Raw genomic sequence first — 72,089 nt, 5'->3', positions numbered from 1 at the left:
AGTAAAGTTACCAATGCTTTGGGTTCTGAAAATCCTGGATAACTTTACTATGGAAAAGACGGCTCTTCAAATCAACAATTTATAGTCCTTTGGTTTCCTCTGCATAATTACCTTGAGAGATATACACGGGTTTTCAGAAGACATGAGACTAGTCTCATATAAATCAGTGATATTTGAATAAAATAGCCATCCATATCACTAGCCACTTTTGAAAGTCTTGGTCTTAGTCTTGAAATTAGCATTAGGATCTTTACAAGCAGAGTTCCACACATTCATTACAGAATTTGAAATCACAAGATGCTATGGCTAGGGTTGCCAACTTTCTAATTGCACAAAACCGAATACCCTTCCCCACTCCAAGGCCCTGCCACTTCCCTCAGGACCTGCCCCACTCATTCCATCCCCCTTCCCTCTGTCACTCACTCTGCCCCATCCTCACTCACTTGCTCATTTTCACCAGGCTGGGGTAGGGGATTAGGGTGCGGGAAGGGGTGAGGGCTCCATGATAGGGCCAGAAATGGGGGGTCCAAGGTGCAGGTGGGGTCTCCAGGCTGGGGCAGGGGGGTGAGGGTTCTGGCTGGGGGTCGGGGCTCTGGGGTGGGGCCAGGGATGAGGGGATGAGGTGCAGGAGGGGATGCGGGAGGAGGCTCTGGGTTGGGGCAGAGGGTTGGGGTGCAGGAGGGGATGCAGGTTGCAGGCTCTGGGAGGCAGCTGGGTGCAGGAGGGGGCTCAGGGCTGGTGCAGCGGCGTGGGTGGGGGTGAGGGCTCCAGGTGGTGGTTACCTCAGGAGGCTCCCAGATGTGACAACATGTTCCTCAGCTCCTAGGAGGAGGCATGACCAGGTGGCTCTGCACATTGTGCGCTGCCCCCGCCCAAAGCACTGGCTCCGCAGCTCCCATTGGCTGGAAACCACAGCCAATGGGAGCTGCGGAGGCGGTGCCTGCGGGCGGAGGCAGCGCACAAAGTCCCCCGGCTACACCCCAGCCTATGAGCAGCAGGGACATGTCATCGCTTCCAGGAGCCGCATGGAGCCAAGCAGGTAGCCTGCTTTAGCGCCACTGACCAGACTTTTAATGGCCTGGTCAGCGGTGTGACCAGAGCCACCATAGTCCCTTTTCAATTGGGTGTTCCAGTCTAAAACCGGATACCTGGCAACCCTAGCTGTGGCCTCTGTGGACTGATTTAAATATTAAATGGTAAGGTTTTAGCTAACAGTGGGGTAGTTATGTGAGTAGATGTATTCAGAAATCAAACAAGATCTGAAGATCTTGGTAAACTGGATTGTGACTGTACCCATACTTTGAAAAGATTGAACTGGAGAAATTTAGGTCTCTTTTTATGGAGCAGACAACGTTTTTCTTCTGTAAAATACCATATAATTCCAGAAGAGCTGAGGGAATATTCCAAACCTATGTTCAGAGCAGTGGTTCTGAAGCCACGGCCCACAGGCCGCCTGTGGCCCAATCAGCACACAGCTGCAGCCCATGTGACATCCATAGGGCCAGACATGTAGTGTGGCCAGACATATATTGGGATGCAGCCCACTTAACACACAGAGAGCTGCTTATGTGGCCCACAACAATAAATAGGTTGAGAACTCTGGTTCAGAGACATTTGCTTCACGTTCCACAGAGCTATTGATTTTGGCTGTGCTCACGCCCCCTTTCATTAGCTATTCATGGGTGTTCACACAAACAAGTTTTTGTATTCATGAATGTTTAGGTAACTGATTCACACAAATACCCCTATATTGCATGTGAACAAGGACATTCATTATTTGCTGTGCACTATTTGGTGTTCTCCTGGTTTATAAATTCCAGTTGTCTGATCAGGGAACAATAATAGTCTCATAAGATTTAGATGAGTAGTCATCCAGCCCAAACAATAAGTTGTGAATAATCATAACGAGTAAAACACTTACAAACAAACCTTGGGCTGTTTTTATTTTCTTCTCTACCGCATAGTTTTTGAATAGGCCTCATATTCTAGGTCCACGCTCCAATAACTCCATTCATTGTGCAATGTAATATGCTGGAAAGGGCAACCCCCCCTATTATCCAGTGTTTCTATTGAGGACTTTGGAAAATCTGAAAGAAAGGATGACCTAAAATAGTCCATCCCAGGTTTTAGAAGACTCAGAACAGCTAGTGCAGGACTTGGGAGAATTTGTTCATTCTAGGTCCAAATATAGTGGCTGACCAGTAAAGATAATAGGACTTGAACCCAGCTATCTTCTGGACATGGTATGGTTGAAGGAAAAAAATAAAATAGGTATGATTAAATTGTACAAAAGTATTGTCAAGCTTGCAATGAACAAAGGTTTTAGCAATGTTAGGCCTCAAACTTCCGGATGCTTCAAAAAGCAAGCCTTGCAAAATTAAAATTAAACTTAAACTTGTGGTCAGGATGCGCTGCAAGCAGATAATACTTTGTGCTGACTACTGTGTAGTAAAGATAAGTTATGCTCCCGGGCATAACCTATCAAACCCGCATTAACCACATTTAAGACAATTGGCTACAAGAAGATAAAAAAGCATAACCTACACAACTAATCTAACCATACTGACAATTTGGCCCACCCTGATTGGTTGATCTGTTTTAAAACATGGCCGACAGATAAGATAAAAAGTGCAAAGACACAAGACTGTGTGTGTGTGTTTTGGTCACCAGGAAAACCTGACCCACACCCCCTGAACCGAAGGGACGTGCACTTCTTGACTATCTGTACCTGGCCAGTGCAGAAAACGGCCAACTGAAGGGTAACGTATTTTCAGACAAATGCAGGGTAAGATTATGGAGTAAAGAAGTCTGGTTGTTCGAGCTGAATTGATCTTAGTTGCATCGATACTGTAGCGTAAAACCAGTGGTAAGTGGTTGGTGAATAGTAACTTTACATGTACTTGTGCTTGTCTTCAGTGTAAGTTGCCAGGGCATGTGCATGAGAGGCTGTTGTCCATTAGCTCCTTGATGAGTAGTAACTTTACATGTACTTGTGCTTGTCTTCAGTATAACCTGCCATTTATACTAATTCTTATACAATGCTGGTCTTTATTCTTTCTTTGCTTATTTTTGTCTGTGTTGCCTTTATAGCCGAAAATCATTAAAAACCTTTTTTGAGAAATAATTAGTCGTTTTGATTTGTCTTATACGTGCACTACTCAACCTCATTACATCTGTATTGGGTGGTGGGAAGTAGCGATCACCCAGGGCTGAATTAAGGCCCTGAAGCATGTCTCCTTCTTCCTTCATCTTCGCAATAGGAACCTTCTCCGTTCCCCAAATTCTCCCACCACATGTTTGCAGCAGGCATGATTTCTCTGCTACTGAGTATCCACCACACAGGCCCACCCGCAGAAGCCATGCCTGCCAGCATGTTTCCTGTAGCAGAAGATGCTTCTACAACACACCAGTAGCCAGGGCCTTAGTGTATTAAATCCCAGCTCTTGGAAATGTGAGATGCAACCTTTTACAGAAAAACAGCTGTACTTTTGGTTCCACAATGGTAAATCTGTAGCTTTGGATGTATGGATCTCAGACATATGGGTACTATTCTCTCAATAGCTTGTTTATAGTTAATTTGTACTATATAGTACTATATATATTTCTACTATAATAGTAAAGTTGTACTATAGAGAGGAGAAGCCACAGTTCAGTATTGAAACTTCCAATAGATAAAAACAAACTCATCTGCAGTAGGCATATTGCATTTCTCATTTCTTTGTTTAAGAATAAGAACAGAGTCCTCTCAAGAGCCAGATATTACCATCTTCACAGCCAGCATTGCTAGCTCTTGTGAGGCATCGCACTCTTTGGAAAATATCCCACTTTTATTAATGTTAAAGGACAGAAAGATGAAAATGTATAGTGGTCCTTATTTTAGAAGAACAGTATTAAAGAGATTACAATAGCACCTGCATACTCAAAAGGTTATTAAAATGACTCAGGATAGCCATATGGAATAAAGATAGTACTGGGCTTGATCTTTATTTCTTCAGAAAAGTACAAAATTAATAGGGCTTACTCTTGTTTTGTTTTAAACACTAAATCCAAATATAGCAGAGGGGCAGCAGTGGGGAGGGCAGCTGGTTCTTGAGCGGTTATGAGGAGGACAGGTGCCAGGTCCATTCCTCCCTGTTGCAGCTACAATCAGTGAAGCCCAGCATATCACCAGTTGATAGCCTTGCTTTGATGAACTCACCTCTAGCTTGTCAGAGCTGGGATTGCAGCCAGTGTGGGGAATGACAGAGGGGAAGAGAGAGCCTGGCCAAGGAAGAGTATTATGTAGTCTCCACCTCCCCCGCTATCCTAATCACAGCCAGTGAGCAATATGGGGAGGGCATTAGTGGAGATATTGGGCATTTAACGGGGAGAGGAATAATGTGGGGGAGGCAGCTGAGGCTTCAGTCAGCACAGATACCTGCCGAATTACAGCTGTTAGAGTTCACATGCCACCATTTGTGTCAATGGGATGCATCTAAATTGACATTTAAATCAGCTTAGCTTGAAATGATTAGTACTCATGTAAGCAGGGGAATAGTCCTGCTATTGTGGGGAACTTTCCTGGCTTCTGCACGACCCCGGTGAAGTGGGCTAGCGAAAGGATCTGGGTCCTCACTCTCACTTCCTTTAGCCAGTGGCCTCCCTGCCCTTGAGGACTCCCCTTCCACTCTCCTGTCTGGCAGAGTCCTCGTAACCCCAACAAGGCTGGGTCCTGGATTCCTGGGGGGCTTGACCCCCAACCCTGCTGTGGTCACCTAGGACAGAGGCTAGGGTGTCCCCACTCTGGGGTACTCTCTCTGCACTGGGCACTTCTCTGACCCTTGACCATTACATACAATTTAAAGCAAATGCAAGTTATTTAATCAACAATTAATTTTAAAAAGAATAAGGAAAAATGGGAAAGGTTAAAGGAAACACATCACCCCGCTCTGTGGCAGGGAACATCACAAACAGTGTCTCTGGAACGTCAGGGCAGTTCACAGTCTGTTCCTTGTAAGTCCCAGGCCTTCTTCTCAGGCCCTGGCTTTGCTGCAGGGATGCTGTGGGTTGGACACTTGCTCTGGTGGTGGCCACACGCTCTCAGGGTCTAAGTGGTAGGACCCTTCTTCCCAGTGTTGCCCCTGCCCTGTCAGGGTTATGATCCAAGCCTGGCCTGCAGAGCCTCTTGGCTGAGGTGTCTCCCTGTGCTGGGCCCGCTGCCCAGGGTCCCCCTCACTCTCCCCAGCTGCTCACCGCACCCAGCTCCAGACTGCTCCAGCCCCAGCTGCACCACTCTGTCTCTGCACTGCTGCTGCTGCTCTGCCTCCAGCTCCCTGGGCTGCTTCTTTGGCCCCTCTGCCTCTGGTTGCTGCAGCTCTGCTCCCAGGACAGGTCTGCTCTGCAGGCTGCTTCTGTGACTCTGCTCTCAGCACTGACCTGCTTCGTGGGCTGCTTTTCTCGCCCCTCTGGCTCTGGTTGCTGCAGCTCTGCTCCCAGGGCAAGTCTGCTCTCTCTGGGCTGTGCCTCTGGCTTTGGGGCTGCAGCTCTGCTCCCAGCACAGGGGCTGCTCTCTCTGGGCTGCTTTTCTGGTCCCTCTGGATCTGGCACAGCTCTACTCCCCAGCTCAGCTTGGGCCCCTGCTTTCTCCTTAGGTCGGCCCCACTCTGTCTGACCCAGGAAATTCCAGCTCACAGGGAGGACGAGACCTCCCTGGCCTCCTGACTCTCTGATTAGCCTGCCCGCCCTGTCATTCAGGCTGACCTGGAGCATTGGCCTTTCCCCATTGTTCCTGGGGACTATCAGTCTCAGGGTCCTGATTTCCCATAGACCCTTCCCCTTTTAGTGCTGGGAGCTAGCCAACCAAAACACCCCCACTGAATGTTAGTAAGGGGGCAACAGTCCCCTTACACTCAGTTGGTGGTTAGCCCTAGAAAGCTGAAGAGTAACTTGCACCAACCACAACCTCCCTGAAAATCCATGTCAGCATGGGTGTATTTTAACTGACAGAATGATTAAACACTCATTGTTACCATGATAAATTTCTCTAGCATAGACGAGGTCTCTCTCAACTCTGCATGTTTGGGAGATCATATCTGGTCAATTTGTTTTCATTTATTTACATATTTAAGATGGAAGAAATTCTGTTTGGCAATTTTTATTATGAGTTATCTGAGTTAACAAAATAAACATGTCTTCTCCCACAACATATACTACTTTTGTTTCAGTTACAGCCTGAAGTTACACTGTCCAGTGCAGTAAAGCAAAATTCTGTCCCCACAGCCCCACCTAAGTAACCATATTGATTTGAAAAACTGTGCCATTTGGTTCAAAGACTGAATTGTCTTGGGTCACTGCAGGAAAAGGAGGAAAAGTCAATGAAAACACTTTTTGCTGATTGATAATTGTATTTCTTTGGGTGTATTCTGAAATCTTGTGTAAGGCATGAAGGCTGGAATACAATTGGAGCCATTAATTTTTCCTCAGAATAAATATGTAGACTAGTCAAATTTGGCTAAATCTCTGAATATCTAATGCTTTGAGTAGCATTTTGGCAATCTTAATCCCCACTTTTCCCCTTTTCCATTTTCTTAGAGTTATGCATCTGCTAGCCTACAATGTTTGAACTTCAAGGCTGCTTCTAATGTCTTTGATCCTTTCCTAGATGCCAGGATTTACTCTGTTGTCCATCAGCACAGTTGCTGGCATTCTGTTCAAAGAACATGGATTTCATGTTCCTGTTTAATGCATAATGTCTGGATGGTTTGAATGTGAAGTTTAACAATAGAAGGTTTTGTTTCATAACAGAATTAATTCAGCTTTATTCCTCGCCCCATAACATATATATGAAAGCACCGTTTCCAATAGTATTGCCTCCTTTGGTTATAATGATATTTAAGACAAGTGCTGCACTTGCTCATGGTCTATTCAGTCTCAGTGTATGTAGCAAGTTGTTTCACCTACTTTCTACCCCGATGAAGGTTATCCAGTGTTTCACAATATGTGGATGTAGGTGTAACAACTATGTCCGCCTTTTGTTGTGCCCCTTTGACCAATACATAATTATTCCAGGGTGGGCTATCATTAGGATTTGCTGCATGAGCAAATGGATCTCTTCCCCATTTGCAACCCTTTCTTATATGATCCCTTTCTGGGTCCTGGAAAATTTCTACTGTCATTCTTTCCAGCTGCAATACCGATTGTGATGCAGTTATTGAGTATCATAGCCCTTAATTTTATGGGAAAGGATATCTCTTTATTGCAAAAGTTTTTTTTCTTGACAACAACACTGTGTAGAGTTACACATAACTCTACTTTGGCTATTCAAGGGATTTTCCAGGATTCCATATTAAATAATAATTATTATTATTATAATTAAAAGGGTTATGGTCTGTTTATGTGTCAACAATGGATACCAAATAGGCTCATAGACTTTAAGGCTAGAAGGCACCATCATGATCATCTAGTCTAACCTCCTACATTTAACAGGCCACAGAACGTCACCCATCCACTCCAGTAATAGACTCATAACCTCTGCTTGAGTTACTGAAGTCCTCAAATCATGATTTAAAGATTTCAAGTTACAGAGAAACCACCATTTACTCTAATAAATGCACTCCTAAAGAGTCACACATGTAAGATGGGCATAGCCATTCTTTCTTCCAACCTAGGCATGGTTTTCCTATCGGTATCATAAACTGTCAGTGCTAGAAACCCATGAATTTTCCTAAGGCAGTCCTGCTTTAGTGCCATTCCTGCATTCATCTGCAGGGAAACCCTAACTTATTTAAATGTATACCCAGACTAAATTGCTGTAAGTAACATTCAATCATGATTCACTTCCCATAAACTCCCTGATTTACAATACAGCAGACTGTTCTCAGTGCTGTAATGTTTGCTACCAGGATTGGCACAAGTTTGCCCCTATAGTAGAGTGACCAGATGTCCCACTATTATCGGGGCTTTGATATTAGGGGCTTTGTCTTATGATATGCAACTATCTCTCTCCACTCCCCCACACCCTGAGAAAAAGTGTCCCAAATTTTCACACTTGCTATCTGGTCACCCTACCCTATAGTTAAGTCATACCTAGTGCACATTGTACATCTCTTGTTGTTAATTCTTGGCAAATTTATCACAGCCTGCAATTTATCCATGTCAGGCTGTAACCCAGCAGCAGATAGTCTGTCTCTTTGAAATGTTATTTTGCTTCCAGAGAACTGGCAATTTTCCCTATTTAGTTAAAATCCAGACTCTGCTGAATTATATGGAGCCCTTATATGAACCTATTATCATGTCCTTTCTTGCACAGTTCTTCCCTGTTCCTCTCCCTCCCCCGCCACCCCCCCCCCTTCCCGAACACAGCAAGCAATATACACATCAACATATGCTTGTAGACTCTCAGATATGTACTCCAGAGTTCTCAGAAATACTTAAGGGTGCTGAGCAGATGATACAGAGTGATAATCCTTGCAAGCAAGCCTTGCCAAAAGCATCTTAAATGGCACTCATTATCAAGATTTAGCTGCCAGGAACGTGTGAAGCACCCATCTTTGAAAATTATCAAGCATTATTTTTTCTTCTTCAGAAACCTGATAATGCCCTGTCTCTTTTTTTTCCGGCCCCATTCTTGCCAGCAGATAGAATATTTTAGGATCAGTCCACACCTGCTAGCTGTCATTTTTGCCAGCTGATAAACACAAAAGGTAACCCAATCACTTGGTGGCAATGATAAGTCTTAGCTGCAAAGACCCAGATCTCATCTGATCTTACCCAAAAAAGAGAGGTCAGGGCCAGATGAGGCTCTGTCTGGAGCTTATCTGCCCAAAACTGGGAGGAGGTTCAGACCTGAGGGTTTCAGTTTGGTTTCTCAGTTGGTTCCTCAGGTTTTTTGCTTTTTAAATCCCACTCAGTTTAAACACTGAGTTGGGGTTTTTTTATATATAAAACTCTTACTTTTTAGTTCAGTCCCTTCCTGCCTTAAAAAAAACCCAAACAAAACAACATTATAGAAACTGGAAGCTGAAATTGTCAAATTAGTGTGGTTTAGCACTTCAGCTATTGCAGAGTACTACAGACAACTGAACTTTCACTTCACAAAATTCTCTTTATCCCCTCCAGCCCCCCAATAATGCTCCTCTCCTAGACCCTTCCACAAAAAATGTACTTTGGGGAAGATTTCATAATACATTAAAGGTCAGTCTATGAGTAGTGCTTGCACAGATGCATGGGGCCTTGGAAGGAGAGTACAAGGAGTTTCTACCACTCTTTACCAAGGGCAACTGCTAGCCAAAATTGCACTGCCTGTCATCGGGTGAAGGGAGAACAAAGAGCACACATCTGTCAGGGCAAATTCTTGCCAACCTTGAGAGAAAAAGGAGGGTGGGGAGAGCAGATGGGACCATTTTTGCTTCCAGCTCCAGCTACTCACTTTGAAAGAACAGCACTTGTGTAAGATGCTAGATTAACCACCCTGGGACACTGATATCCACTAGATCCTGAGTTAGAAAAGTACACACAGCAACTCTGCAAGATTTCCAATATTGCCCCACCAGTTTGACTCAACTCTGACTCCCACAAGATGAGAGGGCAATACATTTTCCATGCTCACTCAAGACTCATTTCTTTCTGCCAAAGCTGCCATATATAATAGCTGTTTCATCAACATGGATGGCTGTCAATTAAAAACAACACTAAAACCATCACCAACTCATTAAATATACCAGTAGGCAAGCAAACATCAGATGGTAATGTTTCTCCATTACCATTTCTGAATCTATATTTAAACTGGTGACCTAGAGATGGAAATGCTCTACTTCTACACTACCGGCACTCTGATCTCTCTTTATTTTCTTAGCATTCTTTATTTTCTATGACCCATTAAAGTCTCTTCCCCAATTGACTATCAGAAAGCTAGGGAAGAACCTATCCTTTTCTGAGACAAAAGGGAGCTACAAAACAGGTTTTCCTGATATTCTGCAGAGCACTGCCTCCATACGTAGACAATGAGTAAGATGCAATTACTAATTCAATCCTCCACTTAGGGAAAAGTCCTGTGGAATTTAATAGTGATGACACTCATTAGATTCTATAGAAATACAACGAGTTTCAGTAGAAGCTATCCATACCACCACAGTGTAAATAAGGATAACTCCACTGAAGTCGATACAGTTGCACTGATGTAAACCTGATGATGTGAAAAGCAAATCAGACTCCTAGAGTTTAATACTAAATGAGCTGCTTTTGCAAAGTTTTATGAATCACTCTACAAAATTCTATAGCAGGGATAAAATGCTCGATTTAATCAATAGGATGGTTAAATAAAAACTCTTTTAGAAAAATGTCCTGCTAAATTCATTAGGACTTTCCCCATACATGCTGGGTAATGTTTTTGGCAACAGAAAGTTGTGTTGGTTTGTATGGGCATATCTTATAAAAAGTTCAGACAGAGAGAAATGAAGAAGCTATTCATAATATGGATGATATGGATTAAAAAAAAAAGAATGGCACTAAAATAACCACAAGCACATCTCAAAGATCTAATTCACTGGTTCCCAAACTGTGGGTCACCCCACCATCAGCAGATGGAGTTGTGGCAATCCCTAGTGTGTGGAGAATTCCATTTTGCTCTGCAAAGCGTGACTTCTCATGTATGGTGTGCAAGATAAAGATGCATGGAGGATGCCATTTTACTCTTCAAAATGGCATCCTCCATGCTGTCTGGGGTCCTGGGAGGAAATAATTAATTAAAATGGCAAATATTTTGGGAACCCCTGATCTAACTGCTTAACCATGATATAGTACCAACTGGTGACTCCTCATAATATTACAGGGTGGGAAGGGAAAATAGTTGGGTGACCATGTTAGTGGTCACCTTTAGATCTGGAGTAGTCTCTGCAGAACCCAGGTCGGCTGCAGAAATCCTGCAAGTGCTATGGCTTATAAATATTGAGCTACTGTTTAAGGTCCCATGTGAAGAAATCTTTGCTATTGGTAAGGAGTTTTGTGAAGATAAGAATCACTTGACCAATGAACCTTTTGACCACTAGTATATTCAATTTGAAACTCTACACCAGAAAAAGAGCACTATTTATTCCCAGCAATACAGTAGCTCCAAGTGATATAACTAAATACATAGTAGACAAAAAAGTACCTAAAGAACCAGCTGTCTATCACACCAAAGTAAATGAAAATTCCATTCCATCTATTGTGCTCCCACAGGAATAATGCACACAACAAAATTTCAACCAAATGGAAAATACAATAGCAGCACTTAAGTTAATCTTCTTGTATCTGTTCTCAATTTTACAATGAGTACATTTAAACATCTAAAATAATTATACCCAAATTGTTTTTTAAATTAAATGTCACAGATCATTGAGAGAAAACAGTCTTCAGTGTAGGAATTATATACTGTTTTAAAACATGGTTAAACAATAGGCGGTATATTTAAAATGAGGATGGAAGGCAGGATGTATTTTGGTGATTTCTTCACCCCCACCCCCCAAAACAAACAAAAACACTTGAATACCATTGGCCTTAGATTTTCCCAACAAAAGATTATTTTATTTTCAATTTCTTCCTGAAGTATAGTCCTTTTAAAGAAGAAGTTATGTACGGTGGAAAATATTAGCATATCAAGAGACATGGATTCAGTTCTAATCCAAGCTCTGCCCCTTACTACAGGCAGTTCTCTCTGAAGTCCTCCTAATTTACTCATTCTGACTGGAGGGCTCTGAAGAAATGGAGTGAGATGGAGAAGTGGTGAAACCAGCATCTTGTGTTTCAGCCTATCCAAATTGAGGGGAAATTAACACTGCTTGAGGACTTAATCTGGTTATATCTCAACTAATCAATTTCCTCTCGTTGTAGGGACCCCAGGCATCAGTGGCATCTTGGTCTCTCCTGATCTCTGTCTGTGGCACACAACGATTTAGTCTCTTAAGGACTGAAATGCAGTGGTCTAACGAAAGTCGTGGAGCTAAGTATAGGGTATCTGGGCAAAGTCTGATGGTCCCTTCTGGTATTTCACTGTCACTAACTCCTTCAATTTTATCGTGAGTCTCATGATATCTGGTGTATTTCTTAAACCTCCAACTCCTTCAGTCATGTGATTATGTGAGACTCTCAGCCTCTATATAACACCTTTCTGACCCTCACAGTTGGGGACAAAAGCTAAAAAATATGAGTGCTAATGGCTCAAAAAAGGCAAATAAAGTACCCCAAAGATATTATTTTTGCAAGATCTCACTTTGTTTATAATAATAATCCCTGTCATTTGATTTCTTTAAAAAGGTCCAAATATAGGGCTTGGGGTTTTCTTCTTGGCTACTCTTATCTCTAATATGGCTTTGCCTACAAAGTCCAGCTTTGGATGTTTTGGTCTTGCTGAGCGTCTTGTAGGGTTTTGAGGTGACATTAATGGAGAAATTACGAGGATATAGAACACCCCTAACAAACTTTGTTAATGTACAGTTAAGACTGTTCAGTGAACATCCTACCAACACAATTAAAACCAAGAAACATGCAAATTAAGTACATAATTGAAACCTGCACACTATGCTCACCCCTTCAATTTGTTTATTTTGCCACCCCACATCACATAAGCTGCATAGATCTCCTGGTCACTTGTAGCCAAAAGCCTGCCTTAAGCTGATCAGTGAGAGAGAGAGAGAGAGACAGACAAAGTGTGTGTGTACTTTGGATGGGGAAGGGAGTTGTATGGTTTACTTTGATTGTTTGCATGGTGGTTTTACGGTTTCACAGAAGGATGATATATCATTACCATGGTGTTATGTGAATAGTGTCATGGTAGTTAGAAGCCAAGGGAAAGGAATGTGGTTTTGTAATGCCTATAAGAAAAACATTGTAGAGAACTGGTTGACAGCATTTAGTGTTTTAAGGAGTGAAGGTTTGTGAGAGAAGATGCTTGTATGTTTTGGCTGCCTTGATATAGATCAACCTGTATAATGTGAATGCTAGTAGGGTGAAGCACATGGGTGGGCAGCATGTTGAGGACTGGAATGGAGGAAGAGTTCAGGTCTGCATGAGGAGAATGTGGGGGCGGGGAGGCCTGTGGTAATAGGAATGTGCTTGGGAGCACGGAAGTGTAGAAGGAGCATGAAAGTGAGCAGGGTTGGGGAGAGGAATGGTGGCCATTTTGGGCTTAAACTAGGGGTTGACTCTAAGGTAGGAGAAATAAAGCACAGAGCAGTTCCATTTTGATGAACCTCCTGTGTATTTCATCACAGTAGGGTTTCTTTTTCCACCTGCCCTCTGTCTCCCCTGCACTTTTTTTGACATTTGATGCCACTGAACAGCTTCAAAAAACCACCATTTAAAACAAAAATGAGGGAGCATATAGACCCTACACTGCAACAGCCCCCAAGGGTTAAAGGATGGAACGGCTGCTTCCCCACTTGTGGCTAATTATTGGACCACCACCATCTGGGATAAAATGCTGCAGCATAGGCAGAGAGGGGCTTCTGCCAGGGAGCCTGAGGAGGACTCTGCACTGGCTGTAAACAAAAGGAAACCACTGGAAGGAGCTGCTCTTCGAGGGAGGCCTGCAGGCAGATGAAGGTAGGAAGTGGCTGAGAGAAGCAGCAACGGTATAATGTCATTGGAATATTTGTTTGATGGACTCTATTACCCTGGGAGGGGTGGGACTGTAAGCAACCTAGTTGAAGGATTGAGTTGTGAGAAGGGGCAAACCTCTGAAGGCTTGGAGTGGCCATCAATAAGTGCTGCCAGATTCAAAGAAGCTGCTACATTACAGCTGGACACGGGGGGAGGGGGATGCACCGGCAAGTAAGTGACCCTTCCTCACCCTGCCAGAGAAAACACCCTTCCCTGCCCAAACACAGAATTTTCACTTCAGAATTACCTCTGCTTGAAGCCTGGGGTGGGTGAGATTAGTCCTGCACCTGTAGCAATTCTTTCATACAGAACAAGTTGTGACTTTTAACATTTTAGCCCAGAGCTCTGCAGGTTGAGAAATAGATGCCTTAACCATTGGGAAGGGAAGAGTCTGAGCTTCCCTTTGAAGTCCATAGCAATTGCTTCTAGCCCCACAAGCTCCCAAAATGTCAGACTTTCAGTCTGTGGTATTTTTTGAGATTTCTGGCTTCTTCTGAATTATTTATGTCTTAACAGGGTCAGGGGGATACAAAGTAGAGCCCCAATCATAATTTAAAGTCTATCTAAAATATTTCTGAAATAGATTTTTCTTTAGCCTGTGACACATACAAAACATAAGTGTGGTAAAGTATAAAGATGGCAATTATTTGGTATGGGCTGCTGTGACATACCAGGGTACAATCCAGTGTAATGAGCAGCTGCGTCACACTGGCCTGCAACCTTGGGTGCTTTACAATACTTTGTTGAAGTAACTTCCACCTGGGCTGAGTGTTTGTGTGTAACTGCAGCTGGCCAGCCACACTTGGGCTCTCACAGCCTTGCTTATACTACAGGGTGACCCCAACGCACACCCCAGTCTTAAAATTTCCTCCAGAAATGTATGTCCTGTACTGCCCAGCCCTCCCCTGGCTGATACAGGTTACATTGTCTGTTATTTCTATAATAGAAATAATATACACACAACTTGCCACCACAAATGGAGTTCCCCAGACACCTCAATTTAAACCCACTGGGTTAGATAAAACAAGTTTGTAATTAATAAAGAGATATTAAGTGACTGCAAGTAATGAAGCATAAATAGGGGGACCATATTTCCCTAAACTGAAAATGGGACACCGGGTAAGCAGCGACACCAGGCGACTCGGGCCAGTCCCATGTGGGGCTGGCGTAAGCCACCTGGCATCACTGCGGCCCGAGCCCTGATGCTGTGAGGTTGACTGCCTGAGCCAGGGCTGACAGCCTGAGCCCCACCGCAGGGATTTGGCCTGCACCGTCTGGCGTCACCACTTGCCAGAGCCGACATCACGACTTTTTTTGGCAAAACCAGGCATTTGTCCCGTTTGCTCTTGCCCGAATGTTCCTTCACGCCCCTCTTTTACTCAGTATAAATATACCTATGGGGTTTAAATCATTCGGTGTAAAATGCTTTCAAAGTTACTAAATGAAAGGTGCAGTAGAATTGAAAAGTAATAATTATAATAATCAATAATCTTGGGAGAGCATTAATATAGCTAAAAACTTAATTCAATCTCTATCTTCTGGTAGCTCCAAATTGATTTTAGTAAAATAGTATAGAATGGTACAGATAAGTTTCAACCTGTGCAATGCATAAGGTGGCTACAGTATTCTGCATGAAGCTAATAATCATAAGTAATAAAATTAATATAAATAAAGCTACTTTTTTATATTTACCAATAAGCATGACCATTTCAGTTCCATTCTCAGATGCCACCACTGGCTCCCTATTTATTTCAGGACCCAGTCCAAACTTGACCTTTATTTTTTAAACATAGCATGGATTTGCAGTTCCTCAGGCTAGAACATTCTTACAACTTTTAATCTTATTCCAAAACTCATCTCTTCTTCTCCCTGCCTCACTCAATTCTTCTATTTAATCTGTCTCAGAAATCTGATGTTATGTGCCTCTGTATGGAGATTTACAGGTACACAAACAAAGGTATTTTTATTTTTGGAGTAGCAGGCACAGAAGAAGCTGTCCTCCACTAACCCAAGTGGACCCTCTCACTCAACCACAAGCCACATAACATTTTCTGTTGATTCTACAACACGTAATTTTTCAATTTAACTCAGCCTTCAGCGAGAATTGTGCTCAAGGGAGTACATTGGTCAGAGAGAGAATAGGTGTTAGTTATTGTAAGTAGTAGAGTAATGTAACATGCACCAATTTATCATCATTAACTGGGTGTTTAAAACCAGTACAGTTCACTTGCTGAGGCGGCACAGTAAGAGGTGCAGCAACTATTAGGAAAATGTAAAATAAATAGAGCTGGCTGAATAACGGACTTTTTAGTTCACTGCAATTTAAATAAATATAGTTTCAGGCTGAACAAAACATTTCAACAAAATATTTCATTTTCATTTTGACCACTTAACTGTCTTTTTAATATAAAATTAAACAAAATTTTGAAAGAAAAAGTTCTGTCAGTACCCTGGGATTAATTTAGAGAGCAAACTGCACCTGTCACAAATAACAGATTCTTTTATTCAGGCAGCTACTTAGAGTTAATTGAAAAGATGGAATTGATGAAACACACAGAAACTTTATGAACTTTAGTTTATACAGACAAATATAATTGCAATTGGAAAATCAATATACACAAGTAAAAGAATAAGATGAGTACAATAGAGTTTTCCTGCATTGTTCATACTTACAATCTTATGGAGACCACTAGAAACAAAGAAGGAAGAAACAGTCAGTGGAACCCCCCCAAGAGGAAGGTGCTGGTCCAGGCTTCCTACCTGGTTGTCCCATTTGTCATCCCAGTGTCCCAACTAGGAATAAGTTTGACAATCTTTTATACAACTTTTCCACTCAACCCACATATATCTAGGAATATATCTAATTAAGTCTCAGCCCCTATTCATAAACAGTATTCTGGAAGACCAATTTTAGGGTTCCAGTTGTCCATATGTGGTATTGCCCTTGACCATCATTACATTTCCAATAGATAACCAAACTATTTGTGTCAGTCTCTTTCCCAATAGTTTTGATATGTCAATGCAGTCAGTCCTCTCTTCCCCAATAGTTTTGATATGTCAATTGTGGTCAGTCCCCCGCAAAAAACCCTAAAATACTACCATATGTTTATTTGTGGTTTACCTGTTTATTCAGACAGTGCATTGCTAAACTATCAGAAGATCTATATTGATAAATTTTATAACCCTAGGTCAAGCACATATCATTCCATAAACTTCGGTCAAGCACATAATATTTATTCTAACCTATGCCAATTTCTACCGCCCTTAACAGTTAATGCTTAGGACCCATAGCCAAGCCTATTTTTAATCCATATATTTTGGTTATTATTTCTATACACGTTCTTAGCAGATAGACTATATTTTACCCAAAACTGTAGACCTTCCAAGATCAGGTCAGGGTCAACATGTCAAACTGAAAAATCAAAAAGTTTCATTTCAAAAATGTCAAAACAAAATATTCTGACTCTGTCACTCTTTTTTAATTTTATTTTTGATTGAGACAATTCAATGAAATTGACACTAATTCACCAAACATTTCAGAAAAACATTTTGTGCAAAAAATTTGCCCAGCTCTAAAAATAAAGCAGGACACATATACTGTCTTAAACCCTCCTGTTAGTTACTTTTTCTTCTACACATTCAATTTCACCACATTTGCATGCAAGTTGCATTCATTTTGCACAGATATTCAAAGTCAAATCTGTACAAGTTCCATTCCTTGATCCTGCCCTTACTCTCACTGAAGCTAGTAGCAGAAACCCTAATGGTGCATCATCACATATGCTATACCATTTACATTTCATGTGAAAATTACAGCACTGTTTATATCACCATTGCAGTTAAACCCAATTACATCAGGGCTGACTTTGGCCCATTGTTTCCATAATTTAATCTTTTAGCAATTTATGTACCATACTTATGATTAGTATAGAACATCATGAATCTGCTGTAGGTTGTATGTTTCACTAATGCCTTATTCAGTCCTCTTTCTGTGGAACAATTTCTTTGTTCACCTCATCTCCACCCACACATTAGGATGCGTAAACTTTTAGTGATAGTCCCTTGTCATGTAGCTGCAGACAAATTCCACATCCTAGCAGACTTGCAAATTTTTTGCCTAACTAAAATATTAGAACAAAAGTTTTCAGAGAAGCTATTTTAAAAAGTTACACATACCCAGGTGACAACACCAAAGACATTTATTCCAAAGAGACGTCTCTTAATGACAATTCTTTTCTTGGTCTCCCATGACTCACGCTCATCTTAGGTAGTTTCCAAAGGTGATGTCTCTTGGACAGTAAATCACTGTTTCATCAGCACATTGTAGCATGTACAATAATATTTCATTCTTCATTGGATTCCATGAACAACCTCCGAATCAAAACCTCTTTCTCAACTGTGTTTTAATACATTTATTTTTTTTCCTCCTTTTACTGCTTAATATTGGAGTTCTTTTCCTGGCAAGCACACAGCTCTAATTCCAATTTCTGTTGCATTTTTTAAAACAATTCTGAGGGCCAGATTGTCATTAAACACTAAAAGTCCTGTTTAAAACTGGTGTTAACTGAGGTCAGAATCTGGCCTTATAAGTTAGCTCTTTATTTCTTCACTTTGTTATACTTGACACCAGACATTGTTGGGTAAGGAATAAAGTTTATGGGACAGATGATACCTGTTTAGTCTCAGAGAGCATGGGCAAAAAAGTTGTCCGCCCCCAGTGAGGTGTGTTGCAAAAGGCTACAGTGGGTAATACTAGGAGAAATGCCAAAAGGACCACAGAAGAAAAGTGAATTGAAGAGTGGTTGGGTCACAGTTCAGAGGCTTTGTGTTGGTATGGCCAGATTAAGGTATGGGCACCATAAACCCAGGCTGCGGCCCTTATGTGATCACATCAAAATTTCACCTAGAAAGAGTAGGAATGTGTAGGCCTCATGGCTCTGAAGCAAAGCTTGAAAACGTGTCCCAAGGTAAGGAAGACAATGAGATGTTCCCAAACTTGAAGAGAACAATAGCTATGAGGTGTGACCTTACCCTACCCATCTCTTTGGAGTGTTAACTCCAAGACACACCTCTGGGAACTCTGCCAAACTACATCAGCAGAGCACTCTGTGTCTGGCAGCAAGAGAAGAGCACAATGGACCCAGTCCACCCACCCACACATACTCCCCAGCTGCTGGAGTATCAGGGGGCACACTTGCTACTTCAAACAGGACAGGAGGTCCCTTGCCAATGGCACTCCATATGGAAGGAACGGGGGCAATGCCATGTGTATGAGACCATGGTAGGCACCTTGTGTCATTGTGTGCTGAGGGCCCTGGAGTGCTGGCCCTCTGCCTGTGGGTGAATTTCACCCAAAAAGAGCCTACGTGAGGGATTTGGCTGGTAGTGGCAAATTTACCTTGGAAACACAGCTCTAAATCTTGGATTAGAAGATTTGAGATATAACATCACATCTGACTGGAAGAGAGCAGACTAAGACTAAACAGAATTTCTGCTATGCTAACAGAAGCAACAGTATGTGTGGTTTTGCCTCCTGGTTAATGCCACTGGTATGAAGACAATGGATGAACAAGAAGATTCTACAGGGATATCTGGATAAAAATCTGAAAAGGCACCAAGAAGGACCAAAAATAACCACATTTGACTAAAATAATCCTTCTCCCCACCCCCACTCGATTGTAGTAGTAGTGATTATTTTATTGCCTAAGCAATGCTTCCCTGTTAAAAAAACAAACAAAAAAAACTATCCTTTCTGTGCTCAATCAACTGTGTCGTCAGGGGATAACACACTAAGTTCTCTCTCCTTGACATGCCACCCTCATGCACACACTGCAATCTTTCTCCCACTAGGCGATTGATTTAAATGCAAGCAGGCTATAGAAAAACGTTCTCTACATTGCTATCAGTAATGTAATTACACAGGATTGAGTGTTAAAACTGTAATTCATATGTGGGCCCTTGTGCTATACCATGCATAGAGAACTCACGCTGCCTCTTGGTTTGTGAGCTCAGGCCTACCAAATTAAATTATAACCCTGCAGTTAAAATTCAGATAAAAAAACACTGTTCCTCAAACAGTGGAAGTGCAAATGGAACAGCCTTTATGAGGATACTATGAGACACTTTAAAGAGGACACAGATCTACAAGTTGCACATCAAAACACACACAGACAAACAAAACCCAGACAGAAGTTAATCTTATTCTACTTCCCTCTTCATATAACACATGAGAAGTCTGGAATTAGTGCTGGTCTTGACAGACACGTAAAGCACAGACGTAGCAGCTGAGAATTATCCCACTTGTAAGTATCTAGGGAACTAAAGTGCTCTCACGTTTTAGACTGGGTTGGCAGCTGCTCTGCTAAAGAAAGGGAGACAAAGGACTTCATACATTTTCATTTGGGAATTTCCCATATGTAACTGCAGCATTATTTAGTAAGTAAAAGAGAATGTTATTCCACTCATCAACAATTTATTCAAATGCCTCGTATTTACGGAGTAAAATCAGACAAGTGAATTTACAATTTTAAAAAAGAAACTTATTATGGGAGAAAAACACTACATTGACATTATTACTCAAGACATTATTACTGTTATACAACCCCTTCTTACCCCAGATAACATCTAAGTGATGTAGCTGTAAATGTAGACATATGTGGTGCTAATTTCAATAAACAGACCTCAAAAAGTCACCTAGATAATTATAGCCCTGTTAATGAAGTCTGTTCTTTATCCCCTCCTACAGGAAGTTTAATTATCCCAGTATTATTCTGCACGCAGAAGTAATTTCCTGAAGGTGACCTTTTTCTAGGCAGTATCCATAGTAACAGATTTCCAACTGCTAACGGTGTGACACTGCTTGTACATCGCAAATGTTACAGGGAAGCTGAGGATTGATGTTTTAGCTTACCCACTAGAGACAGTGGCTGCATAAATACACATAAATTGAAGAGCAGCATTGTTAAAAGAAATTTAAGGCCACATTCACTGTTCCCTTATTAGCAGTCCTTATTCCACAGGTCTCTGACATCCCACACACAGAAAACTACAATAGCTAAACACAGAACTTGAGCAGACAAATATGTGAAGGGAAAGGAGAAACTGTCCTTTGCATCTTTCTCCAACATCTAATAGTACACAGAGATGAGAGAATCATCATTATGGGTCAGGCTCTGATCTCACATGCACTAGTGTAAATCCAAAGTAACTCCATGGATGCCAATAATTCTTTTCGATTTACCCTGTCTGTAACAGATTAGAATATGGCACTAATGGGTCTTTACTCCCCACATTAGCCTTAATGGGAGATATGTGTACATGTCAAAGGAAGACTATATAGCCCTAAAATTATGTTTGTCAAAGTATGCACTAGAGCAGGGGTGGGCAAACTACGGCCATGTCCAGCCTGTCAGATGTTTTAATCCGGCCCTCAAGCTCCCACCAGAGAGCGGGGTCTGGGGCTTGCCCCGCTCCACGCGTGCCATGGCTCCCGGAAGCAGTGGCATGTCCCCCCTCAGCTCCTACATGTAGGAGCAGCCAGGAGGCTCCGTATGCTGTTGCTGCCCCTGCCCCGCCCCAAGTGCTACCTCCACAGCTCCCATTGGCCAGGAACTGCGGCCAATGGGAACTGCAGGGGCGGCGCCTACAGACAGGGCAATGCGCAGAGCCACCTGGCCACGCCTTCATGTAGGAGCTGGAGGGGGGACATGCCACTGCGGGGGTGGTGCAGCTGCGGGGGGTGGTGCCTGCGGATGGGGCAACATGCTTAGCTGTCTGGCCATGCCTCCGCATAGGAGCCAGAGGGGGGACATGCCGCTAATTCCGGGAACTGCTTGAGGTAAGCGCCATCCAGAGCCTGCACCCCTGACACTCTCTGGTGGGAGCCCTGATCCCTCCTCCCACCCTCTGAACCCCTCGGTCCCAGCCTGCACCCCAAACTCCTCATCCCCAGCGCCTGTACCCTCAGCTGGAGCCCCCTCTACGCACCCCAACCCCCTGCCCCAGCCCGGAGCCTCCTCCCACACCCTGAACTCCTCATATCTGGCCCCACTCCAGAGCCTGCACCCCCAGCCAGAACCCTCACCCCCTCCCGCACCCCAACCCCAATTTCGTGAGCATTCATGGCCCACCATACAATTTCCATGCCCATATGTGGCCCTTGGGCCAAAAAGTTTGCCCACCCCTGCACTAGAACTTACAACCATTCAGGAATTCTGTAAACCTACCATGCATTCCAGCCCATCAGCCTTTCCTGAGAAAACTTCCATAAAACTCAATGCACAGGGAAACTAAGAAATCAAGTCACTAAATCGGCAAGAAATTAAACTATCAACAGGCACTAAAGAGTTGCTGAAAAACCCAAATCTCAGAATCACATGCAAGAGTGGATCAGTCACATGATCTTAAAGAGCAGACATCAAAGCTTAGGTGGGCAAGCGTCATTCTGCGTCGCATCTCCAGAGTTCCTCAGCATTGATCCTTACCTACCAACACAGGTGACTATCAGCATATCAAAGACAATGCAAAAAGCATAGAATCCCATCCTTGACACATTAATAAAACAGAGCTCTCAACCTTCTCTTTCTTATAGCTCATTTTTTCAAAAAGGGAGGCTGAGGCCACGGTTTAATCAACCAGATATACACAAACCAAAACCCTCCACAGGTAATTTATCTGCTTTCACTCTTCTTCTCCAGTCATCTTGGCTTAAACTGGAGTCTCCAGACACAATGTGAAGAATTTGCCATGGAATAAGGTGGGGGAAGCAAGTTCCCTCAGCTTGTTCACAAGCAGATTTTAATTTGTGGGTAATTTAGCACAATGTCACATACAAAGCAAAGGGTGACATTAGGGCTGTTTGAAATTTTACATATCAAGACAGACTTAAAGAGGGTGTTTTCTTCATTTCTGTGTAATTACAAATAACAATTACCTTTTGACTGTAAAATTGCACAGAGTTGTTTTATTTTTTCCATAAACAGAAAGCAGCCCAAACAAAAATCGGAACAGCTCAAGCTTTGTGGAAGTTCAGATCCAGATCCTAAATCTATGCGTGGTCCATATTTAACCAATAAGCTAAACCAAAGCTATTAATCTAGTAATTTGGGAAAGTGTGGTTTTGGGTGGGAACTGTCTGGCCTGAGCCCATCTCTATCCATAAACAAAAATCATATGTCCCTGACAAAACTGCTTTACCATTAGAGGGGAAAAAATGAACTTGTGCATCACAGAGGGGCTTCCAGTTGCTGTGATATTTTCCTGACCCTTGGATATGTCTTACCTTTATGAACAGGACCTTCTTATTAATATCATCAGATTACTGTTTCCTCAGATGCAGAATCCTGCTTCTGGCAGAGGACAATATCTGATGCTTCAAACAAAGATGAAATTTCATAATACACGTAGAGTTTGACTCAGCAAAATACTTAAGCACATGAGCAGTCTCAATGAAGTCAATGGGACTACTCATGCAATTGCGTGCTTAAATATCATCTTGAATCAGTGTCCTCATTAGTTCTTCAATGAGTTCTTTCCTAACCCCTCTGGTGATCAATTTTCACCATGAAACTGGAAATTTGATTACCTTTGGTCCCTAAATGTTTGTTATCCCAGAATACGTAACTATAAATAGCACTGCTCACAAAATTAGCCAGCTCTTCTAAAAATCCAACCACATTACTTGACTTGATGTATTCTGGTAGCAATGAATTCACAAAGTTGACAGTGTGCTGCACTAAATATTATTCCCAAGGAGAGCCGAAGAAGGGAAGGAACTGAAGGAGTCTTGGAACTCAGGGAAGAAGTTAAGAAAGATACAGGGGAGGGGAAGGGCAGGGAAGTAACATCACATTTCAGGGGTTGAATTAGCACCAGCAGTAGTAGTGTTGTACGTTGCTTTTCATTTTATTTTGTTCAGAAATGGCTTAAGCTGGAAAAGAGAAATAATGAGGAAACTTTTCTCAGTTGCATTATTGTGTCTGGAGGGAGAATCTAAGCAGAATGTGAAATGGGCTGGGGACCGTGAGAGGCTAGCGAAAACAAAAACAACCAGAGAAGAACACATTAAAAGATAAGATATGGGGACAAGGCTACTGCCTTAATTTCCTTTCTATTAGCTCCAAAATGCCACCCACCTCCCCCCCCCCAAAAATGTTATTTGGTTTCCAATGAGAACACATGATGCCGGTGCATAAACAGCAGGAGCAGGTAAGGAAAAGGCAACAGCACTAGAGGCAAACAGAGTATATCCCCTGGCAGTAAAGACATCAACCAAACCCAGGTGAGACCTCCCAAGGCAGCAATTGAAGCTTTAGTATCCACTCATTTTCTTTCTTCACCAGCCCCAAAGCAACAAGAAAAGCAGTTTAATCTTCTTGGCATCTGAAACCAAAAAGATTGTTTTCCTCCTTTAACAACATCTGCCAATTTGCCACCCAGTTCTTCTAGTGCATTGCAATGTAGATGGCTGTATTGCAAGAGCCACACAAACTACCTGCTGAAGTCAATGCCATTGAGAGCTTCTGCCTAGTTCAGAAGAGTGTAAATCCATGTTAAATTTCCATAACGCTCCCCAGTTAGCCTTAGCCCCTATAGGCCACTTCTAGCCCAAATAAAATACAAAATGATGGTGGCATAGCTGGAATTCTAGGCACAGAACAGGGATTTTTTTACTCTTGTAAACTGTCACTCCGCTCTCCCCAATACTTATTATACCTTCAAGCAGTCGGAAGAACAAATCTGACAGATCAGTTTCATGATCACAGTTGCTCAAATATGGACTAGAAAGCAATAGCAGCGAAGTAGGTGAGGACAGAAGGGGAGCGGAAAAGCATAGGGAAAGACAGCCATATTTTTCTCATCTTTCCCCTCACTACAAGGCAATGTCCCACTTCAGTGCGTAGCTTTGAATGCCCTCCATGCTCATTCTGCTCCTGCAGGTTTGGGAGCAGTCACAGGATGGGAACATGTGTTTTAAAAGTGCTCTCTTCTATCCTTCCCCATAAGCTGTACACATAGGCTACCAATGTAATTGTGTGATCTTATTGTTACCATCCTCCTGCTCCTCCTCCTCAGAGCCCTACTTGCCTGTTAAATTTAATTTTATATTAGACTGTAAACTCTTTGGTCCAGGGATTGTGCTTGCCTTTGTATATGTACAGAACCTTGCACACTGGGACCATATGCCTGATTGGGGCACCTTTGAGTGCTGTCACAATAATGAACCACCACTATCATCTTCAGCCCTGGAGCCAGAACATATTTGCATTCAATTGCTCCTTGTGGTGTAGAAATGCATAGAGGACCCATTGTATTAGATACTGCACAAATACACAACAAAGATTACGCTTGGCCAGAAGAGCTTAGAATCAAAACAAATGTAGATGCCCTGGCCCAGTGCTCTTCTGTACAGACACCAGTCTGCGCAAGTGGACCCAGACCCTGGGTCCCACTTGCTTCTAAGCCAACTGCGTTTGGATAGAGCCTAGCCACTCTTTCTACCTCTGCAATTCTAGGGCGTGTTCTACTCAGAGCTCCTGTCTGAACCCTTCCTAAGGACACAGGACAACACAGTCCATCCACCTGAAACCAGTGCCTCAGATTCCCTGAGCTCTCTAATGGTTTACACATACTCCCTCAGCAGTCCATCTAGTCATGTGCACCCTCAGTCCTAATTTATCCCTTTCAGGGACAATGTGGCAACAAAGCAAGAAACACAGGCTTAGCAAAGGAATTTCTTAATCACAGTCACTTTAGTCTTTGAAAGCACTAGAGAGTTACAGAAGTTCACAAACTGACAAAATCTCCTACGTCTTACCTCCCCTAGTCTGCGAGTCTGAGGATTGTCTGTCTTTCAGGCTAAGCAGACACCCTCCTGCCATCTCTCTCACTCTCCAGCCATTCCTGCTTACTTGTAGTAATGGTTTGCCCTTGCTTGCTCAGAGAAGTAGGCCCCTTAAATGCAGTCTCTCTCCCTTTTCCATGCATACCAGCTGAAAGGCAGCAAACTACCACCTATGTAGTCAGCCCGATGTAGAAAGTCCATTTTCCATGGGAGTGGGACAGCAGTTGAGAAGATCAAAGTTGATTCCTCTGTGATGGCTTCACAGTGATAGTCCTTGAATAAGGCATCAAGTACCTTCCCAGGACAGGGTAGCTGACTGAAATATGTCATAATAGGCTTGTTTTAGGCAACATTAGTCATGCATTCATCACAATTGTGCTGGAAAGAACGCAAAAAGGGGGAGGGAGGCCAACCAAAATGGACCAAATTTGAGTGGCATTGTGTGATCCCTTGCACTAGGTTGCTACACCACTTACTCAAATTTGGTGCAACTGGCTCCCCGCCATGATGGAAAGGTGGCTGGGCCAAATTTGAATGGCACTTGCAACCTGGGTCATAGTGCCACTCACACATGGAGTTGCAACATCATTCACTCAGATATGCCCTGTCCACCCTGCCATCATGCCAGCAGGGAAAGGGCTCCACCGCTACACCCTCCAGCATTGGTCAGGGACCAGGGAAAAGGTGAGTGTTTTGAAAAGTGCCTTCTCATCTCCAATACATACCACAAAATGGAGGTCTTGATACCAAAAGAGAGGTTACAGTACAAAATGGAGTTCACTATTTGGTACAGACATATTCTTTCACCCTATCATCTATACAAAAGCCAAGCAGTAAAGCACAAGAAAGAATATAGCTAAAAATATCATAAATCTTTTCCAGCTAGTAAACATTCATTCTTACCAAGTAGAAAGAAATCACCACAATACAGCCACTCTAACTATGAACCACTGATTGTGAGATATTTTTGTGTTTTTATCGTATGATTTCTAAATATTCTTTTTAAGGATATGGTGAAATGGAAAAGATCAGTAAAAATATATTAATTGACAGTGGTTTTGGTAAATTAACATTTTATATTAATACATGTTTAATTAATATATAGGAAATATGAAATTAAGGAGAAGTGTATAACTTGATTTATGGTAAAAAAAAAAATCTGTGCTTGTAGGTTTTCTTTTAAGCAATACACATAATTAATCAGTATGAATATAACATATGCATCTTTTTCAGAAGGGTTCCAAGTACAGCTGCTCTGTAATTTAAAAAAAAAAATCTATTCCAAAATGGGCTAAAAATGAGAAGTTTTAAAAATTTTCCACAAAACAAAATTCCAGAGAAAAAATTCATTCTGATAAAAATGAAATGTTTTTTGTTCTGATTTTGGTTTTTTTAAAATTAAAAAAATTAAGGTCAGACTTACATTCATCTCAATGACGCTGGAAGGACTGCAAAAATGTGGGGGGCCAAGCAACCAAAATGGGCCAAACCTGAGTGGTATTGTGTCAAGAATTTGAAACTAAGTCATTTCAAAATGGGAAATAAAAACATTCCATTCAGAAAAAAGTCAAAGTGGACCTTTCAGCCTTATCAGAACACTCCATTCAGTTTTTTCCCCCAAAATGCTATTTAGTCAAATCAACATGTTCCCGCAAAACATATCAATTTTGATGAAACAACATTTTCCTATGGAAAACCACTGTCAGAAAATTTCCTATCAGCGCTAGTTTTGAGTTGTGTTTATAGTTGGAGATTTCTTAAGAAAAGTATTTGTTTTGAGACAAAATTAAAGTTGTGAGGAAATATAACTTTTTTACATTTGAGAAGGATCATGTATTTTTTATGTAGGCAGTGTATAAGATTTATCACATCATTAACTGCTCATTACCTTGCTTTTAAGGACTTGAGTTTTGTAAATGATATGCTAGAGGTAAGTACACGCATCATTTAGCAATGTTAACGAGTTTAAGACAAAGGGTTTTTTTGTTTTAGATTTCCTCATGGTTGCTCAACACAAATCCAACATCTCTGTTTGCAATCATGTTCTTTCCTTTCATCATACGTTGCAATCACTGTTACTAATCCAAGCTAGTACATACACAACCTCCTCTCTGTTTCATCCTGTGCACTGAATAAGGCAGGAGTCCTATAGAAAACATGGCATGTGGTCATGTACTTAACAACTATCAGAATTCATATGCACAAGGGCGCAGAATGAAGGCTGCACTGGCATTTTTCTAATTTTCACAACCTACAGGTTTCAGAGTAACAGCCGTGTTAGTCTGTATTCGCAAAAAGAAAAGGAGTACTTGTGGCACCTTAGCGAACTCCTTTTCTTTTCACAACCTAAAACACTTTTTAAGGGCTTATCTACGAACACTTTGTTCTCAGCAAGTTGGGGAGTAAATCTACTCTGCACTAGCCTGCCAGGCATTAAATGTCCTTGTGGACCTTGCTGCTGCACACTAAAAGTTCCCTAGTGTTTTTAATCTACTTCCAATCATACATCAGTAGGATCTGAACCTGGAGCCCTCAGCTTTTCAACACTGCTTAAGCTACAAGATTGCTGCATTTGTTAGCAGCAAGAGACCACTGTTATCTGGGTCTGGGGTCAGGGTGAACAGGTTGCTAGGGCTATGTGCTGGGTACTCTACAGGGAGAAGAGTTCAGATGGGCTCTCCCCCGCTTCTCCCAGGGAGCGGTCTGGTGTCAGGACTCCCAGTGATGTGTGTACTGCTGCAATGCTGTGGACCCAGCCTTAGATAAAATTTTCACGTTCAGTTATTTTGGCATACTACCGAACTTTGACAATGCAAACAACAGAAGGAAAGTAGCAATTTTGAAAAGAAAGTTTATATCCCAGGCTAGGGTTGCCAACATTCTAGTCGCACAAAACCGAACACCCTAGCCCCGCCCCTTCCCTGAGGCCCTGGCCCTTCCCCGCCCCTTCCCCAGGGCCCCAGCCCCCACTCACTACATTCCCACTCCCTTGGTAGCTCACTCTCCCCCACCTTCTCTCACTTTTACTGGGCTGGGGCAAGGGGTTGGGGTGTGGGAGGCGGTGAGGGCTCTAACTGGGGGTGCAGGCTCCGGGGTGGGAATGAGGGGTTCAGGATGTGGGAGGGGGCTCTGGGTGGGGGCAGGGAGTTGGGGTGAGTGCTCTGGGCTGGGTATGAGGAGTTTGGGGTACAGGAGGGGGCTCCAGGCTGGGGCCAAAGGATTCAGAGTGCCGGAGGGGGCTGTGGGTTGAGGCAGGTGGTTGGGGTGCAGGAAGGGGTGAGGACTCTGCGTATGGGGTGCTGGCTCTGGGGTGGGGCCGGGGATGAGGGGTTCAGGTGAAGGGAGGGTGCTCCGGGGTTGGGGCATGGGCTTACCTCAGGCGGCTCCCAGTCAGCAGCACAATAGGGGAGCTAAGGCAGGCTGCCTGCCTGTCCTGGCACTGCGCTACACGTAGTCTGGGTCCTAGGCAGGAGGCCGGCAGGCTCCACGCACCGCTCCCACCCGCAGGAACTGCCCCCCCCGCCCCCCAGCTCCCATTGGCCGAGAGTGCAGAGCCAGTGCTTGGGGCAGGGACAGTGTGCGGAGCCCTGTGGCCCACCCCCACCTAGGAGTCGGACCTGCTGGCTGCTTCTAGGGCACAGTGCAGTGCCAGCCAGGACAGGTAGGGACTAGCCTGCCCTAGCGCCACAGCACTGCCAACCAGACTTTTAACGAGCAAGTCAGCGGTGCTGACTGTAGCTGCCAGGGTCCCTTTTCGACCACGTGTTCCTGGTCACTCTATCCCAGACACACCTGAACAGAATGTCATGGGACAAAGAAAAGGCACTTCTCCAGCCTGAAAGCATTCTCCCTGCCAAATTCAAAAGGCCTTCTGCAAACGATGGAGGTGTTAGAGCTGCTCAAAAAAAAGGTTGCAAGTGTAATTATTTCCATTATAAATTATATGATGGGGTTGCCTACAGTTCCATAACAGCACATCTTGGATTGAACTATGACCAAGGAAGCCGCTCCCAGTTCTTTGTTGGAAAGTGTTAGACACCTAAATATAGTGGTTACTAGCAGCTCCTAATATACAGTCTTCATTTCTCTCCTCCCCTCAAATGAAACTATATTTGAATATGATGGATGATACACCACTTTCTTTTCTGCTCTAAGTTTCACGGAAGTGTGAAGTGTCATGCAAATGTGGCTCTATGTGCGTTCATATAAATTAAAATATATATATTCACGGTACTCTAATGTCATGGCTAAGCTCTATGTCAGAGGCATAAGCCACCCAAAAGAGAATGGACATTCTCTTTTCCTCCCAAGTTTTCATGGGGGAAAAAATGTCCTTAGTTTTGGACAGCTCTCTGTATTTGTGTTACAGGAGATATAAGTGGTTTTTTTAAGGAAATCAAGTGAATAACAACATGATACCTGGACAGACAGCAGGAACCAAACAATGGGTTTACTTTGTTTTATCAATGTAATAGCAGAAAATGGCAAGAGCCCAATATATTTGTTTCATTTTCATTTGAGTTTGAGAGTGTTCCAAAAACTTGTTTCACCCATAATGAAAATTTACACACACACAGTTTAATTCTATTTATTTGTCAACGGTATTTTTTAAAAAACAAGAAAGTGTGTGTTATAACTTCTTTGATTATTTTGACATCACATTCTATGCCTTATCCTCACAGATGAAGGAAACAGCATTCTTGAGCAAAAGCAGCCTTGAGAGCTGTGACCTGCATTGATCAACTTCAGCTGAAAAAGCTATGGAGAATGGTGATATCATACTTCATATGTTAGGACAGGGAGTAAAAGGAATCCTTAGCCAGCTTTCCATCATGCAGAAAAGAATTCTGAGAATTACACATATAGCATTCAATGAAAGTCACTTAATAGATAATCTGTTAAAGGAACAGACCCTTTAAAAATATGTATTTCCATGTACCCATGTAAAGAGAAATGTCTTAAAGTTGCTTCAAATATCCAATAAAGGAGTATAGTACTAATGAAATAAGATTTTCTGCACCAGGTTATGTATTCTACAGGTTTCCATAACACTTCAGACATTAGAAAGATGCATTAAGTTGTTTCCAAGCTTTTGGAATAATCAAGGGCACAGAATCCTCTACAAAAGCCATCAGCAAGCTGCACTATTATGAAACCAGTCTTAAAAAATATTGATTCCCTTAGTAGGACTGTAAGCCAAGAAGAGTCCGTGTTCGAACGCCTGAGGCCACCTCTTGGCATAGTAAATTTAAAAAAGAAAAATAAGCAGTAAAGCTTGTATTAAGTGGCTAATTAGAAGAAATATTCTGTATATTTCCCTTTTCCCCCAACCCACACTCCTGCCTCAAGGTGAAAAAGTCCTCTCGGAAAGCATCAACAAGATGTGCTGTTATGGAACTGTTCTTAACTCAGCTGTTCTGTTTTGAATTCAGTCATGGCTCTCTCTCTAACTTCCTTTCAAAGAATTATACAGTGAAGACAACAAAATTAAAACACACTCTAAAGTATTTATTATTTATGCAGAGTATAAATGACCCTGACACACTATAGACATAAAAGACAAACTCTCTGCCCCAAACTGCTTAATCTGAATTCTAGACTTCATAGAATTTTAACAGGAGGTCCACCAATTTTCCTTCTCTCTCAGACAAAATCTGTTCCAATGGTATCTGGAGATTCTCGGTCACTTGTGTGTGTGCCGATGATTGAACCATATTTGGAATCTTCAGGCAGGGGCCTTCACTCATAGAACTGGAATAAGACCTCGGGTCTATTCCCACCTGTGCCACAGACTTCCTGTGAGACACTGTCTTAAAAGATGTAACCCCTCTCTGCCTCAGTTTCCTCATCTGTAAAATGGTAATAATCAGCTATGTCTCCTGGTCTTGGGAGATTTAGTTCATGAGAGTTTGTGAAGTTGTTTGCAATCTTCGGATTGAATGTGCTACAGAACTGCAGAAGAACTGACTATCGTACAATAATCATTTTAAGGTTAGCAGAATCATGAACGGGATTGCTAGTATTGGGGAAGAGAACCAATTTTCCAGGATGCTGTGGATCTACTGCCAATAATAATGACTTTGCAATGATTTAACTGCGAAGAAGGAGTGATGATTTATGAATGGAGCCTCTAGAGAAGTGTGACTTTCTCCCTGCTTGATAATTAATCAAATGCAAAAACACCTTGCCAAAGGCTCCTGTCCTGACAGCAGGAGATTCATTAGAACAAGAGGAATCTCCATTGTGAAACCACATTCAAAACAATTGTGTGGTGAAAGTACTATATTGGATGGGTAGCTGTGTTCTCTGCTAGTGAGACAAAAATACAGAACTGTAGTATTTTAACTATAAATAAAATATGATTAAAGAAGAGTCCACCCATTATGTGAAGTGACACTTTCATAAAATCTGGTGGGACAACTTCAGTACAGCTTTATAACACAGTAGCACTCCCTCCCCCAGGGAATACTTCTAGTGCACAGCTGAACGTTTTCTGATGTGATCAAATCATACATGAGCTGATGAGGTACTAAAATAGTTCAGTTACTTGTTAAATTTAAATCCTTATTATAACTGGCCAACTCGTGAGCACTATATCCCGCATGAAGGCTAGGTCTCTCTTTGTAGCAAACTAAAGGGCTCTGTTACCAATGGATATTAGACAGGAAGATGCTCCTCCACAGCTTGTCAGGCTGGTTTCAACTATCCTTACCCCCACCCCAAATTCCAGTGAGCTTGTGAGTCCCCTTTTTCCACTCACACTTCCAAAATGCAACCCTAGCCCTCCCGTTTCCACCCGAGTATTCCTTCACTTTTATTGGGGAGAGTCCAGCGACGGCAATGAAAATTATTAGAGGGCTGGGGCACATGACTTATGAGGAGAGGCTGAGGGAACTGGGATTATTTAGTCTGGAGAAGAGTGAGGGGGGATTTGATAGCAGCCTTCAACTACCTGAAGGGAGGCTCCAAAGAGGATGGAGCTAGGCTGTTCTCAGTGGTGGCAGATCACAGAACAAGGAGCAATGATCTCAAGTTGCATTGGGGGAGGTCTAGGTTGGATATTAGGAAAAACTTTTTCACTAGGAGGGTGATGAAGTACTGGAATGGGTTACCTCGGGAGGTGGTGGAATCGCCATCCTTAGAGGTTTTAAGGCCTGGCTTGACAAAGCCCTGGCTGCGATGATTTAGTTGGTGTTGGTCCTGCTTTGAGCAGGGGGTTGAACTAGATGACCTCCTGTGGTGTCTTCCAACCCTAATCTTCTATGACTCTATCCATTCATTCTGTTCTTCAAGTACCCGTATGACAGATATGACAAAGGGGCTCTGAAAAAGTATACCAGTGAATTGCGTGTCACAATTGCTACAGGACACCAACCACATTTCTAACTGTTCTATTATAATTAACAACTCTCCACTGGCATAATATGAATTGGTATTCTTCTTTTGCCAATAAACTGTGAAAGAGTTATGGTATTAATTACTAGTAATGAGACAGTTCTAGCCATCCACTGTCAATAATTTGCTAAAATAAGCACAATAAGATGAACCAATCATGACAGGAAATGAGTACCTGCCCAAATTCTGTAACTTTTAAAAATGAAGCTCAGGTAAGTCAAAATATCAATAATTAGAAAACTACTTTCCTTTACACTGAAAAGTTTAGCATTTCCATGTTATATATGGGTATGGGAGTTTCTTCTGAGTGTTTACATTTTAAGTACAAACATGTCCCCACATTACAAGAAAGCAGCCAGTCTATAAACCCAGAAAGGCAGTCAGATTTTGAGTTAAAGCTATTACAGCAGCCATCTCTCAGTCCTAATGGGCCTGTGTATGGAAGCATCCCTGGTCCTCTATAAGGACACACAAAGGCATGAGCCTTTCTTAATTCAGTAAGAGGAATAATTTAAATAGCATTTTTCACAGCGAAAGGGTAATTAGCAAGATTCCCTGAAAGAACAGATCAGGATGTTTATAAGAGGAGGATGCATTTTTCTTACAAAGGGGTGTTAATCTTGCTTTTCCAGTTGAATTCTGCAGGATGGAGCAAATCCTTCTAAGCATCAACTTTTTAGAGTCCCTACTTCAGACTTAACTTGAACCAGAGACCTAGGACAATGAAAGTATGTGTGCTGCTGTAATTAATGTGCTTAGAGATATGTCAGTCTCAGACATTAAAACAGCATGTGCTCCACTTAGGGGACATGCTGAAAGTGGCTCTGAACATGTATACCAATCATTTGTCGGTCACAATTGCTATTGGGCAGCCATATACTTGTGACTAAGATTGTCTCAAGGTATTAGCACTTGGATGTCATGAATATCTCTTTATGCAATGAATTCAAAGGGAAAACAGAATAATATCTTCAGGATCTTCCCAACTTTATTTATAGTAAGATATTGCAACTGATTACCCTGTATACGTCAAATACTGATTCCTGTACAAGAGGGTGATGGTTTTTTAATTGCAGCAAATTTCTGATTTTCTGCCCTGCACAGCTCCAACCCTAGTTCCAGAGCAAGCTTGCTCACCAGCTGATAATTGCTGGAGTCCTGCTGTGGTCCAGCCATGCCTTGATGAGCCCAGCATGCCAGAGTTGGGGTAGAGTGGCACAGAAGTCAGCTACACTGTTTGTTTCCCAGGTGAGGGCTCCCTTTGTCTGGTACCAGAGGAATTCCCAGCTAGCCTGCAACACAGCCAGACTCAGTCTTTCATGTGAGAATGGAGAAGCAGAAAAGGAAGAGGGGTCGGGGGTGGGGATTCTTTTTCAATGTTGTCACAGTGCAGAAATAGTTCAAGCAATAAAACTGGGGTCAGGATCTCAAATTTCCCAAAGTTTGGGGTGGGGGAGGACTGTTCAGATGTAAAGGTTTGTTTTGGTTCATCTGTGATACTTTATAATAAAGATAGGTGTCATTCCAAATCCAAATTGGAACAAGGTTTAGATTTCAGACCTCCTCTACCTCCCACCCATACCCCACCGCAAAAAGCACATAGACACGAGCCCCAGGATTGGTCTGAAACCATTCTAATAAGGTGGGGGTGGGGGCAGTTAAGGCTGACATAATAGGTGTGCAAGTCAAATATACACTTTGCTTTGTTTCCAAAAGTGTATTATCAAGTCATCCCATACATGCTTTAACCCATATTTCACCGTGCACATAAGTATACTGCTAAACTTGATTTACTGTACATAGGTTGGTGATCCTTTAGGATATTAACAAAAACAATCTGAAATTGCCACTATAATCCTTTCATTAAATATCTTGGGGAGTTAAATGAATTCAAGAGACCTGTCACTTTATTACAAATCGTCACTGTGAACACTGACCAGAGAGTCTGCAACCATAGTGAGGAAAAGGGAAATACATCTGACAGACTCAGCTCCTTCCCACATTGCCACACAGTCAGCATAGCCTAATAAAAGCAGGCAGATGACTCACCACTGTGCCGAATGAAACGATCACAGGGACAAAATGCATCTTCCATACTCCTCTGTGGTCAATCAAAAGGAGGCTTTAGTTTTATCTGTAGAACCATATGAGAGAACTGACGCAGTGTGTTTGTGCATGGAGGACTTTTGTGCAGTTAGCCCAGGTAACTAATCAAAAGGCAGCTTTCCATATATCCTCAGTCAGAGAATCATAGGGTTAGAAGGGACCACAAGGGTCAACTAGTCTAACACCCTGCACAAGATGCAGGATTTCTTGTGTCTAAAGCAGGGATGGGCAAACTTTTTGGCCCGAGGGCCACATCAGGGTGCGAAACAGTATGGAAGGCCAGGTAGGGAAGGCTGTGCCTCTGCAAACAGCCTGGCCCCCGCCCCTTATCCTCCCCCTCCCACTTCCCGCCCCCTGACTGCCCCCTCAGAGCCCCCGACCCATCCAACTCCACCTGCTCCCTGTCTTCTGACTGCCCCGACCCCTATCCATACCCCCGCCCCCTGACAGGCCCCCCCAACCCATCCAAGCCCCCACCCCACTCCTTGTCCCCTGACTGCCCCCTCCTGGGACCCCCATCCTTAACTGCCCCCCCAGGACCCCACCCCTTATCCAACCCCCCCTGCTCCCTGTCTCCTGACCACCCCCCGCCCCAACCTCCACCCCATCCAACCGCCCCCGACTACCCCCCCGGGACCTCCTGCCCCTTATCCAACCCCTCCCCCACCCCTTTCCCCCTTACCGTGCCGCTCAGAGCAGCAGGACAGGTTTATTGGAAAGCCGGGGAGGTGGGCGAGTGCAAGCCACGCTGCCAGCAAGGCTGCGAAAACAGAAAGACAGCGGGGGAGGGGCCGGGGGCTAGCCTCCCCAGCCAGGAGCTCAGGGGCCGGGCAGGACGGTTCCATGGGCCAGATGTGGCCTGCGGGTCATAGTTTGCCCACCTCTGGTCTAAAGCATCCAAGACATATGGCTAGCCAGCCTCCTTTTGAAAACTTGCAGTGAAGCAGCTTCCACAACCCCCCTCAGCAGTCTGTTCGATTGTCGTACTGTTCTTACAGTTAGGAAGAGTTTCCCGAGTTGAGATCTGCTGTGCTGTAGTTTGAACCCATTGCCTCTTGTCCTGCCCTCTGTGGCAAGAGAGAACAATTTTTCTCCATCTTTTTTATATCAGCAAAGACAAAAGTAAGGTGCTACACTTAGGGAAGAAAAACCAAACGTGCAAATACAGAATGGGGGAGAACTGGGTTGGCAGCAGCACTGCTGAGAAGGATCTGGGAGTTGTGGTGGATCACAGCCTCAATATTAATCAGCAATGCAATGCTGATGCAAAAAAAGCAAATGCAAGTTTGGGTTGCATTAGCAGAGGCATAGCATGCAAGTCACAGAAGGTGATAGTACCACACTGATTAGGCCTCAGCTGGAGTACTGTGTCCAATTTTGGTCACCTATGTATAGAAAGGACGTAGAGAAACTGGAAAGGAACCAGATGTGAGTGACAAAGATGATCAAATCCGTCTCCTTTCACAAGCAATTCACCATTTTTAATGTAAACACAAAATTTGTGCTGCCAACAGCGTTCTGCGTCTAATTTTTTATGGTGGGAGAAGGAAATAAAGTTGATTCACAGTAATACAACTGAGAAGGTGTTCATCAGGCCAAAAAGGAGAGAACTACTTGTTCCCTATGTGCAACATGATTGGTAAGAGAATGACCACAACCAGCATGTAACAATCTATCACACTCTCTATTTCAATTAATCTGTGTGCATTTAACACAAGTAGATTTATATATAATCTTCTACAATCATATTGTGTTATAAAAATACAAAAAAAGCAAGCACATACTCCTGGCTTGCATCTAGATTTGTGATTAAGTTCTGTTCTCAGATCTGCAATGCACACTTCATCTTTAAACATGCTGCTCTTCCACCACAGCATCTTTTGCAGCAGGGTGAAATTCACCCCAAAGCAAGAGGCCCACCCAAGACTCTCTATACCACTTAAGTCTTTAAGGCATCTAAGAAAAGTAAAATACCCAACAGATCTTGACTCTGATCAGTCTGACAGCAGATTCCCCCACCCGTCACCCCCTTGCTCGACCAATTAAGAAAGGCCTGATTTTGCAGCACTCGCTCATGTTCAGAAGTACCTTATTTTATGAATAGTCCCATTTAACTTCAGTGGAACTATTCCCATAGTAGAGTACTACTAAGTATCAGTAAGAGTGGCATAATCCAGCCCAGATCAAAATATATGAGTGTGTTATTTGAGATGTTCACTTGATTTTCTATATGATATCTGCATTTCTTAAACTCATATAGGGGAGCATATATTTGTAAACCATGCAATTAGACTATGCATTTTAAAAATGTGCTACAATCCTAACCACTTAAGACTATTTTCTTCACAACTGAACCTAGTATTTATATTTTTGATTTGAGTTTTTTCACATTTCACAAAGCAAAGTTGAAGTAGATGGCACCTCCAGGAGCACGTATCTTGGCTCATCATCCAGAATATCATGAAAGCAGTCAGAAACACATTTGTGATCTCTGTGAGATTTGAACCACAATCTCTTTCTTTCATCCCACAGCAGACAGAGGGAGCAATACAGTGTCTCCATTCATTCCTGTCTATAGCTGGTTCTTCCATTAAGCCCAGCCTGGTCATATCCCCATGTATGATGTCCCACCATCTAATCTGGGGTCAGGCTGACCTTGGTTGTGTTTGTATTATTTTCTTTGGTATCCTATCATCTGTTTGTCTTCTACCCCACCATCATAATATTTTGACTATAGCCAATTCCATGCCTTGATTTCACATACTACTATAATTTATTAATTTATCTGAAAATCATTCCACTTCATACCTGCCATCTTTTGACAAACTCTCATCTCTATTGCCTCCAGGCTTCTGATGTCTGTTTCATTCAGTGCACCTGCTTTCAGACCATAAAATAATACACTGGATTTATATATGTTCACTTTGGAACCAAACAATGTTTTTCAGTCCATAATTTCATCAGTTTCTGTGCAGCACTTGTTGCTAAGGCAGATCTCCTTTAAACTTCAAACTTTAAGGCCAGAAAGGACCATCATGATCATCTAATCTGACCACCTGCACATTGCAGGCCACAGAACCTCACCCATCCACTCGTGTAATAGGTCCATAACCTCATCCTTGGTGGAACCACTGATCAAGCTGTCTAGGTACATATAAGATTCTACTTGTTCTAAGATTTTACTGCTGCTGCATTTCTAGAGTGACCAGATGTCCCAATTTTATAGGGACAGTCCCAATTTTGGGGTCTTTTTCTTATATAGGCTCCTATTACCCCCCACCCCGTCCCGATTTTTCACACTTGCTCTCTGGTCACCCTATGCATTTCAACACTTTATCTATTGCCCCTTTTCCAAGATATAATAAATGCCAAGATGATAAAGTGGTACAAGTCAACTACACCAGTTTTCCAAAGTAGTGAGGAGTATTGTGGTTAATTTAAATGCATCTGTAGTTGTACGATGTCATCTGCATAAGCGAAGGAGCTTAACTCTAGATCATCCAATGTCATGCCTCCAACTCGTATAAATATTCTTAATTTAAAAACATGATAAAGCGCAACAGTGATGCCATGCCTCCTTGTCTTATATCAAAGTTTGACTTGAACCAGTTGCTTAAATTTCCACCAATTTTTATAGTATCGCAGGAGTTATCATACACAGCTTTTATAATTGCTATTATCCTATCCGGAACTCCATACGATCTTACTACTTTGCATCCTTCCAAACCAAATGCCTTCATAAAATCTATGAAAACAACAAACATCTTTAATCCCCATTCTCACTTTTTATCTGATCAGTGCAACTTTGGCCTGGTCTCAAGCAGCAGTGTTCCTTGCCTACTATTTCAAAAATTGGCCTTAATCTATTGACAGTTACTTTCAAAATAATTTTTCCCAGCACTGAAAATAAGCTAATACCTCTTTAATATTCAGGTAAGCAGTATCTCCTTTCTTCAGTACTGGTACAATTATTGCGTTTAGCCCAGGGGTGGCCAATCTGTGGCTCCGGAGCCACATGCAGCTCTTCAGAAGTTAATATGTGGCTCCTTGTATAGGCACCGACTCTGGGGCTGGAGCTACAGGTGCCAACTTTCCAGTGTGCCGGGGGAGTGCTCACTGCTCACCCCGTGGCTCTGCCACAGGCCCTGCCCCCACTCAACCTCTTCCCATGCCCTCCCCTGAGCCTGTCGTGTCCTCACTCCTCCTCCCTCCCCCGAGCCTCCTGCACACCATGAAACTGCTGATTGGGAGGCGCAGGGAGGGAAGGGGAGGCACTGATCGGCAGGGCTGTCGGTGGGTGGTAGGTGCGGGGAGCGGGAGGTAGGGAGCTGATGAGGGGCTGCTGACGTATTTCTGTGGGTCTTTGGCAATGTACATTGGTAAATTCTGGCTCCTTCTCAGGCTCAGGTTGGCCACCCCTGGTTTAGTCAGTTTTCTAATGCTCTGGCAGCACTTGTCCAACCAGCGTTTAGCAGTCCAGCTGTTACATTGTCTATTACTGCAGCTCTCCCATTTTTAACTACTTCACTGTTCTTTCTATTTCTTCTTCTGATGGTGGCTCATGTGGCTGATGTCCATTCTGCCTTGCAAGCTGTCTTGTTTATCTAGCATGACTAGAATGCTTGCATCTAGATGAACTGCAGATGAACCACAACACCACAAAGATAATGTATTTATTGTGCAAGCACTTTCAGAAACCCTATAACACTGAATTAGCAGCTGCAACAATGCTTTGGATACAAAGCTTATTTATTCAGCCACAAAAGATGCTGTCGCACCTGCAACTTGAAGGCACAAGTTCGTCTTCACAATTATTTGAACTTCAAATTGAAGGCCACTTAAATAATATCTGGCTACACCTGCAAGTAAAGCTGGATGAAATATTTTGGCAGAAACTTTTTTGGTGAAAAGTGCAGATTCAGTGACACTGAAACATTTCATGAATTTGCGCCAGTTTTGCCAAATTGCTTGCGTTGAAAAAACAAAAAACACTGCAAAAGAGTCTAAATGTTTCATTCTGACACTTTCAAAATGAAGTGTTTTGATTTTTGGTTCTCAACAATTTTTAGTTTTTCAATTTTCTTCAAATTTAATTTAAAAAATGTAACAATGTTCAAAAACATTTGAAATCAAAATGTTTCATTTGACCTGAAGCAAATTGTTTACCAACTTTTCAATTCACTGAAAATTTAGAACAATTTCATTTTTGATTCAACAAAAAACAAATTTTTTCCCAAGCTTTCAGAATTGTCAGCACAGTGAAAATTGTTATTCACATAACATTACCTTAAACATCTCTGGGTGCGAAATGGCACCTCCCAGGTTTTTTTGCTTTCCATATTGTGAACCCCACAACAGAGGCTTACGTTACATCCCAGAACACCCCCTATCAGGGAGGCCCAGCACTATGGCACTTCTGCCTCAGTTTTCCCACAACCATCTTTGGCCTACTCCCTTCATAGAGGTGACTTGGCCCTCCTGCCAAGTCACTTTTAACCATTCAACCAGTTTTGGTGTAACAGACTTCTTTAGTCTAAGTCCAAAAACAACATCAACAAAAAAAAGAGAGTCTTCGGTAGCACCAGGTTCAGCCATCAGCCCCCTTCCTTACAGTCAGGCTCCCAGTGGCCACAGTCTGTCTGACTGTCTAATCACCAGCTCTCAGGCCCCAGTCAACCCAACCCTCCAAGACAGGTCAATCCTCTTACCAAAGGTCTCTGGCAGGCCGTAGGCCTCAGCAAGTTCCTAGCTTAAGCCCAGTTTCTTTCCTTACAACTGCTTCAATGTGAGGAGACTGCTGTGGCTCTTTTCCTTAGCTGGTCTAGCCTGCTTCCTCCCTCCAGGAGATCCTGGCAGCCTTCCCTGGGCAGATCCCCTTCTAAAAACCTAACACTCAGTGCAGGGGTAGCAGGGAGGGGTTAATGGAACAGGGCTGACTGACTCCAGGCCTACTGGCCCTTAAAGGGGTGGGTGCCCTGTTGCAACCTGGTTGAGACTGGGCTGGAGATTTGGTGCCTTTACTTACAAAATCTGTGTGTGCTTTAAACCACATTTCCATCTCACAAGTGGGGTATCATGGGGATTTTCACATCCAGCTGTATATTCTCAGTGCTAAATGATCATCAAATTACTTGCTTGAAACCACTGGGCTGCTCTGTTAGTGGTTGTTTGCATTATAGAAGCACCTAGTGACTGTAACTGATGTCAGGATGCCATTGTACTAAACACAGGACAAGCAAAATAAGAGACAGTCTCTACCCTGAAGAACTGAAAATTAAGACCAACAAGACTAGAAAGACACAGGGTTAAGAGGACGGGATACCGTGCTCAAGAAGAGGAAACAATGTGATGGTCAGCAAACATCATTGGTACCACTTTGGTGGTGGAGGGCATCCTGTTGGGAGAGGACACTGAAGGGAAGGTGGGGTGTGGCTGAAGTGGAGACTGAGGTAGAGGCAAGAGGGAGCTGGAGCAAGCAGTCAATCAAAAGAAGGGAAAGAATGCCCAGAATTTTAAAAAATCATAAGAAGCAGTGGGGCACAGGTGAGGATACCACTCTCTGAAGCTATGCTACGTTGGCTCCTTGATGGCTGAGTTTCTGGCTGGCTCCACCCAGTAGTTTTGTCCCCAAGTTCATAGGGGTTGTGGGAGGAGTAAGGGCCACTTAGACACTGATTCTCCCAGAGCGGGGGTCTCCCCTGACGCGTTCTGGGGGACATGTCTGTTGGACAATCAGGGGTGGGGTGAGCAACTGAAGAGTCAGTGCTAGGGGTTGCAGTGATAAGCAGAGTTCTACAATTAAAAAACAACAGATGGCTACTGAACTGACCATGTATTTTTTCTATTAAATTTACCTCCTGATGATTTTATCTACTTGGAGAGTGAAGCCTTGAAAACTGTTAATACCATACTTACCTGAGTAGCATCATTCCTAATACTGGTGACTGCATGTTTAATGTAAAGTCTAGAATAGGTAAAGCAAGTTCTGTGTTTCAAAAACTTAACACAGTATGGAAGTCCAATAAGATTAGCAAAAATACCAAACTTAAGATCTTTAGAAGCAACATCTTAAGTGTCCTCCTATATGGAACAGAGTCCTGGAAAAATAATAAAAAGTCCATCCAAAGCAAACTGAACAGCTTTCAATGCAGGGGGCTGAATAGAATATTCTAAGTAAAATGGACTGATAGAATAAGTAATGAAGAGGTCCTAGAATGGGCACAACTACCAACGACAATACAAGTAGTACAGAGGAAGAGATGGACATATTTGGGACATTTTAAGAATGCCTGATAATGGGCTACCTAAACAAGCATTTATATGGCAATCTGAGGGCAAGAGACAGAGGACGATCTAGAGACCCCCTCCATAGCACAATGATAGCTGAAGTGGCATTATTTCATCTTAATATAGTACTCCTGAGGGAATTCTGCACCAAAAAATTAAAAATTCTGCAATAATTTTTTTACAATATTTTAAAATTCTGCAAATTTTATTTGTCAATAAATAAATGTGGAGGCTCCTGCATGGCAGTGGGAAGCACAGGCCTCTGGCTGGACAGAGGTGGGAGATCACCCTGCAGACCCTGCCCACTGCCTGGGATATGGACTCGGCGATAAAGATGCACCTGACCCTGACACAGGGCAAAGACCAGGCCTGCCCCAGAAACACCCAGGGGCCCTGCCCCTCCATGCCAAGCACACTAGATGTAGGCAGGCAGGCTCAGCCCAGAAGGATCCAAGTGTGGAGGGGCTTAGTTTGGGGAGATCCTGGTGTGGGTGATAGAGTTCTGTGTGGGGCAATCTGGGTGTGTGCGCCTTGGTGGGGGGGTCTTGTTGTGGGGGGTATCTGGATGAACAGGGGTGCAGACACAATGGGACTCTGCAGGTGGGGTATGGGTGAAGGTGGTTGGGGCTCAGCAGGGAGGGTCTGGGTGTGGACTGCTCAGCAGGATGGGTCCAGGTGCTGGCTTGGTGGGGTTAGGTGGGGTGGGGATCTGGGTGTAGGGGGCTAGTCAGGGTGGTCCAGGTGCAGGTGGGATGAAGTTTGTTGGGGTGGGAGTTTGAGTGTAGAGGATGGTCTCAGTGCAGGGGTGGGGTCCAGAAGCAGGGAAGTGGGGCTTGGCATGGGGATCTGGGTGCAGGAAGGCTCCAGATGCAGAGAGAGAGTCTTGTTAGGGTGTGGGTTTGGCTTCAGGAGTGTCAGTGGTGGGGTTCTGGGTCCAGGAGTGAGGCTTGGCGGGGTGATCTGGGTATGAGGTGAGTCCAGATGCATGGTGGTTGGGTGGAAGGGGGAGCAGCTCCCTGTACACTGACCTCTGACCCTCCCCCACAGCTGAGGAGGAAGTGGGGGGATGATGCAGAGCTTCCTGCAGACGGAGAGGTTTCTGGGGGTGGGTCTGACCCAGCCCTGGCTGCTCCTTGCAGGGGAAGAGAAAGTCCTGTTCTCCCCAGCCCATCTGGAACTAGAAGCTTTGCCTGGCACAGGGTAGGAGCCACTGGGCTGGGGCATCCCCAGCCCCATCCACTCCACCTTCCACCCGTGATTTACCTCTCCGCTAGCTACTCTGGGTGCCCAAAACAATGCACCCACGCTGCTGGGGAGCGGCGCATGAACACTCTTGTGGCTTCCCTTTGCTTCCCAATCAGAAAGTCATTTTTCTGTGGGGAAGCTAAGAAATCCACAGTGGATATTATGAATTCAGCGCATGCACAGTGGCACAGAATTCCCCAAGGAGTAATATAGGAAACCTGGGAAAACAAGCCCAGGAGAGGAGCAACTGGCACTCTTTGACTTCTGCCTTATGCATATGATGGTGCAGGTAGAATGAGGATGACTAAATAGGCATGTCCCTTTTCTTCAGAGTCTTAGTGCTATTCTTTTCCAAAGCCTATTTGTGGTTGCTTCTTCTTCTTAGCATATGCGCAACGTGCCTCATATGGCACGTGACCAGGATTCATTACTGAATCTGCTGGCTGGATCATTAGCTTCCCCAGCCTGGGCCGAGACAGCGTTAACGTAAAACAAATCACTTTTTTTTTTTGCAGGAAGTTGTAAACTCAGAACACTGAAGTTAGTGGCACATTTTTCGATATCTGCTGGAAGACTCTGGGTAGCTACCTATTTGAGGGCAAGCCGTAAAAGTCTCTCTCACTTGAAAGGTTTCAATCAAGTGTGCATGTCTTCTGGAAAGATAAGTTCTCAGAGGTTCCACCCAATACAGGAATTACTAAATGAAATTCTATGACCTGGGTAAGGAGATCAGACTAGATGACCATAAGGGTCTCCTCTGGACTTAGTTTTTGAGGCCATGAAAAAGCGACCTGCTAAAAAGTGCCAGAAATTCAGTGCTTAATGGCCATTTTTTCCATTGGTTCATCACTTTCCTGGTGGTCTCATCACTTCCCTGGTGGTCTAGTGGTTAGGATTTGGTGCTCTCAGTACTGCAGCCTGTGTTCAGTTCCCAGTCAGGGAAAGAAGTTTTCAGGGGGAGGGATAGCTCAGTGGTTTGAGCATTGGCCTGCTAAACCCAGGGTTGTGAGCTCAATCCTTGAAGGGGACATTTAGGAATCAGGGCAAAATTTGGGGATTGGCCCTGCTTTGAGCAGGGTGTTGGACTACATGACTTCCTGAGGTCCCTTCCGACCCTGATATTCTATGATATATGTTTAACCTCAGGGTGGGGGGAGTGAGAGGCCTTTTGATGTTCAATTCATCTTGTTTCCTAATGTAGCTGTCACATAAATGTGGGCTCTTGCCCTGCAGATTTGCTGGCCTTGGTCAATCTCATCTCTCTCACAGCAGCGTCACAATCACACAAGAGACAGGTCTTTCACAATTATATTTTAGTCCCATTTCTCTGGAAAAATTGGACAGCAGTCCTAAATTCTTATTCTCTAAATCATATCCAATCTCTCTCTCCCCGGGAAACTGCCAGCATCTGAATTTTACTCACAGTAGTCTATTTATTGTAATTTATTAGTTCTAGCAAAATAGGTGCTTCTGTAGAGAATTTGAAAAGAGGGCCAAGTGAGTTCTGATACATGGACCTTCTTGTGAGGAAATCTGCTATCCCTGGTCTTTAAATTTTGTCTATTATTAGTGGTTGGGGACTAATTAATTTGTAGTTGATGGCAGAATTGGCTATTTTGGGGGAATTTCATTTTACCTGACACACAGCCACATTTCCCAGAATAAGTAAAGTCCTACCATTACATGGTGAACAAATATACCCCATGACATCAGAGAGCCAAGTTTCAGTACACTGGTCCTACAGGACATTTTTAAGTGCAGTGATCTTCAAAGCACAAGGCTGGATGAAAATGGGATTATTTCAGTAAAAAGATAAAGTCAGAGAGTACATATATGTTGGTGTCAGTGAATAGCTGTTTCTGATTTCTCTGCATAAGCACCCATTTCAGCCACAAGGTTGTATCTCAGAACAAGGTGACCATGGCAAAAGAAAGTTTAAGTACCTTATTGAAAGATATATCCTAACAGAGATCTGAATGTTTTCTTTAATATCAGACTCCAAATATCATTTCAGACACATACCTTAATTCCTTTTTTATTACTCAAGGCAATTTTAAGTACATGCAGGTTAGTGAAACCAAGCCAGGTTCAGTGAATCTAATATATTGTGACTGCAAACAAGAATGAACTTCCCAACCAACATATTTCAGTAAAACAGATATTCATTCCAGACAGTCAACAGTATATTTAGCTGGCTGCGGGACTTCCACTGAAAGTGACATCTTTTCTAAAGCAACAAATTTTAAACTTAGTTCTTTGTCAAAAGTGACTGAAGATCAGTGTATCATCATTCACAAATCGTTTCTCAATTAGTGCATGAGAAAAGGAAACTGACTGTTCAAAAATCTGAAGTCATCTCATCTTAAACAAACAACTGGGTACAATATGGAAGATGTAATAGATGTGCCCACAAAAACCAGGCATTTGTGTGAGCAACACTATTAATTCTGCATGCAAGAGGGCATTGATATGCTTCGTTTCCCCAAGTAGCCACAAATAGCACACTCTCTCTGAAGACTTCCTTGAAAAAAATCTTGCCCTAAGCCACTTTGGTTTTCTACCTAATGTGGCTTTAAAAGACTGGTACAAAACATTTCACATACAGAACACGAAATTATTTTGTTCTTTCTCAAGCAAAACCATCCATTGACATCTATGGAAGTTTTGCTTGATTAAAGGATTGCAGATTTTGTCTGACTGTTCATTGAACTTAAATATTTACTATGGTCAGCAAATCACCACACTGACTATGTTAGGGTGACCATATTTCTCAAAGTGAAAACAGGACACCACGTGGGGCTGGCCCTAGCTGCTTCCCTGAGCTCCACCCCTCCCGAATGTTCCTCTGCACCCCGCTAAGGAGGTGCATCCCACTTCTTTCGCAAAACTGAGCATTTGTCCCATTTCCCCTTGCTAACTGATGATCAGTTGGCAAGAGCAAATGGGACAAATGCCCAGTTCTGCCAAAAAAGTGGGGACATCCAGGACAGGGCTTAAAAAAGGGACTGTCCCAGCCAAAATGGGACGTACGGTCACCCTATATGTGCTGGGATGCAAGGTGGCATCTTCTGAAACAAACAAACGCAACTTTCTCTTCGGTTGCACTGCAAGATGGTTAGTGAAGGTTCTGGGTTTTTTTAGTCTGTGAATGAATTTGTTATTTCTCACAGAAGCAAGAGGTAACAGATACTGGATTAAAGTAGGTATTATCCAGGGTGGCACTATGTAAACTTTACACACACATAGTTCTCCCCTGGAATAACACTACAATTCAATTATTGAATTGGCTCGTTAGCACTGATCCCCCACTTGGTAAGGCAACTCCCATCTTTTCATATGCTGTGTATTTATACCTCCCTACTGTATTTTCCACTCCATGCATCTGATGAAGTGGGTTTTAGCCCACGAAAGCTTATGCCCAGATAAATTTGTTAGTCTCTAAGGTGCCACAAGGACTCCTCATTGTTTTTGCTGATACAGACTAACACAGCTACAACTCTGAATCCTATTACTGTGGCACAGAAATCAGAAGGAAGAAGTTACCATATTAAAGTATACTTCTGTTCAGTTGTAGGCTAGGTAATTCTATATCTAAAATGGCTAGCAAGGAAAAAGAAACCCTGTTGCTACGTCCATTTTGAGAGGAAGTAACACAGCACATCAAGCAAAACAGCAAGGAAATATAAACTGAAAAGCTAAATTACTATATAAAAGGTATTGGTTTTCTTCCTTCCATTATTTGGGTGCTAATAGTACCTAAAGGACTCAGCTGAGATTGAATTCACTGTGATAGGTACTAAAAATACATAGACAGTCTCTTCCCTGAAGATCTTACAATCTAAATAGGCAACAAATGCAAAGGAAGTGTTTTACATACTGGGAGTGACACAGAGACTACATGATTTGTCCAACGTCACATAGGAAGTCTGGGACAGAGTCAGGAATTGATCCCACATTTCAAATACATCATTTTAGTTTCTTAACCATTAGACCAGTCTTCCTGTCATCTTTAAGTTCAGGAGCTGTTAGGCTTGAATTTTAATTAAATCCACTGAATTTATTCAATTTTTAAATAGCATAATAAACCTCTAAGTAGAACCTCTGTTGGAATCAAATTCGTACTCCCCTCAGACAAAATGCCAACCAAGATCAGACATCAAGAAATATCTGGAAATTACTGTACAGCACCAACCAAATCAAAATATTGTATTGTTGTTTTAACGGCTACTGAGAGATTGCAACTATGCCACAATAAATCTTGCAATCCCCTATATTATTCCATAAGAGAAGAACAGAATATGAACTGCAAAGCTGGAGACACAACGAAGGACAGTGTTTTGTTTTGTTTTTTTCAATTCGGAGTTAAAGAATTCTAGGCTTTACAGCTGGGGACTGGCAAAAAAAAAAGAATCAATACTTGTGTTTTAAATTTAAAGCTTCTAGTTGCAGATGTTACAAACACTGATTTGAATCCATATGATCCAAATCAAACTAAGACTTCCGTCCTGGCATTTTGTATTTACTGGGTAATATAGTAAGATCTTCAATGAATCTGCAAACAGAACTGGAATTCTCTACTCCAGTTGCTACTTATAACATTTGACCATGCTATTTTTTAAAAGAGTTAGCCATCTAGTCATTTAAATAGAATAAAAATATTGATAGATAATAAGAATGTAAATGTAGCTCTTCTTTACCAGTTACATTTTAAAGAGCTTTCATACGATCGTTATCACTGATACTGACTTCTCCATGGCACATATCCTGGAGGTCTTTACTCAGGTAAATTTCTCATTTACTTCAGTTGTAACTGTATCCGCATAAGAACTTCAGGATTTATCCCCATAAGAATACATGCATAGAGGAGAATTGACAAGGTCCACATTATGATTGAACTAGGGTTCAAGTCAACTGAACTGAAAGGAACTCCTATACCTCTTCCTAACTTGAGGTAAGCAATGCATCTCCTTAACTAGTGCTGTAAGAGTTTCCCACCATTAGGGACCTAGTTCAAAAGAGCCACAACCTTACGAACTGTTTTCCCAGGATTTTAGCACAAAACTACAGAGAACTCATTACATTTCTATCTTCATGAATGATAAAAATCTCATGATCTATGCTGTTGCAACAGTTACACCATCCTGGGCTGTATCCAGACTGGATCTGGAATTAGACCCTTTCTTGTTCTGAGCCCAACAGAGAACCAAAACAATAGGGGTAGATGAATCTGAACCAGCCTCCAAATTTCAGTGGAATGCAAAGTTTCATTTTGGGTGGATCTATTAGAACAATTATGTATATTATCTATGTATATTGGGACAACAATGTATGTTAATGCGCCAGACTATCCAATTTCAATTAAAAAAACCCACGTATCCAGATGGGTAGGGGATTTGGGCCAAGAATTCCAAAATGGATGCCTCAAAACTGAGACACCCTAACTTGAGACACCTTAAAGGCCCACTTTTCAGAAAATGCTGAGCATCTGTCCTCAAAAAATCGGACTCCTTTAAGTCACAAGCACTTTGGAAATACTGGCCTTTCCGGGTCAGTGTTTATATAAAGTAAAGTTTTTTGTCTATTTGAAAGGAATGAAAAGTAAAGGCCAAATACAAACAGATAGAAAGGAAGAGCCAACGATATTTGGAGACACGTTTTTTATCCAAAGATTTTCAGTGAAAGATCTCTATTCTCTGAGAATTTTAACAGTGGTTTTGTCCGTGATCCCAACAAAATGTCAAACTTCACATTTACATGGAAATACTATAGCATACAGATGCTTGTTAGAAGTAGATTAGCACAGAAAACCAACACTGTACTCCATATATATATTTATTGTATTGGAACTGTCAGACTCCATTATTTCCACTGAAGCTTGACAGTAGAAGTTAACAAAGCAATCAGATTAGAGCCCAGTCTCTCAGATTAACACAAGCCACAGAACTTAAGCCATACAAGAAGAGGACAGATTTGGGGGGGCCCATTTTAAGCTTAAAAGATTTAAAATAGGTAAGTGCAAACAAACAAACCCTCTCTTCAAGTCTTCAGAGGAGGCAATACAGATCAGTTGAGGCCATTTACAGCTTAACTCCAAACGGCCATTAAATGTCATCCTGCTTTGAGGCATAAAAAAAGAAAGCTAACAGGAGGATTTCTTGAACAGCTGGGGTCTTTTGCTATTTCTGCCATGATTAGGTTGTCACATTCATTATTGTTTCTTCCCTGCTGCACCCATCCCTGGCACTCTCCACCCTGTGCTTCTGTCCCTCTAAGTCTGTAAGTCACTTCATGATGAACAAAGGACAATACCTGAGCGGTAGAGATATTAGTGAAAAAGTGAGAGGGCATTTGAAATGCAACTACTTCAACAAGCTGTTACCGTGTGATAACAGAAACATGTTATGCGACTAGGAGTTGGCAAAAGTAGGGCTGCTTGTGCAGTATTTCCATACAGGCACCTGAAGCATATGGTGCTAATCACTAACCTCCCCATTTTGACCCACTTTAGAATCACGTTATTGGGGGTTGACGTAGTTGTTATAATCCAAAAGGCTTTTTAAAGGGTCCTGAGATACTCTAAACAAATTGTAGTTAAGAGCTAATGGGCCAGATTTTGCCATTGGATGCACACATGTAACTCCCATTTAGGGCTCACATACCAACCACTGTGATGAGTATGGTTTAAAAACCTGAAGAAGTGAGATGTGTATTTTCTCCTGATGTACATGTGCTGTGGGCCAACAAAAAAAAAACATTGCACCTGTGCTCCACTGTCTGAACCGGCTGCCAGTAGATGTCCAGCTGAAACACAGTGTGCTGGTCGCTATTTACAAAGCCCTAAGAAGCCCAGGCTTCAGTTACCTACAAGACTGGCCCTCCAGCTCTGATGTATATTACCTCCACTCACCAGGAATGCTTCAACTAATTGCCTCTAGGCTAAAACTCATTGGCACTAGGTACAAGCCTCAAAGAGGGACCATAGCTCTGGAATTGCTCCCATAAGCTTATGTCTAAGATTGACTTATGTCATATGTAGGAACAGATCCAAGATGTGTCTTTGCACAGGATTTTTAATGAATGTGAAATCCGAGGAAGTTAGCCAACTAAGCAAGACTCCACATTCCGTCTTTCAAGCTACAGAGTAATGGGGTCTGTAATACTATTCAGAATCACCAAATGGCACTAGTACAAACTGAAAGACATGGACAATCATTATGTTACCCCTTGATCGGTTACAAAATCTATGTTACAAAATCACCTAAGAAACAAACATACAATCTATAAACATTTGCTAGGAAGTTTACATCTGAATATTGTAATCTGAAATTAAGTTCAATTATCAGTGTTCTGAAATACTTGGTTGGAGCAAATTGCAAAGGTTTCTGATTGTCTTAAATATTTAATATTTATTATTTGGCAAATGTCTGGTCTATACGAAGAAGTTTGGTACGTTTTCTTTTTCTTTTCTTTTTTTTCTTTTCTATTTTTGATTCTACAAAAAGATAGCTGGAAACTCTGTTACCTCTATTCCTATAAGTTTAACTGAAGACACAGAGTATAGACAGTCAAGTCAGGGGAGAAATGCTTTTGTTAGCTGTAGTGTAGTTCTTTCTAGAACTAAGTATATTGCCAAAATAGTTGCCAAATAATCTCAGGGAGGTGGAAAGTGGCTACCTACATGTTATACCCATGCAAACACAATATAAAATGATGTACAAATATTCTTCTATCTGTTCCTTTTATAAAAGGGAGTGACTAGGCCAAATTTTCAACTATGATATTTAGTGCACTCAGATACTACAATGATGTGTGCTCTGTAAATACACATTACTACATGTAACCCCACTTATGTTAACAGCAGTGACCTATGAGTGGCAGAAAGAAAAGTTCCCCTGAAGAGCTGATATCAAGACTCCCTCCTTCATTTTTTTCACTTTTGTCCCCTTTGTAGACAACAGATTAAAACGTCCACAATTCATAGGTCTCCATCCTGAACTTCAAATTAGATTGAAAGAGCTTCTTTATTCTATTTAATATTGGTAAACAAAATACACACAAAGGTTTACCCCATTCTGAAGTGAGAGTCACTGAAGTGTTTTAGGATTATATCTATACATGGACTAGATATGTACAGGTATATAGCAGCACTGCGTTCCTTTGGCCATTAGTTGCTTTGTCTGAGCCTCTTACCATTAGCAACAAAGGCACAAGGTAAAGAGGGGAAAACAGTAACGTGAATCTTTCCATGTATGCTGGTTGCAGAATACATAATTTTTTTTGAAAGTTTTGTCATTTGCAGTGATTGGGTGGAATGAGGAGGATAAGATAGTACCTACTGTACAGATTTAGGCATCAAAAACACAGACTTTTTTCCACACAGGTTCACAGTGTCTGAACCAGTTGGAGAAGAACAGAAAGCTTGATCCAATGCCCAAGTCCATAGAGTCTTTCCATTGATATCACCAGGCGCTGGATCAGGCCCAAATAAAAGACAAGATAGGAACAGATAAAAATAATGAAGGGTATTGAAAAAGGTAGATCAGGTACTTAGTTGTCCACTCTCATAATACAAAAACCAAAGGGATATTCAGTGACACTGGAGGGCAGCAAATTTAAAGCTGACAGAAGAAAATGCTCTGTTATAAATTGGATAATTTACTTATGGAACTCACATAAGCACACGGTATTGTTGAAATCAAGAGCTTAATAGGTTTTCAGAAAAGGATTAGATGTTTGTGTGGTTCATGAGAGCATATACAGATATGTTAGATAGGAAAAAATAAGATAGGATATAAGCCTTCACACTTCAGGGCATAATTCAGCTTCTGACAAGTGTGTGGAAAAAACTCAGATGGCCTGATTATTCCATGATTGTACAGCATTTGGGGGGGGGGGTTAGGGGTGTGTGTGTCACCCCTCCCTGTGTGAACCCTAGAGCCTTAAATATAAGAAGGTAAATAAAAAGAATCCAACTACACAGTATTTCTTTTTAACGGGTTTGTATGTTTTTGAATGTTTGTACTGCATAGTTCTGATTGATTGCCACTGAACTTGTTTGAATAAAAAGAGTAATTTTACCAGGTGTCCCGTATTCAGCCTAGGGAAATATGGTCTCCCTGTGTTTAATGCTATTTCTATCCAGACTTACAGAACTAAAACATATAATAATAAACATGAGAATAGAAAATATATTAAAGTATGAATGCCTTTAAAGACAATACCAATCCAGGGACACAGGATTACAGGGACCTATCTTAACTTACATGCACTCAGGCTAGGTCTATCCTTATGGCAGCATATAGAGTATAGGCACTACATATGTAGCTACACACCACAGTGAAAAGCTCTGGCAGAGGGGGAAGCACAGGGACACTTCACTGCTAAAAAGAGCAGTGTAGATATGGGAGGTACTGCTTGGGTGTGGAACGCCAAGGAAGGTATATACCCTGCGGGTTCAGGCATCCAGGTCACTCTAACTCTACGGACTCAATGTCTACACCACTAATTATGCCCATTCTAGCTGGGCATGCAGTGTCTCTACACTGCACACTGCATAAGTGTAGACATAGCCTAGTTAGATTACTTTTGGTCCTGTTTAAGCACATTAGGGTAAAGTTAAATAAATACCAGTCATATAAAATATCAGGAAAGGGAGACAAGAAATGAGTATAAAGACAAAAATTGAAGACTAAAGTAGCAAGTGAAACAAACAGCTAAAAGTAATGATAAAGGATTAAATACATAAGTAACAAGCTAACAATAGGACCTCTGAAGAAAAAAAGAAAGCTAAACAGCTAAAAGTAGTGATAAAGAATTAAGTAGAAAAGTAACAAGCGAACAATTGGACCTCTGAAGAAAAAAGAAAAAAAGAAAGTTAGTGACAGAAAACATACAGAACACTGAAGGTCTAAATGATCTTCTATTTTGTCCCAGAATTCACAAATGAAACAGAAGGAAGTATCCAGTACTGAGATGCGGTTTTCTTCAGGGACTAGTAAACATTTAAAAAGTATTTACCAGTGTATGGAGACAAATAAGGTGATTAAAAACTATTCACTATGACAAAGAGCTGGACCCAGGAGAGTTACATCCTAGGATTCAGAAGGAAGCCTAGTAGCCAGAGAAAAGGAAACCCTTTGACAAAGCTTTTTGATAGTACAGTAAGGAAGGAGTTAATAACCAGGAACTGGACAGTTACTAGTTAAATTTAGATTTTTCAAAGGAATGGGGGATGGGGAGAGGAAGAGGATCAAGGGAACTACATAGACCCATCTGAATATCTGCAGGGAAGATACTGAAAATATCAGTTAAAAAAAACTACAAAATATTCATGGGAACAGTAATTACGAATTTGTTCAATGAACATCCGTGTACATAATTTATTTGCACTTCAAAGCATTTGATACTGCACTACTGACAAGGGCTATCATTCACAGAGTACCGTGAGTGTGTCTTTCCCACACGTCCACCCAAAGTGCCCTCTGATGAGATGCTGAGCACTTTAAAGTAGCAGGAAAGTGGGAGATGCAAGCTTAGCAAAGGTTTTTTATTGGGGCTTTGTTTTGGGGGAGCAGGTTAAACACACAAAGTATGTTCTGGGGAAAAAAAGACATTCTACACAATTTAATATTACTCACATTGAGCTATTAGGCCTTAGGAAGTTGGCTAATTCCCATGTGGGCCATACTTGGGAACCGGCTGCTTTCCATCTAGGGTTTTTTCGATAGCCCCTGTGAGGGAAGGGAAGCCAGCTATTACTTTAGAGCTCAATTCAACTCTCATTGAGTTCAATGGGAAGACACATGGCCCATAGTAGATCCTAGTCACATTGCTTAATGCACTCCTGGAATGACCTCAAGTACTCTGATGAGCTGGGTGTAAAGAACCTATATCAAATAGAATAGACTAATATAGGCTTTTAGAAGGGTTGTATAGAAACTTGAACCACTATTTAAGTGTTTTAAATGCGTAAATTAGACCTCGCTTCAGATTTGTATGAATACTCACTGAAACTGCAGTCTCAATGATCCTGCCCCTTTGAAAGGCTACAGCAGCAGAAGCAAGAGCATTCTGGGAAAGATGCATCCAAAATACACTTTGTTCCGCTGTATGCAGTGTTGTTGTAGCCATGCTGGTCTCAGGGTACTAGATTAAACAAGGTAGGTGAGGCAATTTCTTTTACTGGACCAACTTCTGTTGGGGAGAGAAAAAAGCTTTCGTGCTTACACAGAGATCTTCTTCAGATCGCTGGGATAGATCACGGGAGACTATGCCGGGCTGGGGAAGATGCTTAAGGAAATGGAGACTCAAGTAATCTTCAGTGGGATTCTGCCTGTCCCTAAAGGCAGAGAACAAAGGCGAGAAAGGATGATGATGATGATGATCAACAGATGGCTCAGGCAGTCGTGCTATAAGGAGGGCTTTGGGATGTTTGACCGCTGGGAGGCATTTATGGATAGAGGACTGTTCTCATGGGATGGACTCCACCAGAGTATGGAGGTTGGCACAACTCATTAAAAGAGCTTTAAACGAGGAACTATTGGGAGACCACTGGGAGATGTTCACGTAATCTCCTCCCTGATTTTAACATTGAGAGGAAGGAAAATCGAGTAAGAAAGGATACAGCAGTTGGTAGGAGAATGGTCATTAAGAGGAAGGATAGTGCTGATACCAGACAGGCAACACTGGCAGTAGAATGACTGTACCCAATCAGGCGAGGAATGTGGGCGAACCCAAGCAGCAACAGTTAAGATGTTTGTACACCAATGCAAGGAGCCTAGGTAACAAAATGGAGGAACTAGAACTACTGTGCAGGAAGTGAAACCAAATATTATAGGGATAACAGAAACATGGTGGAATAGTAGGCATGACTGGAGTACAGGCATTGAAGGGTATGTGCTGTTCAGGACAGACAGAACTAAAGGCAAAGGTGGTGGAATAGCATTGTACATTAATGATGAAGTAGACTATAAAGAAATTAGAAGTGATGGAATGGATAAGACAAAGCCTGTTAGGGCCAAAATCACTTTGGGGAAGAAAACTACTAGATGTTCCCCCGATTTAGTGCTTGGTGCATACTACAGACCACCAGGATCCAATTTGGATATGGACAGAGACCTCTTTAATGTTGTTAATGAAATAAAAACTACTGGGAATTGTTTGATTATGGGAGACTTTAACTTCCCAGATATATATATATATGGCAGGACAAGTGTTATCGATAATAGTAGGGTCTAGATTTTCCTGGATGTGATAGCTGATGGATTTCTTCACCAAATAGTTGCTGAACCAAAAAGAGGTGATGCCATTTTAGATTTGGTATTGGTGAGTAGTAAGGACCTCATAGAAGAACTAGTTGTAAAAGAAAACCTTGGTTCAAGTGATCGTTAGCTAATTCAGTTTAAACTAAATGGAAGGATAAACAAAAACAGATCTGCAGCAAGGGTCCTTGATTTCAAAGAGCTAACTTTAAAAAATGAAGGGAATTTGTGAGGGAAGAGGACTAGATTGAAGAACTCAAGGATCTGAATGTGGAGAAGGCTTGGAATTACTTTAAGTCAAAGTCGAAGAAACTATCTGAAGCCTGCATCCCAAACAAGGGGAAAAAATTAATTGGGAAGGGTTGCAGACCAAGATGGATGATCAAGCATCTCAAACGGATGATTAAGAGAAAGCAGAATGCCTACAAGGAATGGAAGATGGGATGGATCAGCAAGGAAAGCTACGTCATGGAGGTCAGAAAGTCTAAGTATAAAGTGAGAACTGCCAAAAGGGAAGTAGAGTTGGACCTTGCAAAGGGAATTAAAACCAATATTAAAAGACTCTATAGCCATATAAATAAGAAGAAAACAAGGAAAGAAGAAGTGGGACCGTTAAGCACTGAGGATGGGATGGAGATTAAAAATGATCTAGGGCTGGCCCCACAGCTAAACAAATACTTTGCCTCAGTTTTTAATGAAGAGCTTACGGGTAGTGGCAGGGAGTCTAATGGCAACGAGGCTATGGAGGTAGAAATTACCAGATCCGAGGTAGAAGTCAAACTCAAACAGCTTAATGGGACGAAATCGGGGAGCCCACATAACCTCCATCCAAGAATATTAAAGGAACTGGCATATGAAATTGCAAGCCCAATAGCAAGGATTTTTAATGAATCTATAAACTTGGGTGTCATACCCTATGACTGGAGAATTGCTAATCTTGTTCTTATCTTTAAGAAAGGGAAAAAATGTGATCCAGGAAACTACAGGCCTGTTAGTTTGACGTCAATTGTATGCAAGGTCTTGGAACAAATTTTGAAAGATAAAGTAGTTAAAGACAGAGGTGAACAGTAATTAGGATAAAATATAACATGGTTTTACAAAAGGTAGATCATGCCAGACCAACTTGATCACCTTCTTTGAAAAAATAACTGATTTGTTTAGACAGAGGATTTCAGTAAGCCATTTGATATAGTTCTACATAGGAAATTATTAGTTTAATTGGAGAAGATGAGGGTTAATATGAGAATTGAAAGGTAGATAAGGAAATGGTTAAAGGGGAGACTACAACAGGTCATACTGAAAGGTGAGCTGTCAGGCTGGAGGGAGGTTACTAGTGGAGTTCCTCAGGGATCAGTCTTGGGACCAAATCTTATTTAACATTTTTATTACTGATTTTGGCACAAAAAGTGAAAGTGTGCTAATAAAATGTGTGGATGACACAAAGTTGGGAGGTATTGCCAATACAGAGGAGGACCGGAATATCATACAAGAAGAACTGGATGACCTTGTAAACTGGAGTAATAGAAATGGGATGAAATTTAATAGTGCAAAGTGCAAGGTCATGCATTTAGGAACTAACTACAAGAATTTTTGCTATAAGATGAGAAATTATCAGTTGGATATGACAGAAGAGGAGAAAGATGTGGGTGTATTGGTTGATCACAGGATAAATCAAACTGGAACAGGTGCAGAGAAGGGCTACTAGGGTGATCCGAGGGATGGAAAACCTACCTTATGAGAGGAGACTCAAAGAGCTTAGCTTGTTTAGCCTAACCAAAAGAGAGTTGAGGGGAGGTATAATTGCTCTCTATAAATACATCAGAGGGATAAATATCAGGGACTGGAGAGGAGTTACTTAAGTTAAGTGCCCATGTAGACGCAAAAACAAATGGATATAAACTGGCCATCAACAAGTTTAGGCTTTAAATCAGGCAAAGGTTTCTAACCATTAGAAGAGTGAAGTTCTGGAACAGCCTTCCAAGGGGGGCAATGGGGCCAAAAAACCTATCTGGCTTCAAGACTGAGCTTGATAAGTTTATGGAGGGCATGGTATGATGAGATTGCCTACAATGGCATGTGGACCATTGGCGACTGCCTGTAGCAAAAATCCCCAACTGCTGGAGACAGGACACTAGATGGGGAGGGCTCTGAGTCAGTACAGCGAATTCTTTCCCAGGTATCTGCCTGGTGAGTCTTGCCTTGATGCTCAGGGTCTAATGATTATCATATTTGGGGTCTGGAAAGAATTTTCCTCTGGGTCAAATTGGCAGAGACCCGGAGGGCAGGGGGTGTTTCGCCTTCCTCTGCAGCATGGGACATGGGTCACTGGTCACTTGCAGGTTTAAACTAGTGTAAATGATGAATTCTCTGTAACTTGACATTTTTAAACCATTATATGAGGACTTCAGTAACTCTGCCAGAGGTTACGGTATTTCAGGAGTGGGTAGGTGAGGTTCTGTGGTCTGCAATGTGCAGGTCAGACTAGATGATCATGATGGTCCCTTCTGACCTTAAAGTCTATGAGGTCTGGGAAACATATTCAGTGCCACAGCTAAATACAAGACAGAACAGTTTAATTTAAAATTAAATGTAATCTTAACTTTTTCAATTCCATCTGTTCCATCTTGTGTTTAGCTGTGGCATTGAGTACGTTTCCCAGCCCTGAAGAAGAGTTCTTTGTAAGCTTGAAACCTTGTCTCTCTCACCAACAGAAGTTGGTCCAATAAAAAAATATTACCTCACCCACCTTGTTTGTGTTTTGCTGATCTTTGGTTAGTTGTTCAAGACAGCTGGATAGACGTTGCTGCAACTTTGGAATAGGGAAAGATCTGTCACTTTAAAGAACCAGAAAACATGGGGAACGGGACAAATGACCTCTGATGGACCCTGGCATGACCAGTCTGCTACTGACTGATTTAAAGATCAGATAATTTTTTAAAAAAAAAATGTAGGAACAGGAAACAAAAGGAAAATTTTAAAACCACAGTTCAAGGTGGAAGAACATGTGAAATCTGCAAAGATCTGTATTTAGGCCATACTTTTTTGGTACAGAAATGTCCTTTTTGAAAGTACATATTTATAGCCAGATACATATCCTCATTTGGTAAAAGAATTGTCCAATTCTGGACAAGTATAAATACAGAAGGCCAAAGTAAACAAATGAAGAATTCTGGTAGGTGGATCATATGGAGTATGCCATGCAATGTAAACAAATGAGATAATGAAACCAAAGGCAAAAATATATATATGCATGCACACCCACATGCATACACACCCACACAAGCAGCTGCAGTTGCTTCCACAGAAATACAAAACAGATTACAGACCAGAAAAAGAGACCTCAGGGGATGAGAGGTGATCAAAGTATTAGATTAAACCATGTGCACAGAATATGCAGATAATAAAAAAAGGCAAAGAAGATTTTGAAATGTGCAATATAGGAAAGCATTAAGGATCCAGACAGAATAAAACACTGTATGTGAAACACTATAGGCAGTTCATGTTATGACATCAGTGTTGTTAGAGCAAATTACAAGAGCAGCTTGTTGTATGTAATCTTAGCTTTTTAAATATATTAGTGTATTATTTCTTATTATGCAACCTTTGGAAATAATCCAATTTCTTTTCAACATCAGTCCTCTTCTCCTTCCCTTGAGCATATGTGATGACAAAGCAGTCACAGTATCAAGCCTGTACTAAAACAAAAATAATCATGGCCCGATTATCCCCACAAGGAGAATAGTGTAAAGTGAATCCTCCACACACACATCTATGCACCTCAGAGGCGTTTTGCGGGCAGCAGGAGTGGGAGACTCAACCACACCCGTGGCAATGCACTTCTAGCTCAGGATGTACTCTTCTAATACATCTTGGTGGACTGAAAGGAATGAACCCCTTGGTGGTCTTCCACTTCTTATCGTTGCTCCTATATTTTTATCCAAATAGATGTATAGCCATGCAAATCAGTATGCAGAACGTTTCATAACTCTGTCCTGTGAGCAATTTTTTGTTGAGACATTTCATGGCATGGGGGAAGAACATTTGTTTTGATGATGATTTTCAACTTCTCTAAAACCTAAGTTGCAGTCAGTTCACCTGCACAGAATAACTGAAAGAGACAATACTTAAGAGATTTATTCCATGCAAAAACAGCCTCCTTGCATTAATCCAACATTAAGTTTGTGAAGTCAAGCACATTAAAGTCAGGAAATACAGTGTGAAGGTTGAAAGCTCCACCTTAATTCTGTAATCGTGGGCTAGTGTTCTCTCATAAAGCATTTATTAATTAGCATAATACAATACTAACTTCCCAAGGTAAAATCCTGTTTCTCTGCACACAAAACCTAATAAAAAACTAAAACAGAGACACTGTTGGAGGGGAATGGAATCTTCTTCCCAACCCTGGGGCAGGGCATAGGGTAATTGCGGATTCTGCAGTCACTGCCCATCAGGAAGCTGGGATTCAAGAATCTGAACATTCCCAGAACCATTGAGCATGCTCTACCTCTCCCCAGGCCAATCCACATACAGCTCTATGTCTCTCAGGGACCTACAGAGTCCACTATGTGGCCTTTTTCCTAAACACTTGTGATGGGGTGTACTTCCTACACTGGCCATGAAAAAGCTGAAGTGGGCCAGGTGGGCCAAATCAGCCAATTAAGCTACAAACCAGGGAGATTTGGGGTGTGGTGGGAGATAATTAGAAGGAAGCTCACCTGTGAAGGAACAAATGGGGCTTCTATAAAGCCAGGAAGCTGGCAATGGTGGGGACCGGAGGAAGCCTGCAGTCTCTCTGATGTAAGGAAGAAAGAAGGGGGATAAGAACCCATGAGAAAGGGTTTACCTAGTAGGCCTAAGAGAGAGGTAGTCCAGGGAAGAGAGCAGTAAGGTTGGTGAGGACCCAGACCGTAACTGCTTGCTATAGGGCCCTAGATTGGAACCCAGTGCAGAGGGCAGACTTGGCATCCACTGCAGAGTGGTACTGCTTGGGGGCAATGGATGGGAAGACTGAGTCACTGCAGGATTGACATAGTCAGGGCAGCGGGCATGAGGACTGCCTGACGCTGCTTGTGTAGAGAGACTTGGAAAGACTCCCCCGGAAGGGGAAACACAGTGTGACCTGGCCGGAGGGCCAAGTCACGAAGCAGCTGTACTGCGACTCTGTGAATGGGAGAAGAGTGCAATGGTGGAAGAGAAGAGAGGGGACATTGAACTGAGCAGATCTAATTGCCAGAATTGCCAGAAGGGGGCGCCATCCAGCAGCAAGTACATCCTGACAATACCTCAACCCAGTGTAAATGTGGTGTTACTGCTCAGTCTTGGACCTTCCACAGCTACTGGATTTGGCTCCAAATATAATGGAGAAATTAAAACAAAACTGCCTGATTGTTTAACATTTGCTTATTCCTGCAGGTATCATCTTTGACACAGTGAAGAATATGGCCATTTAATAAAGTATGAAAAGTGTATTGGCCTCTTGTTGTGCACTGCAATGTTACTGAATTTCAGTCAAGCCCCATGGGAAAGACTTGTGTGTGATCCTGAAACTGTGTCACGGTCATTTCAAGTTGCTTCTGTACACAGCACACTTGTTTCTGGCACAAACGCTGTTGACCAACAGAGTAAGGTATTTGCTGGACATGTGAGGAACAATGCAGAAAGAAAAGTTAAAGCACCTGGCTGAGTCTCAGGAGATCTAAATTCAAATCACAACTCTGCCACACACTGAGTACATCATTTTGAACAGAAACTTCCTATGCCTCAGTTTAGTCATCTAAAATGGGGCTAAACACCTCCCAAAGGGATCAAAACAATACATCCATTCTACGTTTACCGATCTCCAGTTCAAAGACACTATGCTTTCTCTCTGGAGCAGACGGATCTAGACTGCTACAGAAAGTTTCTCTTAGACACTGATGTCAACTACACGTCACTGAGGATTACTGAGAACATAAAGTCCCTTTTATTGACATTAGGCTTCAGATGAGAAAAAAAGAAAAGCACAGAAGTGTCTGTACAAGCAAAAATAAAGAAAACACCCATCACACCTTGAAAACACCCAGCAAGGAGGACAGGAAAGAGCATCTATCTCTTGATCTTATTCTCACACTACATTTTTAATTGCAGAAATGAAAGAAATGCCCTTTCACAGGGAAGAAAACAAGACTACACATGAATAGAAACCTACCCAATTACAGCCCACTAATATGATATCAGGCAACCGCAGAAGAGTTATTAAAGAAGCCAAAAAACATATTAGGGTGAACTAAGGTCACCTCAGCTGTGACAGTGTGCATGGCTAGTTGGACAGGTAGTCAGCCTCCAGAGAGAATGAGAATGAGCACAGAATACAAAATAATGAGCTGTTCAGCTTTCAGGTGCTCTGGGGAAAAGGGCTTTTTGTTAACAATCAAAATTTGAGTATTTTTTTAAGCTTTTGCAAGTGCAGCAAAGCGCTGCATTTCCAAAATGCTTTTTCACCCAAGATTCATCAATCATTCTGTGGGCAGACAAGCCATGAAAACTTAAAAATGAATAATTGATTATTTTACAATCGGAGGCAATAGAGTCATTTTAGAATTTCACATGGACAGCATCATGATCTTAGATGGCACAAATGGCTAGAAAACCCCAGCTTCTCCAGCAGTTGGAGTCTTTATTGACTTGTTCCATTTTTAGGTAGATGAAACAAAGATGAATTCTTGAAGTGAGCTGTTGCCAAGTCTATGAGAAGTTCCTGCTCTGAGACAATCTGAACTAAGTTATGGCAGCCTCTAAATAGGGGCACTAGGAAGGAGAGGAAAGAGGGTGCCTCCTTCCCACTCCTATAACAGAGGCAACCAAATTACTGCTGCCTGCCCTCCAGAGGCTTAATGCGTGAATGCTCTGCAGCCAACAACACTGCCTCTAGTGCACACCACTCCAAAGAGATTACCTCTAGGTGAAGGTTGGGTATACGCCCCTCTGGTGCACCAGCAAGCACCTGCAGGACTGTACTGGCGTGACACTGCACAACTAATGAAGCCAGATTTCCTAATTGGTGCAACATGAAATATGGAGGAAAAAATCTGCCACATACATCGCCCATGCTGTGCACAATGGGAGTTGTGTGTACAGACAATAGGGCAGCAATAATGAACCAAGTTTTGCTCTCCTCCTATAGAAAGAAAACCCAGCCATTACTTCACCATTGTAAGGTTCTTCCAGTTGTATAGGACTTTAGTATTTAGCATAAAAGTGAGCTATTTCCTATTCACAAATATCTGGGGACTGGTCTAGACTAGAAACTTTTACTAGTATATTAAGGCTGCTTAGGGATGTGATTTTGGTCACATTTTTATTCTGAGAAAAGCCCTTGTGTAGACGCAGGCCAAAAAAAAAAAGTCATTTTGCCGATATGGCTTCTTTCCTTTGGGGAACTGGCATAAGCTATCCTGGCAAAAGCACTTTCATACCAGTATAAACTGTGACTGTAGTAGCAGGATTTGATGTTAAAGCTATACCAGCAAACCTTTTCTAGTACAGACCTGACCTGAGGTGACGCCAGACAACAAAGTATTTGATCAGGTAAGTCACTGAACTGGCAACTTACAGAATAAAAGTCACACGGCTACAAGTACCATGCACTGAAGAGGACTATTCTGACAACCATCTACAGTATCCTTTCCTAGAATGGCAGCCACTCGAGTCCCACCATTTCCAGTTTCCCATATCTTTCTACTTGTGTTCACTTTTCATTATGATCATCATCTCCCTGGGAGTGCCACACTGAGAATGACAAAGATGCTGTGGAATGTAGTAGCATGACTTTTAGTTCCCTGGCTTGTTACTGAATCTGTGGTTTTCTCACGGGACTGCATAAAAGTTGTTAGCTAGGAAGAGGCGGAGAGACCCTTTAGTTCTAAAAGCTTGATTTTAAATGCAGTTGTTACATCCCTTTAAAAGAGACTCGCTCTACCATTTAGAAGCTTCTCATTATTTGTATGGCCCAATCACAAAGGGCTTGATCCTGCAAACACAAGTATATGAATAACTTTAGCTAAGTGAGTAGCCCTCTTGGAGTTAATGTGGCTTTTCACATGCTGGATTGCTTGCAGGATCAGGATCATAGTTGTTCCACATGCAGAATTTCCATTCTCTGAATACCTGCATATGGCACTCATAATGTCTGAGCAACTCACTGAGTTCCATTCACAGATCAGCTGTGGGATAGAACTCAGATAAAGTTGTGGGGGTGGGAATCATATAAATCATAGAAATCTAGCACTGGAAGGAACCTTGATAGATCATCAAGTCCAATCACCTGCACTGAAGCAGGACTAAGTATTATCTGAACCATCATTGACAGGTATTTTTCTAACCTGTTCTTAAAAACCTCCAATGTCAGAGATTCCACAACCTCCCTAGCTAATTTGTTCCAGTGCTTAACTACCCATACAAGTTAGGCAGTTTTTCCTAATGTCTAACCTAAATCTCCCTTGCTGCAATTTAAGCCCATTGCTTTTTGTCTCATCCTCAGTGATTAAAGAGAACAATTTAGCACGCTCATCTTTATCACAAACTTTTATGTACTTGAAGATCATTATGTCCCCACTCAGTTTTCTATTCTCAGTCTCCCAGGTTTTTTCAATCTTTCCTCATAGGTCATGTTTCTTTACTCATATTTGTTGTTCTCTGGACTTTCTCCAGTTTGTCCTTCCTGAAGTGTGGTGCCCAGTACCGTACACAGTACTGCAGTTGAGGCTTCATCATTGCTCGGTACAGTAGAAGAATTACTTCTCGTGTCTTGATTACAACACTCCATCTAATACATCCCAGAATGATGTTCACTTTTTTTTTTCTGCAACAGTATTGCATTGTGGAGTCATTTAATTTGTGATCCAGAAGAGCACTCCTTCCTAAGCAATCATTCCCCATTTTGTATTTGTGCAATTGGTTATTCCTCCCCAAATATAGCACTTTGCACTTGTCCTTATTGAATTTCATCCTATTTATTTTAGACCATTTCATCAAAATCATTTTGAACTCTAATCCTGTCCTCCAAAGCCCTTACAATCCCCCTCATCTTGGTATCAACTGCATATTTTATAAGTGTACTGTCTATGCCAGTATCTAAATACTTTATGAAGATACTGACTAGAACAGACCCAGGACAGCTCTCTGCAGGACCTCCCTCAAGATGCCCTTCCAGCTTCACTGTGAATCATTGGAAAAGCATACTCCCAGAGACATTATCAATCAGTTGTGCATCCATATTTTAGTAGGTTCATCTAGGCTATATTTCCCTATTTCATTAATGAAAAGGTCATGTGAGACTATCACAAGCCTTACTGAAGTCGAGATATATGACATCTGCTGCTTTCCTCCTATTCACAAGGCTTGTTACCCTGTCAGAAAAGAATATGAGGTTGGTTTGACATGACTGGAATATTGGTATAGAAGGATACTGCTTGGTCAGGAAGGACAGGCAGGGGGAAAAGGGAGGAGGTGTTGCCTTATATATTAAAAATGTATACACTTGGACTGAGGTTGAGATAGAAATAAGAGACAGACTTGTTGAAAATCTCTGGATAAGGATAAAAGGGGTAAAAAACCAAGGGTGATGTCATGGTAGAGGTCTACTACAAACCACCAAACCAGGAAGAAGAGGTGGATGAGATTTTTTTTAAACAACTAACAAAATCATCCAAAGCACAGGACTTGGTGGTGATGGGGGACTTCAACTACCCAGATATCTGTTGGGAAAATAACAGAGCAGGGCACAGATTATCCAACAAGTTCTTGGAATGTATTATAGACTTTTTTTTTATTTCAGAAGGTGGAGAAAGCTACTGGGGGGAGGCTGTTTTAGATTTGATTTTGAGAAATAGGGAAGAACTGGTTGAGAATTTGAAAGTGGAAGGCAACTTGAGTGAAAGTGATCATGAAATGATAGAGTTCATGATTCTAAGGAATGGCAGAAGGGAGAACAGCACAATAAAGATAATGGATTTCAAGAAGGCAGACTTTAGCAAACTCAGGGAGTTGGTAGGTAAAATCCCATGGGAAGCAAGTCTAAGGGGAAAAACAAGGGGGAAAACAATTGAAGACAGTTGGCAGTTTTTCAAAGAGATATTATTAAGGGCACAAGAGCAAACTATCCCACTGTGTAGGAAAGATAGGAAGTATGGCAAGAGACCACCCTGTCTTAACCAGGAGATATTCAATGATCTAAAAATCAAGAAAGAGTTCTACAAAAAGTGGAAACTCAGACAAATTACAAAGGATGAATATAAACAAATAACACAAGTATGTAGGGACAAAATTAGAAAAGCCAAGGCACAAAATGAGATCACACTAGCTAGGGACATAAAAGGAAACAAGAAAACATTCTACAAATACATTAGAAGCAAGAGGAAGACCAAGCACAGAGTAGGCCCATTACTCAATGAGGGGGGAAAGGCAATAACAGAAAATGTGGAAATGGCAGAGATGCTTAACGACTTCTTTATTTCGGTTTTAACCAAGAAGGTTGGTGGCGATAGGACGTCTACCATAGTGAATGCCGGTGAAAATGAGGTAGGATCAGAGTCTAAAATAGGGAAAGAACAAGTCAAAAATTACTTAGAAAAGTTAGATGTCTTCAAATCATTAGGGCCTGATGAAATGCATCCTAGAATACTCAAGGAGCTGACTGAGGAGATATCTGAGCCATTAGCAATTATCTTTGAAAAGTCATGGAAGGCAGGAGACATTCCAGAAGACTGTAAAAGGGCAAATATAGTACCTATCTATAAAAAGAGAAATAAGGACAACCCAGGAAATTACAGACCAGACAGCTTAACTTCTGTACCCAGAAAGATAATGAAGCAAATAATTAAGCAATCAATTTGCAAACACCTAGAAGATAATAAGGTGATAAATAACAGTCATCATGGATTTGTCAAGAACAAAGTGTGTCAAACCAACCTGATAGCTTTCTTTGACAGGGTAACAAGCCTTATGGATAGGAGGGAAGCAGTAGATGTGGTATATCTTGACTTTAGTAAGGCTTTTGATACTGTGTCACATGACCTTCTCATAAACAAACTAGGGAAATGCAACCTAGATGGAGCTACTATAAGGTGGGTGCATAACTGGTTGGAAAATCATTCCCAGAGAGTAGTTATCAGTGGTTCATAGTCAAACTGGAAGGACATAACAAGTGGGGTCCCGTAGGGATCAGTTCTGGGTCCGGTTCTGTTCAATATCTTCATCAATGATTTAGATAATGGCATAAAGAGTACACTTATAAAGTTTGGGGATGATACCAAGTTGGGAGGGGTTGCAAGTGCTTTGGAGGATAGGATTAAAATTCAAAAAGATCTGGACAAATTGGAGAAATGGTCTGAAGTAAATAGGATGAAATTCAATAAGGACAAATGCAAAGTACTCCATTTAGGAAGGAACAATCAGTTGCACACATACAAAATGGGAAATGACTGCACAGGAAGAAGTACTGCGGAAAGGGATCTGGGGGCCATAGTGGATCACAAGCTAAATCTGAGTCAACAGTGTAATGCTGTTGCAAAAAAAGCAAACATCATTCTGGCTTGTATTAGCAGGAGTATTGTAAGCAAGACACGAGAAGTAATTCTTCTGCTCTACTCTGCACTGATTAGGCCTCAACTGGAGTATTGTGTCCAGTTCTGGGTGCCACATTTCAGGAAAGACGTGGACAAATTGGAGAAAGTCCAGAGATGAGCAACAAAAATGATTAAAGGTCTAGAAAACATGACCTATGAGGGAAGATTGGAAAAGTTGAGTTTGTTTAGTCTGGAGAAGAGAAGACTGAGAGGGGACATGATAACAGTTTTCAAGTATATAAAAGGTTGTTATAAGGCAGAGGGAGAAAAATTGTTTTTCTTAACCTCTGAGGATAGGACAAGAAGCAATGGGCTTAAATTGCAGCAAGGGCGGTTTAGGTTAGACATCAGGAAAAACTTTCTGTCAGAGTGGTTAAGCACTGGAATAAATTGCCTAGGGAGGTTGTGGAATCTCCATCATGGGGATATTTAACAGTAGGTTGGACAAGCACATGTCAGGAATGGTCTAGATAATACTTAGTCCTGCCTTGAGTGCAGGGGACTGGACTAGATAACCTCTCGACATACCTTCCAGTTCTATGATTCTATGTTGACTGTTACTTATCACCTTATCTTCTTGGGTAGCAATGACTACTTCTGTTCCAATCAGAGTCAGTGGCTACTTCAGTGTGAGCAGGATTGGGCTCAAAGTGAATTTAGGGGCCAACCTAAAGTCCACTGAAATCAATGGAAAGATCCCTGATGGACTTCAATAGACACTAAGACCCCAAAACACTGCAAAGAGTGAAAAAACACTTTTCAAAAGTCTCTGATGCACAATGCCCACCACTAATGAAATAAATACTCCCCTCCCAACCCCCCCAAAAAAGCCTGAAATTAGAGCTGGTCAAAAAACCCAGTAAGTATATTCCACAAAACAAGTTTGAAAATATGAAGAATTCTCATTGCATTTGAACTTTCTCAAATTCTGATGAAAAGAAGTTTTTATGAGAGAAGGACAAAACAAAACAAACCACCACCACACAAAACATACTTCCCCCTTTTTCCAGTGGTGAGGAAGGAAAACAAAAGAAAGCTAGAGTCCCCCCCAAAACTAAAAGAAATTTAAGGGGAAAAAATGAAGACTTCACTGAAAATGTCTAACAAAACTAACTCATTTTATCATAAAAAAAATTATTTTGTCAAAGGCATTTTCTATTAAAAAATAAATTTGGCTATGTCCTAACAGATAAAGGACAACATCAGGTATTAGTGTGTGTTAGATACAGACCACCAAATCAGTTTTTTTTAATAGGGTGACTGACTTCTTACACGTCTATCAATAATGTGTCGTGGGCGGGAGAGGGGGGTGGTGAGACCATGGGGAACTTCAAGTCGAGCGATATATTCTGAACACCCATCATGCTACCAGTACTAAATCATTCTTGGCATTTCTAAATATTATAGATGGCAATTTCCTAACCCCAAAAGTGTTGCATCCACCTCATCTTGACAGATAAAGAGGAACTGATAACAGAACTAAACATTAATGGTAGCTTAGGCACAAGTGATCATGACTTGATCACATTTATAATGTGCAAACTGAATAAAAGTCCAGACCATAATATATATATACTTGGCGCTTTAAAAGGGCTAGTTTCACAAAGCTGAAAAGAATTATGAGCCAAATTAGCTGGGAGGAAGAATTTAATCAGAGAGATGTGAATGCTACTTGGGATTTGTTTAAGAATACTTTACTATATGCCCAAAAAGCCACCATCACACATTCAAGGAAGGCCATATTAGTTAAAATATCAACCTGGTTTAGAGGGGAAGTGAACACAGCTATAAAATATTTTTATATATATAAACAAATGGAGGAAAGGGGAAGTTGATAATAATATAAATCAGAAGCCAGGCATTGTAGAAAATTTACAAGGAAAGCAAAGGGATACAAGGAGAACTCTCTGGCCAGCAGAGTTTAGGACAACAAGGAGGAAGTTTTTTAAGTATATTAAGAACAAAAAGAATCCCAGAAATGGTATTAGTCCATTGCTAAATGGAAATGTCAGAATTAATAATAATGCAGAAGAGGCAGAAGTGATCAGCAAATATTTCTGTTGTGGCGGGGAGGACAAATGTTGTGCTGCCATGTGTTAATAACACTCTTTCAGTTCATGGCTCTACGCTATTTAACATTTTGCTCAATGACCTGGAAGAAAACAAAATCAATACTGATAAGATCTGCAGATGACACAAAGATTAGGGGGAGTAGTAAATAATGAAGAGGACAGATCACTGATACAGAGTGATCTGGACCACTTGGTAAGCTGGGCACAAGCAAACAATATGCATTTTACTACAGATAAATGCAAACATATACACCTAAGAACAAAGCATGTAGGCCATAATTACAGGATGGGAGACTCTATCCTGGGAAGCAGTGACTCAAAAATATTTTGGGATCATCATGGATAATCAGTTGAATACAAGCTCCTATTTGTGGCCAAAAGGGCTAATGTGATCCTTGGATGCATAAACAGAAGAATCTCAAGTAGGAGTAGAGACCTTATTTAACCACTGAGTTGGTGTGGGTGCAACCGCTGCTGGAATATTGTGTCCAGTTGTGATGTCCGCAATTAGAGAAGGATGTTGATAATTTGGAGAGGGTTCAGAGAAGAGCCACAAGAATGATTACAGGATTAGAAAACAAGTCTTTTATAGTGATAGACTCAAGGAGCTCAGTCTATTTAGATTAAAGAAAAGGGTAAGGGGTAATTTGATTATAAACTGTAAGTACCTACATAGGGAACGAATATTTGATAAAGGGCTCTTCAATCTAGCAGAGAAAGGTATAACATGAGCCAGTCACTGGAAGTTAAAATCAGGCAAAGTCAGATTGAAAATAAAGCATACATTTTTGACAGTGAGAATAACTATTGGAACAATTTACATCAAGGGTTGTAGTGGATTCACCATCACTGACAATTTTTAAATCAATTTAAATTTCTAAAATATATTATCTAGAAATTATTTTGGGGGAGTGCTGTGGCTTGTGTTATACAGGAGGTCAGACTAGATGATCACAGTCGTCCCTTCTGGCCTTGGAATCTATGAAGCATAACCAGCTCTACCTAAAGTTTATAAAGAATAGGAGTCAGGTCCAAAAATCCAAATCACTATCAAAAACCTACGCTAGCACCAAGAAAGCCAAATAGATTTTTTGTGTTTACACTTTTGAGTAAGTAGGTAGCACAATCTGAGCTTGAGTGACATCTTCAAAATGTAGAAAAATATTAACAGAGTGAAAAGAGATTACAAATGGGATAGCCAACATTTATTCCTGCTGTAAGGAACCTCACACTTTATTTACGCATACAAATGAGAGCTACTAAAAGGATGATTTACAGTTAAATTGGGAGGAAGAAAAAGTTAAAAAGCCTCCTGAGAAAGGATTTGGATCATTATACACTGTAGGTGGCCCTAGAAGACAGACAGTGCAGATAAGTAAATGCACGTCAAATAACATGATGAATATAGGAGGACTTATCACAGTGTCATTGACTGAAACACCAATCTTCAGAGATGTGCTCTTAGAGGAGATAAGTGACAATATCCTATCAGATGGGCCAGTGGCAGAAAAATGTTTCCACTTTTAAGTGGTCTGATGGTACCTGAATTTTGGCCAGATACCCACGAAAAATCACTATTAAGAGCACAGTGGCAATAACAGTGGTCAGAATACTGGAGTATATACATTAAATGGACTATAAAACATAGGGAGTGTCAACATATCAGTGCTAAGACCTCACATATGGTGACTAGAGCTGGGGTGAGTAATTCATGAATAATTTAGCCTCTTTCTGTTTGCAAAATATCAACAAGCAGGATCACGATTTCCTCACATTTACTTTATTCATCATTTGAAGTGACAAAAATTTGTTATTGCAATTTAGGTCTATAGATGGATCACAATCATTTCTCTGCATGTATTCAATATCCAGTGGTGATTAGATGGGATTATCTTCCTAAATTAGGTCTTTCTTTGGGTTCTTTGACTGGATAAGTGTGTGAGCAATTCTACCAAATACTTGTAGATGTAGCTCAAAATTAACTAATTTTTCATGAATGTTTGTGGTAATAAAACTAGATAACACTAATATGTTGATAATCAACATTAAAATAGGCACTAGAACAGCAAATCCAAATTCATATATAGATTACAGCAAATAGTTGCAGAAAAAATTAGTGTTAGCATATCTATAATGCTGATAGAGATTACCATAATAAAGGTAACAGCGCTCTCCTTGAATAGGAATTAATAGCACAAACATTGGGGTACAGTAATTCCTCACTTAAAGTCGTCCCAGTTAACGTCGTTACGTTGCTGATCAATTAGGGAACATGCTCGTTTAAAGTTGTGCAGTGCTCCCTTATAACATTGTTTGGCAGCCGCTTTGTCCACTGCTTGCAGGAAGAGCAGCCCATTGCAGCTAGCTGGTAGGGGCTTGGAACCAGGGTGGACCGGCAGCCGCCCCTCCCCCCATCAGCTCGCCTAAGTTCCCTGTGCAGCAGCCGCCCAGCAGGCTATCAATTGCCGAGCAGTTCAGCTGTCCCTCCCCACACTGCCATGTGCTGCTCCTGCCCTCTGCCTTGGAGTTGCTCCAGGGAACCTCCCGTTTGCTGTGTCAGGAGCGGGGGGGAGAGGGGTGCTAATGTCAGGGTGTCCTCCTGCCCCCCGCTTCTGTACCCATCTCCACAGAGTGGGGGGGGACCCGACAGGGCTCAGGACGGAGG

Source organism: Chelonia mydas, chromosome 2, assembly GCF_015237465.2.
Source record: "Chelonia mydas isolate rCheMyd1 chromosome 2, rCheMyd1.pri.v2, whole genome shotgun sequence".
NCBI classification, from domain to species: Eukaryota; Metazoa; Chordata; order Testudines; family Cheloniidae; genus Chelonia; species Chelonia mydas.
This window is presented reverse-complemented; position numbering follows the sequence as displayed.